The 70,666-nt window shown below is 38.8% G+C and overlaps 6 protein-coding genes and 1 pseudogene across 9 annotated transcripts; 3 read left to right on the top strand and 4 right to left on the bottom strand.

Annotated features, from left to right (window-relative positions):
* Positions 1-67: 67 nt before the first annotated feature.
* On the top strand, positions 68-5,880 carry LOC148271823 (uncharacterized). The gene is made up of 3 exons (XM_088240885.1): positions 68-2,471; positions 3,153-5,398; positions 5,770-5,880. The coding sequence occupies exons 1-3, from the start codon at positions 182-184 to the stop codon at positions 5,878-5,880; spliced, it is 4,647 nt and encodes a 1,548-aa protein (XP_088097011.1). The 5' UTR covers positions 68-181.
* Positions 5,881-7,221: 1,341 nt separating this feature from the next.
* Positions 7,222-8,245, top strand: LOC148271822 (carbonyl reductase [NADPH] 3 pseudogene; annotated as a pseudogene). Its single transcript, XR_015825013.1, has one exon. The product of XR_015825013.1 is annotated as a carbonyl reductase [NADPH] 3 pseudogene (transcript).
* Positions 8,246-8,426: 181 nt separating this feature from the next.
* Positions 8,427-21,778, bottom strand: mRpL44 (mitochondrial ribosomal protein L44). Its single transcript, XM_088240903.1, has 5 exons — positions 21,620-21,778; positions 21,156-21,458; positions 19,852-20,012; positions 9,454-9,757; positions 8,427-8,647 (listed from the first exon to the last, which is right to left on the bottom strand). Exons 1-5 carry the CDS (start codon positions 21,690-21,692, stop codon positions 8,490-8,492), a joined length of 999 nt encoding a protein of 332 aa, XP_088097029.1. The 5' UTR covers positions 21,693-21,778; the 3' UTR covers positions 8,427-8,489.
* Positions 21,779-26,694: 4,916 nt separating this feature from the next.
* LOC148271820 (chromobox protein homolog 3-like) lies at positions 26,695-33,019 on the bottom strand. 3 transcript variants are annotated; one of them, XM_088240889.1, is made up of 5 exons: positions 32,912-33,019; positions 30,883-31,100; positions 29,158-29,310; positions 27,441-27,622; positions 26,695-26,919 (listed from the first exon to the last, which is right to left on the bottom strand). In XM_088240889.1, the coding sequence occupies exons 2-4, from the start codon at positions 31,097-31,099 to the stop codon at positions 27,444-27,446; spliced, it is 549 nt and encodes a 182-aa protein (XP_088097015.1). In that variant the 5' UTR covers position 31,100; positions 32,912-33,019; the 3' UTR covers positions 26,695-26,919; positions 27,441-27,443. The 3 variants fall into 3 exon arrangements, with proteins under 3 accessions (XP_088097015.1, XP_088097017.1, XP_088097016.1); XM_088240891.1 differs by having other exon boundaries at positions 32,925-33,019; XM_088240890.1 differs by having other exon boundaries at positions 32,680-33,001.
* Positions 33,020-34,145: 1,126 nt separating this feature from the next.
* On the bottom strand, positions 34,146-50,482 carry LOC148271819 (larval cuticle protein LCP-17-like). Its single transcript, XM_088240892.1, has 4 exons — positions 50,345-50,482; positions 39,389-39,614; positions 36,854-37,045; positions 34,146-35,550 (listed from the first exon to the last, which is right to left on the bottom strand). Exons 1-4 carry the CDS (start codon positions 50,366-50,368, stop codon positions 35,351-35,353), a joined length of 642 nt encoding a protein of 213 aa, XP_088097018.1. The 5' UTR covers positions 50,369-50,482; the 3' UTR covers positions 34,146-35,350.
* Positions 50,483-56,492: 6,010 nt separating this feature from the next.
* LOC148271818 (zinc finger HIT domain-containing protein 2) lies at positions 56,493-59,894 on the bottom strand. Its single transcript, XM_088240887.1, has 4 exons — positions 59,652-59,894; positions 58,965-59,565; positions 57,926-58,135; positions 56,493-56,900 (listed from the first exon to the last, which is right to left on the bottom strand). The coding sequence occupies exons 1-4, from the start codon at positions 59,696-59,698 to the stop codon at positions 56,562-56,564; spliced, it is 1,197 nt and encodes a 398-aa protein (XP_088097013.1). The 5' UTR covers positions 59,699-59,894; the 3' UTR covers positions 56,493-56,561.
* Positions 59,895-60,759: 865 nt separating this feature from the next.
* slx1 (structure-specific endonuclease subunit SLX1) lies at positions 60,760-68,430 on the top strand. The gene is made up of 4 exons (XM_088240884.1): positions 60,760-61,078; positions 61,164-61,215; positions 63,608-63,799; positions 66,973-68,430. The coding sequence occupies exons 1-4, from the start codon at positions 60,867-60,869 to the stop codon at positions 67,483-67,485; spliced, it is 969 nt and encodes a 322-aa protein (XP_088097010.1). The 5' UTR covers positions 60,760-60,866; the 3' UTR covers positions 67,486-68,430.
* Positions 68,431-70,666: the final 2,236 nt, after the last annotated feature.

The following is a 70,666-nucleotide window of genomic DNA, read 5'->3' as shown; positions in this document are numbered from 1 at the left end:
TTCTGAAGAAGAAAACTGAAGCCTGAAGAAAGCTATCACCCGATAGCCGGTCAAATAGCAGCTCCAAGCCACCTCCTATCTACAGTTCAACTGTATGCACGGCGAGGTGTCGTGTATATAGTTGTGGTCCTTCGTTTCACCGGATCGGAGCTGCTATACGGACGCCACATCCCAGTGGAAGATGACGCCTTCACTTCGCTCTGGAAAAGGCTCCGCCGAGAAAACCTCTGATGTCACCCCCCCTGCCGACGTCGTATCCACGGTGACGGGTACCGAGGCGTCGTCACAGGAGGTTTCCGAGGAGGACACCGTCGAACTTCTGCAGGCTGAAGTTGCGAAACTGCGCGCCGCCCTGAGGCGCTCTGAGAAGACACCGACCGCACCTGGACCCCCAATGGAATCTCCTAGGGCAGATGCGGGCCCCAGCGGACGAGCTGGGGTGGCAGAGAGACAAACCGGAGACTGGGTACGCCGCTCTTCGGACCCGATCGCGCAGATGGCTGCGGCGATCACCGAGATGGCCACCGCGCTACGTGGAGGATCAACGGGGAGCCCACGATCACACGATGGCGACGATGGAAAAATGGAGGCGCTGTTGGCGCGCCAATCTACGGCAAAGGAATTGCCCGCCTTCGAAGGAGACCCACTGGAATGGCCTGCCTTCAAGGCCCAATATACGAGGTCTACGGAAGTCTGCCGGCTGACGACGCCGGAAAACCTGCTCCGACTACAACGTGCGCTGAAAGGGGCCGCCAAGGAGGCGGTTTCCTCCCTGATGGTGGATCCTCAGAATACGGACCTCATCATGGAAACCCTGGAACTGCAGTTCGGCCACGAGGAGATTGTGACGGCGCACATGCTGGAGAAAGCGCGCCGCCTACCCGCCATAGTGGAGAGCCCCAACTCAACCGGGATAGTTGAGTTATCCGTGGCCCTGAGGAACATGGTCGCCACTCTGGAGCGGACAAGGAACTCGAGCTGCCTATCATCACCGCAGCTACTGAACGAGATGGTGGCCAAGATCCCGCTAGCGATGCGGGCTCTGTGGTGGTACACCTTACCGAGGGACAGAGACGAACGCGCCACCGTGAAGGAATTTTCTTGCTGGCTTAGCGAGATCGCTCAGACGTCAATGAGCGCCGGTGGAATGGACGCGGGGTCGTTTTTTCCCAAAAAGAAAACAAAGAACAATGTGTATACAGTGTCCGCGCCAACCGAGACAAGGGACGAGTGCGGAGTGTGCAATCGCCCGCACAAAAGTGAAAAGTGTCGCGAGTTTTTAGCGAAATCGGTAGCGGGCCGATGGGAAATTGTTCGCGAAAAGGGTTTATGTTTCTCGTGTCTGAGGCATAAACATTTAGCCGGTAAATGCCCGGCGGCTAAGAAGTGCGGTATAGAAGAGTGTCGCCATACGCATCATAGGACACTACATGGACAGCGACGAGAAGGCCGCGATAATGTAGTGATGAGCACCTGCGAAAAAGTTCAACCGGTATTGCTCAAAGTGATAAAAGTGAACGTGACCGGCCCCAATGACGGTGCCGACGTTTACGCCCTGTTAGACGAGGGCTCCAATGTGACTTTAATAGACTCCGAACTGGCGGACAGTGTCGGTGCGCCCGGACGAGTGCGCGGGATAACGATTCATGGTGCGAGTGATATGTGTTCCGAGGATAAGGCGTCGCGACGCGTCACAGTGACTATTCGTGGGCCAAGTGGGAATGGATACCCGCTCGTCGGGAACACAATGACGAGTCTAAATCTCCCGCGCCAGTGCATTCCGGAGGGAAACGGTATGAAAGAAGTGCTACCGAAAATATTAATTGGGCAGGACAACGCTCATTTAATCGTGACTAGGAAAGTCAACGAGAAAGGGAGATATTTACGCTCTCTGACGTCGCTGGGATGGATCACGCACGGATGCGTGAATCATAAGCAGAACAAAGCCAGCAAAACACTCACACTGACGAGTGCTAGCGTAGAGGATCGCATGGACGAGTTAATGCGCCTCAATTACGCGGTGGACGCTATGGGCGTCAAACCTAGGCCACGTGTTAACAGCACAGACACGCGCGCTATGGAAATTCTACAGAAAACCACCAGACCAACGCCAACCGGTCAGTGGGAGACGGGTCTTCTATGGAAAGAAGACAACATATGGTTACCGGACAATCGACAGTGCGCAGTAAACAGACTGAAATCTGTCGAGAACAAGATGGCCAAGGACCCGAGCTACAAGGCGGCATATTGCGCGAAAATTAAGGAGTACATCGAGAAGGATTACGCCCGGGAAGTTACGCCGATAGAGATCGCTCGTTTCCCGCGGAAGTGGTACTTAGCCCATTTCGGCGTAGTAAATGTGAACAAGCCGGGAAAGCTGCGAGTCGTCTTCGACGCGGCCAGCCGATGCCGTGGAGTTTCGTTGAACGACAAACTACTCACCGGCCCTGACATGCTGACCTCGCTATGGGGTAACATATTACGCTTCAGAGAAGGCCGCATAGCGCTTGCGGCGGACATAAAAGATATGTTTCTACGGATAAAGATCCGCCCCGCCGATCAAGGAGCTCAGATGTTTTTGTGGAGGGAGCGACCCGACGCCGAGATTAAAACAATGGTGATGACCTCGATGACCTTTGGCGCCGCGTGCTCACCGACAAGTGCGCAATATGTGAAAAATAAGTTAGCCTGTGTAAACGCGAGTGAATTTCCGGAGGCGGCGCGCGCAGTGGAAAACAATTTTTATATGGACGATTATCTTGCCGCGGTGGATACTACGGAACAAGCTATTCAGTTAAGAGATCAAACAAGTGAAATATTAAGACGGGGAGGATTCCAATTGACGAATTGGTCCTCAAATGACGGTGAAGTGCTACGTACCACCGCGGATAATTTGCGCGCCACGGACGCTCGCGAGATAATAGTGAACGGTAGTGAGTACTTGGAGCGAGTACTCGGTGTTAAATGGGACCCAGTCAGTGATCGATTTGTGTTTCAATTTAATAAGACAATAGCGTTAAGCGCACATGAGTGGCCCACTAAAAGACAATTACTGAGCGCGGTAATGAGCATATTCGATCCGCTCGGTTTTCTAGGGTGTGTTACGGTACGCCCGAAAATATTATTACAAGCAGTATGGCGATCGGGAATAGGATGGGATGACGTCATCCTGCCGACCCATCAAGAAAAATGGGCCGAATGGAGAGCCTGTGTGGAGCGCACAGAGAGCTCTATACCCCGGCGGTGTATAGAAAATCGCACCAGTCGGGTGGAACTACACGTATTCTGCGATGCCTCCGAACTGGCGGGGTGCGCAGTAGCGTATTTTGTGGAAAAGACGGACCGTAATAGACATGTACGGTTCGTGGGCAGTAAAGTTAAAGTTAGCCCCTTGCGAGCTCTATCAATACCTCGACTGGAGCTGCAAGCGGCGCTAATGGCCGTGAGACTGGCAGACACCATCAAGCGGGAGAGTGACGTCACTGTGGGGAGGACAGTCTATTGGACGGACTCGGCGACAGTACTGTGCTGGGTACGAAACGACAGCCGTGCGTTCTCGCCGTTCGTGGCCCATCGCCTCGGGGAGATAGATGAGTTATCTCACCCGAAAGAGTGGCGGTGGGTTCCGACTAAGATGAATCCCGCGGATGCTGCCACCAGGGACCTCAACGCGCCTGATCTTACACCTCAGGGAGCCTGGTTCGGGGGACCGGCCTTCCTGACTGGGGAGGAGGGCGAATGGCCGCATCACAAGGGACGCGGCCTGCAGCCCGACATCGCCGTCATGGAAGCAAAGCGCGCCGAACGCATAGTCACCGCGTTACAAGCGGCGCTGCCAGACGCCGCACGGTTTAGCTCGTGGAGACGGCTTATACGTGCCACGGCATGGTGCCTGCGGTTTGTGAATCGATGCCGCCGTGCCGCACCAGAATGCGTGGGAAAATACCTAACCGCAAAGGAGTGTATAGCCGCTGAGCGATTGTGGATCAGGCGAACGCAAAACGACGCCTTTGGCAGCGACATAACAGCCCTAAAACGGGGGGAGTCGCTACCCAGAGGCAGCCGCCTGCATGCCCTCACGCCCCGGCTAGACGACACCGGACTGGTGAGGATGGGAACGCGGTTATACGCGGCCAGCGGCGTACGGGAAAATATTGGATTCCCGATAATATTAGACGCCGCGCAGCTGTACGTACAACTGATGCTGAGACACCGGCATGAGATGTGCTATCACGGAAGCACTGAGAGGACTATGGCAGATGTGCGTCAAGATTTCTACGTGATGAGAATACGCACAAAGCTTCGATGGATTGTAGCTAACTGCCAGAAGTGTAAGAACGATCGTGCGCGACCGCAACCGCCTTTGATGGGACGTCTTCCGCCGGCGAGATTGGCACATCACATGCGCGCCTTCACGCATTGCGGAGTGGATCTGTTTGGACCGCTACACGTGACCATGGGACGGCGCAAAGAGAAGAGGTACGGGGCCTTGTTTACGTGTCTCACAACCAGGGCCGTACACATTGAGTTGGTGACGTCACTGAGCACCGACTCGACGATCCAAGCCATCCGGCGGATGGCCGCCAGAAGAGGACACCCGTCTGTCTTGTACTCTGACAACGGGACAAATTTTCGCGGGGCCGATAAAGAGATGGCCGCTGCCTTCCGAGACGTAGCCGAGGACAAGAAAGTGCTAGATGAAATGAGCACTATGAAGATTGAGTGGAAGTTTATCCCTCCTTCATCCCCGCACATGGGAGGGGCATGGGAACGATTAGTTCGTTCCATTAAGAGGGCGCTGTTTGCTATACTGAGAGAGCAAGCGCCTAGAGAAGAGACGTTACGGACGGCGCTAGCCGAGGCTGAATTCTCGGTCAACAGCCGTCCGCTGACGCACGTGACAGTAGACCCTCGTGACGGAGCTCCTTTAACTCCGAATCACTTTTTAATTGGGTCATCCGGGGGCATGCCTTGCCTCGCGGATTACAGCGAAGCGCCGGAGAACGTGTGTTTGCGCAAACAATGGCGCATAGCCCAGAAGATGGCGGATGCTTTCTGGCGCCGATGGATGCGCGAGTACCTGCCAGGCCTGGGCGGACGTCAGAAATGGCGCATCGCGGCCACTCCCCTGCAAGTTGGAGACGTGGTAGTGATCACCGATCCCGCGATGCCACGGAACCAATGGCCACGGGGAGTCGTCACGGGAACCATGCCCGGGAAGGACGGCCAGGTGCGAGCCGTCAGGGTGCGGACCTCCACGGGCGAGTACACAAGACCCACGGTCAAGATCGCGGTCCTGCTACGCCCCACTGATGACAGCGCCCGGAAGACAGCGCCACGCGGCGGCGAGGCCCGATGCGGGACCAGCAGGTGCCGACTGCGCGACACCGGGGGGAGTGTATCGGACATCGCCGCGCGTGCGATAATACAACGTACAACACGGCCTGTGACGCGGCGAACGAGCGCCAAACGTTAGGCACCGACACCAAGCCGAGCGGCCCTTTTGCGGGCGCCCAGGCGGAGATGGTAGCTGCACGGGGAAAATGGACGGAATGACCGCGGAGAGACGGTCGAACCCCCGGCCACGACTGAAGCTTCCCGAGTGGCCGCTAGGGCGACGAATGGCGCTCGGACGAGAGTGTGCGGTGCCAGTGTTTTTAGGTTAATATTTGTATATCATGTTTTTATGTTTATTTTCGGCTAGGAGTCTCGATTTGTAATCTAACTAGCTGCCCCTAAAATAAAGACGGTTAATTATGTCACTCGCAGGGGCAGAAGTTAGGATATCGAGACCCTAGCCACATATTTGTATCAGATTGCGGGGAATCAGACCCTGTCAAATCCTCTAAAACTCATGTCACCCTTTTTCTCAGTATGTAGGACCTTTCCCTGTATCATTTCTACATTAAATAAGATACGGGGAAGAGGCCTACATACTCCCTTTACATGTAAAACTCATCTCGAGGGAGTTATTTTATCTTATAAGCATACGTGTAAAAACAATATCTGAAATTGTCCAGCCAATAGGAGAGCGTGCTACGGCGTAAGCCGGGAAAGTCCGACCCCTTCTCGCTCTCCCTTGCGGCTTATGTATGCTGTCTCGTACCGTGCCCGACTGCGGCACGGTACAAATTACTTGATAGAACCTCTGTATTTTTATTGAATAAAGTGTGTATAGTGTATAACCAAGACTGCGTTTTTATTATATCTACGCCCTCTCCGCCTCTGATGTCGCCGCCTGCCCTTCTGAAGAAGAAAACTGAAGCCTGAAGAAAGCTATCACCCGATAGCCGGTCAAATAGCAGCTCCAAGCCACCTCCTATCTACAGTTCAACTGTATGCACGGCGAGGTGTCGTGTATAACAGTATTATAGTAAAAAAAAAAATATTTTTTATAGCGTTAACTTTTTTTATGACTATTTGGGTAAATTTATACAAAAAATCGCTAAACAAACAAGTTCATCTCAAAATCAATTTCTTTTCAAAAAAGCGAGTCCAGAAACTTTTCAGTGAGACAGGTTTATTTTACACACATTTAATAATCAATAGAAATCGCGATCCTTGTTCCATTATTGTCCTTTCAACCCTGAAGAATATAGTCAAACTGCATTTCTACGGAGTTCTAGGAAAGACTATAATGAGTCGAGGATTGACAGCCGCTGGGTTTGCTGAGACCTACCATAAGGAGGTATTTTTTCAGTTCTTTTTTTTCATTTTGAAGATCTTCCATGTTTATAACGGTTTTCTGAAGATTATCGAACAATCTTGTAATTTAAAGTTGTTGCAACAGAGAGGGAAAACATTTTTGAGAAGGGAATATGATCATAAGCCCTGTAAATGCCTAGACTCCCATATTCTCTTTTCAAAAATGTTTTCCCTCTCTGTTGCAACAAGTTTAAATATGAACAGCTCTCTAGGGAGAGAATCCAGCCAGTCTGCGAGCATTTGGACATACTCAAAACATTGTTAAATCTTGTAATTGTTCATTTTATCTTCTATTCATTTACACATCTGATAGAAATAAGTTGTTAGTCCCAAAAAATGTGGGATAAGTTAAAAATATGTGAATGTCTGTATGTGACAACTAATTTTACTAAAAATTTAATCTTTACGCATAACTGTTAATTAATAGTTTCATCACCGAATTTCTATGTTTAACATAAAATGTGTTTTTAGCTATCAACAGTCCGGCAGTTAATTAGTATTATATCTCTGTGTATTTTTCCAATTTCTCTGCAAGTATTTCGTGTCTTATCTGCAGATTGTGTTATCATTGATAAATACATTATTAATTGTATTTCTAAACTTTGAACACATAAAATGTAACAAAGTGAAGTGGTTAACAGAATGGAGAGAAGAGTTGCCGTAGTTACTGGCGCCAATAAGGGCATCGGGTTCGGTATTGTGAAGGGTTTGTGCGAGAGATTCCAAGGCGATGTTTACCTGACGTCGAGGGACATATCCAGAGGAGAAAACGCAGTGAAAGAACTTAACGAATCCGGATTGCATCCTTTATATCACCAGTTAGATATAACGGACCAACAGAGCGTAATTAAATTTAGAGATTACATAAAAGAAAAACATGGAGGTATAGACATTCTTGTAAATAACGCTGCCGTAGCATTTTTCAACGATTCTGTGCCCCTCGCTACTCACTCAGAAACGACGATGCGGGTAAACTATTACGCGTTACTCTCAGTTTGTGATATATTACTACCCGTGATCAGACCAAATGGCAGAGTCGTCAATCTTACAAGCTCTTTAGGGCATCTGTCGAGGGTGCGCAACCCGTCTCTGAGGAAACTCTTTGCAGCCAAAGATCTGACCGTCGCCGATCTGTCTAACTTAGCAGAACGGTATATGATTGCGGTGAGAGAAGGGAAAGTAGACGAAGAAGGGTGGGGAAAGAGCGCTTATATCATCTCCAAAGTTGCCGTGAGTGCTTTGTCATTTATACAAAGCAAACAATACTCTAATATTTCCGTCAACTGCGTACATCCTGGATTTGTGAATACGCAAATGACTTCGTTTCAGGGACACATGACAGTGGAAAGAGGGGCTGAGGCCCCGTTGTACCTGGCGTTAGATGCGCCGCAAGATCTTAACGGTGTTTTTATGTGGCATGATAAAACCATAGTCGATTGGTACGGCGCATTTCCTGGCTATTTCTAGGGGAAACATTTTTTTTATGCAAAAAAATACATTGTGAATCTTAATATTTTTTTACAAATAAGATTTTTTTAAATGACCTGTGTTTATTTTATTCTTGATATGACGATATTTACACATTTACAGATGTCAGATCATCAAACCTTCCAAGCGGACATCTTTCTGCTGTCCTTGTTAATTATAATTAATGCAACAATAAGTTATTAATATGACAATTACCCCCCATGCATTGATAAGGAGTATATGAGGAAAAAACATTTCTAAATAATAACATCTATTCATTAACTATTTATAAAAATCACAACTTATTAAAAACTAATCTATGAAGAAGCCTGTATAAACTTGGCCATTATTTTTTCCTTCGGAACGCCTCTCATCTTAAAGTTGATGGGAGGCATATGCTCTTCGGTTCCAAAGAATATTTTCAATCCTTCTCTGGCTGCCATTTCCTTGGCAGTTTTAATGTTTTCTCCAAACCCTAAAACAAAAAACATGTGTTGATAAAAGATTTAATCATTGTATCAAAATATAAAATAAATATTTATCACAATGAGAAAGTTCAGTGGATTTTTTTATTTGTTTTATTTTTTGAAAAGTTTTACGATTTTTTAATTACTCCATGCGTGACGTCACTAGTTCTCTTCGGTGAGTTGTCCTGCTTGGTGGGTTTGCTTCCCGGGAACCGGAAATCTATTCCAAAACTCTGTAACTGGTAGATTTAGAAGAACTTGTGATGTCAGTTAAAAAAAATATTTTTATGAAAATCATTTTCCTTAATTTTTTCATGTATTTTTAAGTAACTTTGCAGGACAATTCAATGCTCTAATTTTTATTGCGAGTAAAAAAACGTTTTTTAAATCTAATTCCTATTCACCTACCATACTTGAAGTCTCGGGTTCGATTCCTAGGAAGGTGGACCTGAAATATCGACTTAAAAGGTGGTTTTACGCTGCCATGTTTCATTGTTCCTGGACTGACTCCTAAATATAACGGATGATCTATATTTACTGCATTTGGTGTACTGACAGTGTGCCCCATGCACCACAAGCTGTGGATAGGAACATGATGAGTTAAAATAAAAGGAATATAACAAAATCTGATATTTATACTTTAATGATTAATTAATTTTAATGTAGAACAACGACGGATGAGTGAAAAATGCAACAGTGCACACGTCAGCGATAGGGTCTCCTGAAGGCGTCTGGTGATGTCCACATGCTGCACTCGGGAGCGGATGTGGGAAAAGGGAAGACAAATAATATATACAGATTAGATCAATATTACCTGCACAAAATAGTTCCTTATCGATGTATATGCCGACTCTGTAACATGCCAAGACGGTGTTTTTGGCGCTTTCTCCAATTAACCTCAATTCGGGTTCATTCTTTCCGGACTTCTTCAAAAGATCTTGTAACATCTCCATGGGATTTTCTATCGGCCAGTACTCGTTGACGTCCTTTTGATTGAGCAACGTAATAACAAAATCCCGCACAAAATGCGCCCCACTTTCAGCTCCGGAAGAGCGGATCAAGGCTGCAACAACAGCCTTGAAAGTATTTTGCAGGACATCCTCTGTCACGGGATACTCCTGGAAAACAAATCCTTGTTAGTTTTAATGCGGTTGAACATTGGATTTTCATATTAAAATGTCACAATAAATATATTTTGAATTGAAGATTGTTTCATTGACAACGAGGAAGTTTAGCCATTGTGAAACTTCTCTAAAATATACCCAAAAAACTTTATATTAAATATATGTACATCTGTTGTCAATATTAACAACAACAATCTATCACGCTCCAAAGAGGTAGGCAGAGAGGACAAAGCGCCATATCACTCTGTCTTTGCATACAGACCTCACTTCCTTTACATTCATAAATCTTCTCATGCACGCGTGTCGATTATTCTAACTTTTGACACTTCCATCTTCAAATATTTGTTGTATTTTATTTTCTTTATTTATTCATATTTTTTCTATTATAAACTATAATAAATAATGTAACGTACGCGTTACCACGATGAAAGTTTCGCCGGTTCGTCACCCGCGTCTGCCGCAGTCAAGCTTCCCGGCGTAAGTGGGAAGCCGCCCTCCCAGACAGAGCCAAAGACAAAGTCGGAAGGTAGGAGCACAGCTGCGCCGACCGCAAGTCAACCTCAATAGCCCTGAAAAGGACTTTCCACCCGGTCCAAGTGGTGCAGAGAGGCGAAGGCAGTCAGCAGGCAGAGCGGAGCGAAGAGCGAAGTGCAGGAAGGCGAACAGGACGGAGAACGGAATAAAACACGTGTGAACTGTTCAGAGTTAGGAACTCAACTGATTTAATATTTCCATTTGACCGCCTTATAAAGCGGTGCGCGTCGGGCTCCGTGAGTCGGCCATCCCACCCGCGCCGGCTGCCTCGGAGTGGTGGGGGTAATCTTTCCCCGCCACTCGCTACATGCCGCCGGCCGCAGGTGGCGTAAATACGGGCGCTCAATGCCCGTACGGGCCATTTCGTCGGCAGCCGCGACGCGCGCAACATGACATTTACATAATATATTTTTATACATTTTATTCATTTTAACCTAGCTATTTTTCCCCGGTAATACTGAGGCCAGGCTCGAAAGTGACCATTTTATCTTTATTGAGAGCCCAGCCATCAGTTCTATACATTTACCGGGGATCCTTTCTAATTATTGTATTATTTTAATTTATTCGATTTTACGCGTCCGGAACACTCCCCCCGTGCAGCTAGTCTGTACTATTTTCCTGCTGGGCGCGTTGTTCCTCTTCCTTCATTAGTACGGCGATCTTCACCGCTGGTCTGGTGTAGGTGCCGTTGGTGGTCCGCACCTCGACGACTCGTACTTGTCCGTCAGCTGCTGGTTCTGCACGGGTGACTCTGCCGCGAGGCCAAGAATTCCGCGGCAGATTTGGGTCCATGATGAGCGCGAGGTCCCCGACCTGTATTGGAGGCGCGGGCTCGCGCCATTTCTTCCTGTGCGCCAAGGTGGGAAGGTACTCCTTCAGCCATCGGCGCCAAAACATGTCGGCCATTTTCTGGGCGATCCTCCATTGCTTATGAAGGCAGGCCCCTTCTTCCTTTTTGTTATAATATGCCAGAGTTGGCTGTGTATTGGCTGACCCGAGCAAGAAGTGGTTCGGGGTCAGCGGTGCTTCGTCGTTGGGCTTGGTTGACACATGCGTGAGCGGGTGATTGTTCACGGTGTACTCTGCTTCAGCCAATATGGTTTTGAGGGTCTCCTCTCTTGGAGCCTGCTCGTTGAGGGTTGCGTGGAGGGCTCGTTTTACAGATCTCACGAGTCTTTCCCACGCTCCCCCCATATGAGGTGATGAGGGCGGAATGAATTTCCACTCAATTTTGCGAACTGTAAGTTCGGCGAGCATTCTGGGGTCCGCCAGGAGCTCGTCTACGGCCTGTTTCAGCTCTTTGTCCGCTCCCCTGAAGTTGGTAGCGTTGTCCGAGTATAACGCGTGTGGGCAGCCTCTGCGGGCGGCCATCCTTCTTATGGCCATTATGGCGGAGTCGCTTTCGAGGGACGACGCTAGCTCCAGGTGGATCGCGCGTGTGGTGAGGCAGGTGAACAGTGCCCCATAGCGCTTTTCTTTTCTTCGGCCGTTGGTGATCATCATCGGCCCGAAGAAGTCAAGCCCGCAGTGCGTGAACGGCGGCGTCCTGAAGGCCAGTCGGGCCTCAGGCAGTTGCCCCATCAGCGGGGGTTGGGGCCGGCTGCGCAGCATTTTACACAGCGGGCACCATCGTGTTATCTTCCTCACAGCCCCGCGGAGTCGCAGGATGAGGTAGCTGGCTCTCAGGTCGGCGATCGTCCTCTCGACTCCCGGGTGGCCACCCTTCCGGTGGCTGTGCGTGATCAGCAGCCGGGTGTATGGGCAGGTCCCGTCCATGATAGGCGGCGCGCTGCAGTCCTCTGCGAAGCTCTGTGCCGCTTGGATGCGCGTTCCCATCCGGATGACTCCCTCTTTGTCTAAGAAGGGTGCCGCTGCATGGAGGCGGCTGTGCGGCGGGATAGGCGCCTTTCGTCTCAGGAGCTCCAGCTCTTCTCCGAAAGCCGTCTCCTGGGACCGCTTCAGCAGCATGATTTCTGCGGCCCGTGTTTCTGAGGCGTGAAGTTCAAAGGTCCCCCCTGGGGACGGTAGGGACTCGTGGCGGCGGCATCGTGCGATGAATCGCAGCACCCATGCCGTCGCCCTGACGAGTCGGGTCCACGACGAGAAGCGCTGCACCTGGGGTAGGGCCTCCGTCCGTCTGATGTGGCCCACGAAGTGGCGGGGTTGTTTCCGCTCCAGCGTCTTCTCGTCCGGTTGTTGTAGTAACTTCTTCTCTTTCGGCCAGTCGGCTTCCCCTTTTCTCAGGAAGCCGGGGCCTCCGAACCATAGTCCCGACCTCGCAAGGTCGGGTGGGCCCTTGTCGCGGGTCCCTATGTCGGCTGGGTTGTCCTTGGTGGGGACCCATTTCCAGTCCCGTACGTCTGTGAGCTCGTCAATCTCGCCCAGCCTGTTTGCGACGAACGTGCTGTACCGCAGTGGGTCGGTTCGCAGCCAACACAGGACCGTGCTCGAGTCCGTCCAGAACACGGTTTGGGTGATGAGAGCTCGACTCTCTTTTTTTATGGTGGCGGCCATCCTTGCCGCTAGTAGCGCTGCCTGGAGTTCTAGTCTAGGCACTGACAGAGGCTTTAGGGGGGCCACCTTGCACTTCGCCATTGCGAAACTTGTGGTGTCGGCCCCCACAAAGTATGCCACTGTGCAGCATGCCTGCTCTGACGCGTCGCAGAACACGTGCAGTGTCACGGGTTCTTTCTGCCCTTGCAGCGAGCATCTCGGTATTGTACAGCCGTTCGCTGCCAGCAGGTCGCGCCATTCCAACCACTTTTCGGCGTGGTCCGGTTGCAGCGGTTGGTCCCAACCTGTGTTTGTCCTCCAGATGGCTTGCAGCAATATCTTCGCCCGTATCGTGAGGCACGCAATGAAGCCTACTGGGTCGAAGATACTCATGGCGGCGCTCAACATGCCGCGCTTGGTGGGTCGCTCCGGGATGGCTGAACTTTCGGCTCCGTGCCGAAATATAAATAGGTCGCTCTTGGGATCCCATACGATCCCGAGGACCCGCTCCGTCATTACTTCTTCCCCTATGGTGACTGCTGTATTGGCCCGGTCGTCGGCCTTTACTTCTTCCAGGACATCTGGTTTGTTTGAAGCCCACCCGGTGAGCCGGAACCCGCCATTGCCGAGTACGAGGGTAACATCTCGTACCAGGCTTGCAGCTGTTTCTTCGCTGTCTGTGGCGTCTAGGTAGTCATCCATGTACATATTGTGCTCGATCGCCTCTGCTGCGGCGGGAAATTCTTTCGCGTGTGCTCGTGCGACTGTGTTTCGCACGAATTGCGCGCTGCTGGGTGAGCACTTCGCTCCAAACATCATGGACGCGAAGACAAACGTGTCGGGCTCCTGCCCGTCCTGCGTCCGCCATAGGAACCGCTGCGATTGCTGGTCGGCTTCCCGGATTCTTATCCGCAGGAACATCTCCCGTATGTCGGCCGCGATGGCTACTCGTCCCTCTCTGAAGCGGATCACGTTTCCGAGGAGGGATGAAAGCAGGTCAGGTCCCGTCAGTAGATGGTCGTTCAACGCCGTCCTCTGGAACTGGGCGGCGGCGTCGAACACGACCCTTATCTTGCCAGGCTTGTTGGGGTTTGTCACCGCGAAGTGGGGCAGGTACCATTTGCGCGAATGGTGGGCGTCTACCTCCTCGCGGCTTAGTTTGACGGCGTATCCCTTTTCAATGTAGTCCGCCATCTTGGCGCGATATGCGATCGCCAGTATCGGATCCTTCCGTAGTTTATTTTCCAGGGAGTGCAGCCGCTTCATGGCTGCTTGCCGGTTGCAGGGCAAAGAATCTCCGTCTTTCGCCCACAGTAAACCGGTCTCCCATCGTCCGGATGGTAGTTGTGTGGTTGAGCTGCTCATGAGCTCCGCCGCTCGCACATCTGCGGCGCGGCAACGTTCCAGGGTGGTTACACCTAGCGAGTCAACGGCGAAGCTCTTCTTTACCAGTTCCGCTAAGTCCCTTTCACCCTGGCCGTCTGGGGGTAATTCAAAGGCGGGGTGCACAGCCCCGCCGTAGGTGACGGCTCCTAGGGCCGTCTCGATGGTTAGCCGCCCGTCCTCTTGTAGGACTGGCGGGCCTGTAGATACCATTAGGGTGGCGTAATCAAGACCGATTAACATCTTCGGCTTGATGCCTGGCCCGTGTGTCTTGGTGCTCTTTCGGTTGCGGTGCGGCAGATCCATGACCCGCACCGTCTGTGCCTGGACACCAAATTCTTTGTTTCCTTTAACGAGGATTACGGATACACGCTGTGATTGTAGCGTGTCCGTGTTCCCACTGGCACCGATGAGTCTCAACTCCTCGCAGGCCCCGGTGGCGCCCACTGCACGGGCGACATCCTCCTCGAGGAGAGTTACCGATGAACCCTCGTCTAGTAGTGCGTGGATCTCCATTGACCCACGCGGGCCCTTCAAGGTTACTGGCACTACCTTGAAGGTCACTGGGACTTCCGTTCGCCTTGTCAATAAGACTTGCTCGTTCGGCGTACTGTCCACTCTCTCGCGGTGTAGCGACCGATGATGCCGCCCGTGGCACTCGTCGCACTTCGCCGCTTCACAGGTGGTCGTTTTGTGTCCCGGTTCCAGGCATCCGTAGCACACGAACTTGGCACGCACAATTGTCCACCTCTCCTCTACCGTTTTCCGGAGAAACTTCCGGCATTGTCCGAATGCGTGTCCACTCATGTCGCAGAACAGGCATTTTTTGTCCTGAGTGAGAAACACGTGCCTTTCTTGGGTACGCCTTTTCTCCACTCGGGCGGGTTCCGTGCTGATCCCGATGCAACCCGCATTCGGTATTGCACCGGTCAGTCTCGCTAGCCACAGTGCCAGATCCCTGGGGGTAGCTTTCCTCACGGTATCCGCTCGTGACATAATCCACATCATCCTCTCGACTCGTGGCAGCTTCTGAGTCATCTCGGACAGAAGCTTCGGGGAGGAGAGGTGGCTTCCATCGAGGCCCTCTACGGTCGATACGACGTTTCTTATCGCGACCGCGTAGTCCGTCAGGGCCTCCAGGGATGCGTTGTCGGCCAGTTTAGGGAGTTTTCTTATCCGCTCCAGTACTCTGTCCACGACGATCTCCGGGTGTCCAAAGGCGGCCTCTAACATCTTCACAATGTCCGGCACATTTCGGGGATCTACCAGCAAAGACGACACTGTGGCCTTGGCCCGTCCTGTGAGGGCTCGTTGCAGACGGAGAATGTTCTCCGCGTTTGTAAGGGAGCACATCTGTGTCGATTGATCAAATTGCGCCTTAAATATTCGCCATTCTAGCGGGTCGCCGGAGAATTGCGGTAGATCCCTAGCGCCGGTTTGCCTCGCCATGAACGTGTGCCACTCCGGCGGCTGTCTGTATTTCGTCACAGGCTCGCCGGTGGCACCCGGCGGCATGTATTCCGTGGGTAGCCCCTCTTGTACCCACGCGCTCACCGGGTCACGAAACTCGTAGCCCCCCAGTGGTATAGTACGTGCCGCTACGGGCTCGCCTGGCCCGGCGGCGTAGCGTACGTCGGCGTCCTCCCTTCGGCTGTGTGCAGGTGGCGCCTCATTGTCCCGATGCCGCTCATTGTAGCGGCCTTGTAAATGTGCGTTTGTCGCTCCGGCGTAGGCCGGCTCAGCGGCGTAGCGTGTGTTGGCGGGCTCCTTCATCCTGGAGTCCGTCTCTGCGACCGGGTGCCTCCGTGGCACCCCGTCTCTCACCCGGCCGCTGTCGTAGTGGCTCGGCGGAAATGTGTACGCCGCTCCGGTGTCCTCCGGATCAGCGGCGTAGCGTGTGTTGGCGGCCTCCTTCGTCCTGGAGTCCGCCTCTGCGACCGGGTGCCTCCGTGGCACCCCGTCTCTCACCCGGCCGCTGTCGTAGTGGCTCGGCGGAAGTGTGTACGCCGCTCCGGTGTCCTCCGGATCAGCGGCGTAGCGTGCGGTGGCGGCCTCCCTTGCTCTGAAGGCTGCTTCCGTGTCGGCGACAGGGCGCTTCCATGCGGCCCCGTCTCTCACCCGGCCGCTGTCGTAGTGGCTCGGTGGATGGATGTACGCCGCTCCGGTGTCCTCCGGATCAGCGGCGTAGCGTGTGGTGTGGCGTGCGGCGGCGGCCTCCCTTGTGCTGAAGGCTGCTTCCGCGTCGGTGACAGGGCGCTTCCAAGCGGCCCCGTCTCTCGCCCGGCTGCTGTCGTAGTGGCTCGGCTGCTGGATGTACGCCGCTCCGGTATCCTCCGGATCAGCGGCGTAGCGTGCGGCGTGGCGTGCGGCGGCAGCCTCCCTCGTACTGAGGGCTGCGTCGGTCCTAGACGCGTCTGACGTCAGCGGCAGCGGCTTGTGAGCCGGTTCCGACGTCCCGTGCGATGTGAGGTCCCTCTCGATGGTGGGCGTGAGGGGGGTTGCCATGTCTCGTCTGGCGTCCTCTCTCGCGTTGGCGGCCTTCAGCGCGGCGATGATCTCGTTGAGGCTGCTCACCTGCCTCTCGTGATGCGCCTCGCGTTCCTCCATCTGTCGGCGAAATGTCGCCGATGAGATGGACCGCTCCGAGGGTGCGGATCCCTCGTCCGAGTCCTTTTGTTCCTCCAGAAGTCCTTGATGAGGCTCCTCCTGGCAGTCGTGTGAAGGCCCTGGCTGGGGCTCCTCCTGATGTGCTCGTACAGACCCCGGTTGGGGCTCCTGAAGCTCCTCTTCGTGCTCCGTGCCGGCGTCTCGACGCGTTCCCGAACGCGTCGACACAGGCGATCTGTTGACCGGCATGCTGTAGGTGTGTTGTAGACTGGAGACCACTGGCGACGATCCTTAGCTCCGAAGGACCAAATGTAACGTACGCGTTACCACGATGAAAGTTTCGCCGGTTCGTCACCCGCGTCTGCCGCAGTCAAGCTTCCCGGCGTAAGTGGGAAGCCGCCCTCCCAGACAGAGCCAAAGACAAAGTCGGAAGGTAGGAGCACAGCTGCGCCGACCGCAAGTCAACCTCAATAGCCCTGAAAAGGACTTTCCACCCGGTCCAAGTGGTGCAGAGAGGCGAAGGCAGTCAGCAGGCAGAGCGGAGCGAAGAGCGAAGTGCAGGAAGGCGAACAGGACGGAGAACGGAATAAAACACGTGTGAACTGTTCAGAGTTAGGAACTCAACTGATTTAATATTTCCATTTGACCGCCTTATAAAGCGGTGCGCGTCGGGCTCCGTGAGTCGGCCATCCCACCCGCGCCGGCTGCCTCGGAGTGGTGGGGGTAATCTTTCCCCGCCACTCGCTACATGCCGCCGGCCGCAGGTGGCGTAAATACGGGCGCTCAATGCCCGTACGGGCCATTTCGTCGGCAGCCGCGACGCGCGCAACATGACATTTACATAATATATTTTTATACATTTTATTCATTTTAACCTAGCTATTTTTCCCCGGTAATACTGAGGCCAGGCTCGAAAGTGACCATTTTATCTTTATTGAGAGCCCAGCCATCAGTTCTATACATTTACCGGGGATCCTTTCTAATTATTGTATTATTTTAATTTATTCGATTTTACGCGTCCGGAACAAATAATAAAAATAATGTGACCTCACTGGGATTACCCGTGTCGACGACACCTAACAATATACTTTTAAAAAAAAAATTTAAATTTGAGAATAAACAAAGAAGACTTGATAAACAGAGGTAATTAACAAAATGTTCAGACAGTTTTAAACACTACGTATTTATGTTTATAGTTAATGTATGTACATCTATATTATTTTTATTACAAAACGCACAATGAAAGAACAAAAACATAACATAAGCCACTTGTGGAGCAGTTGATTCAATATTGGTTTGGGCGAATTTATGTTTATCGCGCCTTTCTCAGTCTTCCCAGATATCAGCGTCCATTCGCTCACATGTCCAAACTAAAGCGGATCTCTTTTTTTGATTTTGTCACAAATCATGAATGCCTGTTCAAAATAATATCTACAGATTTTATAGAGCAACTGTTTTTTGTCCAATTTAAAGAAGTTACACCATAAAATGTAATGTTTACACTGTTGTTATTCCTAATAAAACATTTTATTAAATACGAAGTATCGATGAAACATCTTAGTTAGCTTTACATATCTCTTAATTGACCAACGCGCACTTTCACCTCCGTAGGCTGATGCCTGAAGTTTAGGAGACTGAATTTTAATTTGATGTAAAACATTATTGATTTTGCTGCACTTTTAATAATACTGATGTTTTATGTAGATTTGATAAAACTCCTCAGTTTATCATTTCAATACAAAGTATCAAAAAACCTTTCCGAGCTTGAAGGTTAAAAAATTTGCAAGTTCCTGAGGGGCATACTAGGAATACCCCAGCTAAAATGCTATAAATATGACTTTAAAAAAACCATTATGATTGTCATGGTAGTGTTTATAAAACTGTTTCATAATATTTCTAGTTTTCTGCAAAATTGCGGATGCTGTATGACATTGCGATGCGTTCACCACGACACAGTGGACAGCGCTGATTTAATATCTAGTCTATCTAGATCTAATATAATATTGGTCTATATAAATTGGTTATGTTTTTTATGATTATTTTAGTTTATATTGTTTATTATGTTAATGATAACTAGGTTAATTACGTTTTTTTAAAAATTATTATTATTATAACTTTGTTAAATAACTAATTTAAGGCATGTTTCGCTTGGCACGGGACACTCCAGTGAGGGAACATTATTCTGTATAAAAAAATGAATACAAACAATGTAAAAGTATAAATAAATAAATATCGCGCCACCCGTTAGCGGGGATGTACTGCGGGGAATCGGGAGGGGGAATGTAAAGCACGAAATCCAGTTTTTTGTGATTACGGCTGGATATTTGCGCCCAAATGAGAGCCATGAAATGTGATATTTGCTTACAATATTTGAGTTTGTCCGAAATTACCTTTAAGGTATTCTCAATCCCTGTTGTAATTTGTTAAGTAATATTTGCTGTTTAGGCGAGGGAAAGCAAAGACAAATGTGAATTATTATTGAAAGAATCTGGTAGAAAAATATTTTAATACATTCTTAACATTAAGGGGTAGGATTATGTAAAAAGTGAAATCAATATGATGATTAACAAAAAAAATATTGAATAAATATGCTACCCGGGGGACATAGTCCATAATCGATGACACACACATGCTAAAACATTTCACCTGAAATAGTGTGATGACCGACGATGCAATGTCATCGTTTTCTATAGAATCCAATACAGCAAATTATGCAACTCTATCAGTGTTGCACATAAAATCGGGATTGTCATCCTGCAGTACATTCGCATCTTCCCTACCATGAAAATATGAACAACAAAGGAACGTGGCCTATAAAGAGATCACAGGGTGTGGCAACGCCGGTCAGTCAGTTCCAGCATGTAGTTCAAGCGCAGTTACGTCAACTCCTAATCGCTGATACCCTTGCGCTCCACAACAAAGTGTAATATATTAATTCAACATGCAATAAATCTTCATTAAACAACAACATCATCTCCTCTGTCCACCTCCAACTGGGACGGAATCACCACACTCGACAACCTAATCTTACACATATTTTTTGGTAAAACTAAACATAATTGTTAGCTAACCTGACATAGGACGAGGTCTCGGACTCCGAGGTGCGAGGCCACATTAGCCAGGAAATCAGGCTTCACCAGGTGGTCCCGGATGGCTGTAACGCCCTCCAGAGGGAACTTGGGGAGGGCACACTCCAGGTACGCCAGTATGTAGTCTCGTATGAACGACTCTCCTGAAAAGAATTTTTATGGAGGGAGGTCGGTACGGAGGTTGCAAATCTACCATTATCATTTATAAAAAAAAAGAAAGTGAGAGCAAAGAAACTGGTGATTATTTTTTTAAAACTGAGCAGATTAAAGTAAACAGCCTTTCGTTTAAGTCGATATCAATTTAAAATATTTTACTATGTTAGAGGAAATAAAATATTATTACTCCCGGGAATAAACATTTTCATATTGGGTGGGGACAGGAGAGTAAGGATATAGGTAGGGAGTGAATTGTTAATATCGGAGAGTTCAAATAGGAACTCAGAATAACAATCATTTATGGCATCCAACATAAACATGGTTCGTATATTCTTCTTCAAGCTACATAGCATGCAACCATTGCAGCAGTGTCCTACATAATAAGAGGTTATTTTAAACTTGTTCAGAATCACTTTGGAGAACCGAGGTTTTATAGTAACATTTGGTTTAAGATGGAAAAGATAAACTGTTGGCTCGAGAGGAGGTTAACCAATATTCTTACCATGCTTGAAATGGCATTTTCTTTATCATAACAAGATCATCTAATGTTAATACATAAAATTTCGCCATACTACAGGTAAAATTTTTCATTTTGAATATCAAAAATTGTCTGTGAAAAATCTGTCTGTGTCCAGGCGGATAATGAATAGAGTTCTGTGTGTGTGAAGTAGAACCGGAACCCCGGACGAGTGTTTTCGACTCGGTGGCTGCTTTAAGGTTCAGAACAAGGGAATCGACTAGAGATAAGTCTTTATTTTAAAAATTGTTTTCTTTTTTAAAGAATACCCCGCTAAGTCTCTATTGAGAGGCTTGTCAGCAGGCGGGAAAGAGGGGATATGGAAGGAGATTATAAAAAATTCACCACAACACCCAGACCAATTGAGAAAAAAATCTTTCCTGAATTTTTTCTTGCAACTGGCGGGAATCGAACCCGTGACGCCAGTTTCGGCGCCTGTCACTGCAACAAACTGCAATATTTCATTGTTCCTAGATTAGTGGCACATGAAACATGGGACTGACCACCTTACCCTCATGTAACAGATGATCGGAATACATTTGGTTTATGAATGCACCACTGGGCGCGGAAAGGGCGAAGAAATGATGATGATGATGATGACGTTAAAAATTACCTTCTTCAATAAGCTGGCGGTTGTCTTGTATTTGAATATCCGGATTTTCTATTCCCAAAGTTATCTGTTTCATTTCTTCCTGAATAATATAGGACCTGTGGGTGAACGCCTGTCTTAAAAGTTGTAGGTCAAAGTCTTCTTTAAGCCGTTTTCCGAAAGCAAACAACTCAGCGTCATAATTCCATTCTAAATAAGTATTTCTCGGATTTGGGAGTTTCGGAATAACTTGCTTAAATAGTTCTTTATCCTTTCGTATCTTGAGTTCTATGAGATAGGGTCTGACCCAACGATGAATTTGACATTCTGAAACATTTAAAACAAAAAATAAAACATATTTATTTACTAATACTGATTGTGGTTTTACCTAGTATTGTTTATAGGTTATGTGTTTTTATCGTGGAAAGATACACATAATACGATGCGAACAAAATATTGAATATGATATGTGCGAAAAATTTTCGTACCTTGAAGCCTTAAAGCTGATCTCAATTGGGTATTTAGGTTTAAAAGTCTACAAAATTTCGTCGGCATTGACATTTTACAAAAACAGTCGGTTCCAGAGATTATATTTTGTCTTCACGAAAAATATAGATAATCATAGACAACTAGCGATCTAAAAACACAGAGAAATAGAATAGACCAAATTACTACTCTGTGTAAAGTAGAGATGGGCATTTCGATTTTATATAAAAATAGAATAACAGTTACCGTTTCACAAGTAAAGCTGTTTCGTAGACGTTTAAAAAATAACAACCTAGTGCAGAGGGCGACCCTACACTAAACTGTTACGCTAATATGAAAGTTTTTTTCTGTAGAATTTTAGATAATTAAGAAACAAAATATTACTAATTTTCTAAAACATTTTTTTATTATTATTTAATGTATTTTATGGAATAAAATTAATATTTTATTAGTTTAAAACATTTATTAAATGCAAATAGAGACTTAAATTCACAAAATGCCATTTCATTTATACCTATAGCTTTGTTTTCATTCAGATTATATGCATATAAAATGTACTTAATTATTGATTTAACATGTATAATAAATTATCCACGTTAAATTATCAACATTGTATGTTCAAGAAGTTGTCGATTGGACGCACGTGTAAATTGGGCGCGCTTTTTTACTTACATATTTTATGGGAGCTTACACTAAAATTTAGCCATTTAGTAAACTTGGCATTCCTTTTATACAAACGGCAGTCAGAATTTTAAAGAAATTGTGCGCTTACGTGCCTCATTACTATATGTAAATTCCGATAATATTGTATGGAGTTTAGATTGTAAAAACGTAAAAATTAACACCCTAGTAAAATTTCAAGGGTTTCTTTGAAACACAGGTTTTTTAAAACGGAATAGGTTCATAGTTTATTTAAAACAGTGAAGTTTTCCTGTTCTTTAAAAATGTCTTAAAGGTTACGACTGGTTATGACACTGTTTCAGTTGAATTTGCTACTCCGTTGTGGAAACACCTTCTGTTTTTTGATATTTTATAACGGTGCGGGATTGAGTGCAGACGGGCCAGGAAGATTTCATGCGTATATGTGTATGCACTTCTTCCTTGGGAGATTACAATATGAGAAGGTAGGTATTATGTATAAAGATTTGAAGTTAGGGAGAAGCGTGGTACAGAGTGCGGCGGGGCGTTGCATTTTTCGCGCTAAGCGAGATGTATTTTTTTATTGATTTAGTTTTAATTTTTTAAAAACAATTTAGTTTATTTTTGTGTAACTGTTTTAAAACAGCAGTTACAATTTTTTTACCACCTCTAGTACAAATGCTAGCATCTTACTAGATTTATCTAGAACGCTGGCAATGCGGGACACAAACATGAAATCTGCTTAAAAAATAATATAGAGATATCCGATCTGGTAATTTTTCATAAGAGCGGAATTATTCGATTTGAGTTGAGAGTAAAATAGGGACCAAGTTGGGGTTGAGCGGGGTTCAAACCTGATCCGTAAGTCTGCAAAACTACAGTGGGACCACAGACCAGTTTACAGTTGTTTGTTCATTTATTGTATTTATGAATTTATTTTGTTTTTCATTTTATGTTTACAATTTTTTATCTGAAATATTAAAAATTTGACTCCTTTTTTTACCCTTACTTATTGAGTTTTCCCAGCATCTGAACTGGCTTATTTTCTTCTTTCCTTAGTTTGGAACTTGGTAGGGATAAAAAACAATATAAAAAAAACAGTTATATAAAAAATAATGTATTTTTTATTAACTTATATAAACCTGAAACCAGCAATTACTGTTTTTTTAATTCATTAAAATTTTTATCTCTGGTTTAGCTCTACCTGCCGCAAATATCAAACACAATATTTGAATTATCGGAAAAGAAATATTTCACAAAAAGAGATTATAAAAATGTCTAAAGAAAATAATACAAGGTTTTATGATTAGATTCTTTGCGTATATTTGACAGGAGTTATAAAAACAATATATTTCACCTTTAAAATTAACCGCACATTTGTATTTTGGAAGTAAACTCCATATTCATATACAGGTAACCCTCCAATAACACGGTTTCACTATAACATCATTTCAATTTTGCAGAAACACTCACAACATGGTCATACTGTGTTTGGCAATCGTCAGTTGAAGCAGAAAACGACCGCGAATCATCAGAAAATTATTTTGCTGGCATATTAGAACTTGCGAAATCGATCGGAGGCAACGTTTTGACGATACGAGCATTCAGAATGTTCAAGATTTATTGATGGAAGATGAAATTGGCGATACAGATTTGCTAGAAACTACTTCAGACGTTCAAATCGATTCCGAGTAGAAGAACGGTGAGACGATTGTGAAATAAAATAATTGACTTTGCAGAAATTACATGAAGGCTTAAGACGAGCAGAAAATCTCGATTTTTTTTAAATGCAGACCCATCCTCTGAAAGAAGCCGTAAATTCAGGAGAGATGGAACATCTATGACCACTTTTTGAAAGACAGCAAGCTAAGAAAAATAATAGACTTTAAAGAGGGCGGAAAACGCAAATGATATTATTAAACGGAAAAAATGTTTATGTTAGTTGTATCAAGTAGCAATGAGGAAAAAATCATAAGTTCATTCATTGCTCACATATGTGAGTAATTTATTATCAAAAAGGTTTGTAGTATAAATATTCATCAATTATAGAGTATATATTCATGGTCATTAACAAAATAAATGTTAAAATTAATAAATAAAATACGTAAAGTATGTGTTTAAACTAATAAATAAAAAGGGAAATTTTCAACGCAGGGAAAGGGCTAATGAAATTAAGATTTAATAAATTGAAAAAGTTATTTTTTAGTGTTCCGGACGTGCAATTAAACCGTCCAGTGAAAATATAATCGCATACAAATTGTTTAAAGTAAAGAGATTTTTGTATAAATGCATATAATAGCTAGAGACCCGGTATTTGTTAGCAGAGTGCTAGGCTCTCAATAAAGATAAAGGTTCGCTTTCGGGCCTGGCCTCAGCAATACCGGGGCAATTATAGCTTGTAGAATATTATTAAATTATTTCACCCAAAGTTCCTCTTGCAGCTATCGATGAAATAGCCCGTACGAGCAGAGCGCCGATAGCTAGCTACGCCGAGCTTGACGCGTGACGCATTATAAGGTGCGTAACTTGAAAGAATAAATCGGTTGAGATCCAGTCTCTAAACAGTGAACATGTGTTTTAATCGTCTCTCTGCTCTGTGTGAGCTCCCGCTCTCCGCTCTGCCAGCCGACTACCTTCGCCTCTCTCGACCACTTGGACCGGGTGGAGTCATTTTCAAGGCTATTGAGGTTGACTTGAAGTCGGCGCAGTCGTGCCCCTACCTTCCGACTTAGACTTTTGGCTCTGCTTGGGAGGGTGGCTTCCCATTTACAATCAATATGATAATTTTTTACTAAATTTTTAATAACAATCAAACAGTTTTTTTTTTTTTGGAACCAAACCCTCCTTTTTATACTGGCTACGAGACTCTTATAACACAGTTTCACATACGTGCCAGCATTTCATAAGAGCCCGTCTATCGTGCTGTATGGAGGGTTACCTGTACCCACAAAAAATATATTTATTGATACAATATATAGAAACAAAAACACTCTTAAATGACAGAACCAGATCAAACGGAGTAAAAAAAAGCTTTGGAGAAATATTAAGAGTTTATAACAAAACAAATCAACGTAAAATGTTATGAAATTAATAATATTTTTATAAATAACCTTTGTCAGTCAATTGCATGATATAAAGGGTTACCATTTTAAAAATAAGATAAAAAGGTTTTTTATATAAAATCTGTATTCGCTTCATAATGGTTCTTCACAAACTGTTAAATTTTTTTTAAAACATTGTTTTCGGTGTTAATAATTTTTATTCTATTTAAAAACACTACCGACAGTTTCAGGAAAGAACTTCTCCCATTAACAGGCGTTACAAAACTTTTAAGAGTTGACACACTGGCGCAATAATTTCAGCGGTCACAGGCCCTATGGCCTGAAATACTTTCGTAACAGAAAATCGAAACTATGAGAGTAAGATTTGGCGAGGCCGGAAGCTGAGACAGCCCCAACGTGCCCGGAGCCCTACTGTGCTCTTTGTAATGAATTTAGGCTTGCGGGCCCAGAAGCAGAGTACCCGGTCAGCACCTCGCGAAAGAACTACTGAAGGGGTACTCGCAATGGTTTGCTTTTAATCTAATGAAAGCCGAAACCAGCGAGGCTTTTCCGTTGAATTTGAATAACCACCTTACTATAACGAATCTCTCCGAAACTTCTAGATGTAGGTTCTGGAGTGCGGGCGAAATACCTTTACACATGTGATGCTTTATATCACAAAAGAAGCTACATTGGTCAAACCTGAGAATGTAGCACTCGCCCTACCCAATAGCCCGTTACTTTGATGACTTGGGCTTGAAGAGGAATATTTGTCCATGGATATGGAAGCACTTGTCATCCATTCGGTAGCCAAGCGCTTCAAAGACTTACATTTGCAAGAATAGCAAAAAAACATTAGAATAGTGACAGTGAAAACATGTTGCGGAAAATACTCAATTGTTTTCTAAATCATTTGAATAAATCCTTAGCATAACATGACAAGAAAAAATATTTTGATTCAAATTAAATTGAATCATATTTAAATTTATTGTAACAGAGAGGGAAAGCGTTTTTGAAAAGGGGATATGGAAGTCTAGGCATTTACAGGGCTTATAACCTGTCATTGGCTGGTTTAAGTGGCCACTTTACACAATGACAGGCCATAATCCCTATAAATGCCCAGACTTCCATTTTCCCTTCTCAAAAATGTTTTCCCTCTGTTGCGATAAATTTAAATATGAATAACTCCGTAGGGAGGAAATCCCGCCAGTCTGCAAGCATTTGGACATACTCAAACATTGTTAAATTGAATCACTTTGTTAAGCACCCTTGAGGTATCACGAAAATGGCGCTGTGTAAGATATCCAATATTATAAAAGTCAGTAACACTAAAAACAATGTTTCTCATTTCACAGTGAGATTGGACATTTTAAATTTTAAAGATTAAACGCACAAAATAAAAGCTTCCATTTTTATTTCTATAGTTCAGTGAAGAAATAATCTCAACAGATTATTTGCTGTTCACACAGAAAGGGGGAAGGTTAGAATACAACTAGAAATATGGAGTCTGCGGGTCAATATGGCGAGTATGTTTAAATGTGTTCACTTTTTGGATCAAGAACTGTTTATCCACAATAGTTTTTTATTTAACTACACAACACTGAGCTGCGCTGTCACGGAATCTGAAAAAAGAAGAAAAAATAATGTTAAATAAATCCACAATTAAGAAAAATTACTTGGATCGATATCTCTCCCGCAGAAACGGAGAACCTCTTTGAGAATGGGATATGAAAGTTTAGGCGGACCCATGAGGAAGTTCTGTGGTTTTTGATGTTTTTTTTTTTATTAATTGACAATCAAACAGAGCCAAAATTAAAATGAATTTTTGAAAATCCCTATTGAAACTTCGTCAACAAAATGAATTTTTTTGATAGTCCTTAAAATATAGCTTGATTAGAATGACATTTGTCAGAAAAAGTGACGACATAACTTTGTAGTAACGTCTAAGGAGTTATTTATATTGGCACACGAAAAATCATTCGTATCTGGCGTGTTAATTTATTTTTTTAATACAATGCTTGACACATAAATCAATATCAAAACCATAAACTAAAATGTCAACAAATATTTTTTTCATTACACCCGAGATCATGCTATCTCCGTGAGTGTTATAACTAGGTTCGACTGTATCTCTTCTGCATACCCCTCAGTCGTCCTTATCATTGGCTTCGTCGCTGGGCGAGTGCCAGGTGAGACGTTCCTCATAGAACTGGATGACGATGTTCGGGCAGCGCACGTTGGCTTGGCGCGACGGGACCAGGTCCGCCTCGTCCGTCCCTAGCCACTTCATCAGGAACATCAGCTCTCCCGAGCTGTCTGTGGCCCCTGAAACAAGTTACAAACTTTAAGTATAAAAGAGAGATATCGGTTCTGCCGACACACTTTTACACATTGTTTTATTCAATTACCATTTGCGCAAGCAGCCTATTGTGTGTGTGAAATTGTTTACGAGTTAGTTTTTGTTTTGTTTTTAAGAAAAATTAAAAGGTATGATTATATTTTTTATTTTATTATTATTTAAAAGAACATTGAAATATTTGTAGGTTATGCTATGATTCTGCAAGAAAGGAAGCAACAATCAAAGCAATTGGATGCTTTTTAAAAAAAAGTGTGAGAATTTAATTTAGTACAGACGAATTGGTGGGTTGGTATTTATTATAAAAAAATATTATTTATATCAAGAGATTATTATTTATTTTGTTAACGAACTCAAAAAGAATTTATTAAATACATGTATAATTTATTTCGAATATATTTAGGATATATGTGTTAAATAAACAATCTCTCTCTATGAGGAGAGTTCAGCGTGTGTAGGAGTTAATGGGGGATTTAGATCTTGGTTTGCGATGTCAAAAGGCGTGAAACAGGGATGTGTAATGTCACCATGGTTGTTTAATCTATGGGTATTGGAGCGAAAATGGATAATTTTTCAGTGAGCTGCTTGTCGCACGCTGATGATGCAGGTCTAGTAGCAAGCAGCAAGGATGATTAGCCTGGAGAGCGAATTGGCGATGAAAGATGTTGAAAGGAGAGTGAGTGCGGGCAACAAAATGAACGAAGCACTAAGCACAGTAATTGCTAATAAAAAGATGTCAATCGAAGCTAAGGATGAAAGCCGAGTGAACGCGGTTGAAATGCGATCTCTTAGACAAATGTGTGGGAAATCAATGTTTGACAGGGTTACGAATGATGAAATCAGGCGAGAGTGTAAATCTGAGTCGAGTATTATTGATAAGATTAAGAAAGGGTCTCCGAGATGGTTTGGTCACTTAGAACGAATGGATGACGAAAGAATGGTAAAACAAGTATATATGGCAAAAATGAACGGTGACGTGAGACGAGGACGACCGAGGAAGACGTTGCATGATCAGATAAACCAAAATCTTAAGTCTGGTCATGTCAAAAGCAGACAGAACCGAAGGGCATGTATGACAAGATGTATGAATGTGGAAGAAGCTAGGAATGTATGCCAGGATAGACGTGTGTGGCGGTCCATTCTCTCTGCCTACCCCTACGGGGAAATGGCGTGATGGTAGTAGTAGTAGATTGTCCTTAGAATTTTGACAAGGAACCTAACCTCGTATCTTCCATTGTATTTGTGTTCATTTTACGCTGGTGTCTCTACTTTTTGGATATGCCTCGTACCATGTGACTGTATTTTTATAGTAAATAAAGATTATTATAACAAAGTTCCCGCCAAAACCGATTTGTCAATATGCAAATTGCTTGATACAGAAAATCAACGTAAATTATTTTTAAAAAATATTCTTGAAATCCTGGTGGGTGAATTGTAATAGACACATAGTATCATAATATATGTGTCTATTAATATTATAATTTTATAAGCGTGAATTATTTACCGATTATTTTTTCCGGCTCAAGTCCTCTATCGAATCCCTGGGGTTGTTTGGAGTCTCCCGGGGGCTTCTTCTTGGCACCCTTAACGTCGGATGGGGTGGCGGGACCTGCTTTGCGTTTCTTGGTCTCTTTCGTTTTATCGATTTTGCCTTCCGCTGAAAAAAGTGAAGAAAAATTAATGATTTATTTAAGGAATTTTATCAATACCGTCAGATGTTTCAACAATATGCAAAACTTCTTTAAGAACGGAATATAAATGTGTAGGAACTACGGGGCTTATTTTGTAAGAGTAAAAGAAGTAAAAAATATATAAATAGATATTAATTTATCGCTACAACTTTGATAAAAATATTAATTTAATTACGTATAAGACTCAGAATAGAGACACGAGGATGATATTGAAGTGTGGCAGATGTACAAAGTTTTAGCATATGTTGACGGTGCTGACTATTAATATTATAGGTATAACGAAATCACAATATGGCGGCAAGCAGCGCCAGCGCCATCTATCATACATATTTGTACTTGTTTATAATGAATAAAGCAGTACTGTAACAAAACTCAAACAAGCGTTTTATAAGGTTATGGGCCTAAAAACATTTATACTTTTTTCAAAGGGTAAAAAGTAGTCAGTGCAATATTCAGTATTAAAAATTACGACTAATTATTTCGTTAACATTCCAAAGTTAAAAGGTCAGGAAAATTATAATGATCGGTGTTTCGCATTGAAAAACGTTCTAGTGCTCAAAGATTTGGCTTTCGCCATTGTGAGAAAGTTAAATACTATTTTGTTTACCCCAGAAGAAAACATAGAAGATTCTAAAGTGAAGGCGAAAATAATTTTGACAATAGACGCATCGCTGTATGTACTCATGAAGCACGCGGCAACCGCGTACGAATTATGGACTAAACTTAAAAACATGTCCGATGATTCGGGGTATGCAAGAAAAATTAGTTTATTGCGAAATTTAATAAACATACGTCTTGATAACAGTGACTCTATGACTCAGTGTGTAACCAACATTATAGAGACGGGACAGAGACTGAGGGAACGGGATTTGAGATTACTGACGAGTAGATCGGCGCATTAATATCAGCAGGGCTGCCTGAAAAATATTCGCCGATGATTTTGGCCATAGAAAACTCGGCGATCGAAATCGGCGCTGACGTCATCAAAACAAAGTTGATGGATATGTGTGTTCCTGATGGTACTGTTTCCGGTACAGAAAAAGCATTTGTGGCAAAGAGAATGAATCGTTTGAAAGATGGCAACCCCATACGAGGTTATCATAGACAATCGAAGGAAACGTCAGAAACTGTCAAAACAATCAGATGTTTCAAATGTAAACAGATTGGACACTACAAGAATCAATGTCCAAACTCGGGAACGAGCGTTTTATCAGGTTATGGGCCCAGCACGCTTCCGCTGCGTTATGACCAAATAGCAAGAAGCACACGAGCAAACTGACCAACATATCAAAGATTATTAAACTGTAGAGTGATGAATTACTATTGAAAGACTTTGGCAGAAAAATATTTTAATAATTTTAATACATTCCTAACATTATGGGGTGGGGTTATGCAAAAAATTAAATGAATAAATACGGTGATTAACCAAAAGGTTACTGAAAAGAATCTGCTCCTGGGGTCTCTCGGTACCCCCCTTAGGCCCGGATGGGTTAATTCGAAACTTTCCCGAAACTGAAGACTCGGTTAGTTTAGTTTACCCGCTTCCCTCTTCTTCCTGGCGTCCTCGAAGGCGCTGATCAGGTCGGGACAGTCGAGATTCTCCTCCGGCTCCCAGGTGTTGTCGTCGTCCGAGTAGCCCTTCCACTTCAGGAAGTACTCCACCTTTCCGTTCCTAACTCGCCGGTCCAGGACCTTCTCCACGGAGAACTCCTCCTCGCCGTCGCTGGGACCGCCCTCAGGTTTCTTGGTCGCCATTCTGAATTGAACCAAACACCATTTATAAAAATTACACAGAGAACATTTCTAAGCGCGGAATATGGAAGACTAATTATTTGCAGAGGTTATGACGTGACATTGTCTAATTAACAAATTACAACAGGGATGGATAATACCTTAAATAAGGGAATAAGTCTAGGCATTTACAGGGCTTCTGACCTGTCATTGAAGCTTAACTGGTAGTGCACAACAGAGTTTTAGTCCCAACACTTATGTATGGAAGTGAAACATGGAACTGGCAGAGGCAGGATAAAACCGAGTGAATGCGGTTTAAATTCGATCTCTTCGAATGTGTGGGAAATCAATGTATGACAGGGTTACGAATGATGAAATCAGGCTAGAGTATAAATCTGAGTCGTGAAAAAGTGATGGTATTTGAAAGGGATAGTGAGGTTATTGACTGTATAATAAATGTAAACAACGAATGTCTCGAACAAGTACAAGAATTTGTGTACCTGGGAAGCATGTTTGCAAGAGATGGAAGGGTAGAAAAAGATGTTGAAAGGAGAGTGAATGCGGGCAACAAAATGAACAGAGCACTAAGCACAGGAATTGCTAATAAAAAGATGTCAATCGAAGCTAAACTGGCAGTGCACAACGGAGTTTTAGTCACAACACTTATGTATGGAAGTGAAACATGGAACTGGCAGAGGAAGGATGAAAGCCGAGTGAACGCGGTTGAAATGCGATCTCCGTTGAAATGCGAGACAAATGCGTGGGAAATCAATGTTTGACAGGGTTACGAATGATGAAATCAGGCGAGAGTGTAAATCTGAGTAAAGTATTATTGATAAGATTAAGAAAGGGTCTCTGAGATGGTTTGGCCATGTAGAACGAATGGACGACGAAAAAATGGTAAAATAAGTATATATGGCGAAAATAAACAGTAACGTGAGATGAGGACGACCGAGGAAGACGTGGCATGATCAGATAAACTAAAATCTTAAGTCTGGTCATGTCAAAAGCAGACAGAACCGAAGGGCATGTATGACAAGATGTATGAATGTGGAAGAAGCTAGGAATGTATGCCAGGAGACGTATATGGCGGTCCAATCTTTCTCCCTACCCCTACGGGGAAATGGCGTGATGGGTGATGGTTAGTAGTAGTAGTTGTGGTAACTATGTACGACTGTATGTTTTCTAAATAAAATAACAATGTTTCAACTTTTTTTTCCCAACGATTTTTTAAATAATTAATTATCATTCGATGATGATCTCTTTGGTTAAGTAAATCGAACTCGATACTAGGGTTACAGAACATTGCATATTTCTTACGTGCGCAGTGGATTATTTAAGGCTAAATGGAACAACCAATTAACCTTACAATTTGACACCAAAATACTATAAAACCAACAAAGAAATTGTAAATACGATTTGATTGTAACTTAAAGACATACCAGAATATCCAAATAGCAATGGTTGGACGTGAATTCGTAATACTTTAGCATAAAAACACTAAAAAGCGGCAAAGCAAAAACACCGGTGTCATTAACTCGGGTTCAATGCCAGGGTCATAAAAAGTATTAGGGGATTTAAAGACACAAGTTAACACAACTCACATTTATTTGGAATGTCGTAAATATTATGAATCGCAAAAACTTGGAGAATTTTGTGGCGAAATTAACTAAATTTGTTGACAAGTAAAATCAACAAAACACACGAGCGGCCGAAGATGGCGGTTCGCGAAGTAAGATCCCGCCTTTTTTGGGGAGATTCAAAACACAATTGAAGAGCAATATTGCTCAAAAACAATGGCCGGCAAATAATACAACATTGTTGGTTAAAACTCACGTTTTTTAAGTACCTAAAAAGTGTTCACCAATTCACAAATGACCGCGATACAGCGAGAACCATCGACACACGAGACGCCAAATTCGCACCAATTTTTAAAGTTGCTATGACAAAAAATAATAAATCTGACGCATTTGAAATTTTACCACACGTAAGTACTTTTATCAAGTACGTTTCATTACATTGAGAAAACATTCGTCGGTTGTTGTTTGCTGTTCAGACATTTATGTGTGTATCAAAAATGTTGTAATAGGCCTCAATAAAGAATATGATTTAAACACATAGCACAAAAATATTAAATTGGTCCTCCATTTTTTTAAACCTTTTTGTTCATTCATTCATTCATTTTCCGCACATGGCGTATTTGGTACACCAATCGCAGAGTATCTTAATCATTTTTGTTATGTGAAGGAATAATGATTAGTCTTACGCTTCGGGTGCTAGTATTAATGCAATATTCTAGTGTTAAAACACCAATTTAAATCAATACTTTACATCAACCATGTTGAGAATCGAATCCGAGACCTTTTGCATGGTAGGCAAATGCGCCGACCACTACACCACGAGGCCAACCTGTTTGTTAGGTATACTAACAACAACAACAACAAACCATCACGCCGTTTCCCTGTAAGGGTAGGCAGAGAAGATAGAACGCCACAACACTCTATCTTTGCATACAGATCTCGCTTCCTCTACATTCATACATCTTCTCATGCACGCGCGCCGATTATTCCGACTTTTGACATGTCCATCTTTAAGTATTTGTTGGATTTGGTCATGCCATGTCTTTCTCGGTCTTCCTCTATTTCTGCATCCATCAACATTCGCATTGTAAATATTCTTAGCCGTTATCTCGCTGTCCATTCAGTCTAAGACTTACAGTATAAACATTGTATAAGCACTAATTTTAAGTCTTTAGACTTTACACGCTGTTTTTTCTCGTTTTTCGTTGGAATAAAACTATATATTTATTTATTAGATAGTAATTTATTATATTTATATCTCAAACAAATTAATTATTTACGCTTTTTTTTAATTAGTGCATAAAATTTAATTTGATATTAAAATTATTTTTAAATTAACCAAGTTTGCATACTTATGATTACAAGTTATATATTATATAATTTATTAGGTCTTATAGGAAGGGGGGTAGATAAATATAACTGGACGCATGTTTGAGAAAAACACATTTTTTGGTAATTTGGGTGAAAAATTATAAACAATCAAACAAAACTGACATTTTCGTACATTTTATTCAAATAAATTCAGTACATCATTTAGTATACATTTTTTTCTTGTTTCATATTTTCATACAAAAGAGTAAAAAAATATTATAATAATGTAGGAACGCCTACAAAGCATTATAAAATAATTATTCAGTAGAATGTGGTAACTAGTAAGTTGTAACCAAAATGCTCTCAACTTTTCGTTAGTTTATTTCTAAACACAATAAGAAATATGTTACACTAAACATATTACGTAGGTATTATTAGTCGAATATAAAACATCCCTGCATGTTTTTTTTTTATGAATTTGAGAAAATATTCATAGGCTCAAAACAAACCGCTGGCACTCCTGAAATTCGAAGACTTTAAAGCCAATAATAAATAAAATAAATTTGAGCAATGCAGCTCTTCTTGTAAATAAATATCTAATTCAAGTTTTTTTTTGTTATAATTTATAATCAACCCATTTGGCTTCTGTTTAAAGAACTTACTCTAACAGTCGACTTGTTTCATAACATCAACTCCATGTACGTATAATTTAATGAATATAATGATTAGATAATATAACCTACAATATCCAAGAGTAATAATTGAAAATGGAAGCCGTGAAAAAAATAAAAAAATTAACTATAATTTTTTTCATTCAGATTTTGATAAATGGTTTTATTTTATTCAGACAGAATTTTTCTTATTGTTATAGATAAATAGACAAGTTTCCAGTTTTCAGCCTAATAAAACATTTGAAACAAAAAATATTCGTAAGTAATAATGGTTGTTCGAAGTAAATAAATTGATATAAAAATGCAATATTGAATTTTTAAATTGTATTAGAAGATAATGAGTTCTCAGGTTGTTGATCAGAGGCCTTATTTGGGAATTTGACAAACTTCTTAACAAACAAAAGATAGAACTCACAGACCGCAGAACGAAAAATTAGACGGCGCGTTTAATCACCTTACGTCTCATTTGCAGTTGTAGATTCGATTTTAGAGACTCAACCCTATGTAGTCATTTTACTGAACCCGATATGCTATAAAATAATATGATTTAGGGTGAAAATATAATACATCATATTATGTTGTCCCATATTATAATTGAAATACAGGGCAAGACCAAAATATGGGACGTCCCTTAAAACCCAGAAAAGTTAAAACATTCTACTCTGACCCCAATATTTTTGTGCATCTAATTTATCGTTTACATTGTATCCATATTAATATTGATGTTGGTATTGGTGGTGTTCTTCTTCCAAGTCCTGGTTGGGTTCTGGCAGGCCGAGCGCGCGGCGCTGGGCTTCTCTTTCGGCCCCGATGCGTGCGTGATCTGCAGCTATCTGCTCGAACAGCGAGAAGTGCTTCAACTTGGCGTGCTCCACCGCCTCTGTGTCGTGTGGCTGGGCGGGCACATGGGCAGCTAGAAAAACACATCACCATATATTAGAATATAACATAACATCCAAAAGGATCGTTATTTATATCAAGGATAGGTACCTTCTACCCTCTGTAATTATAGCACCTACTTTGTACAAGAGATTTTAAAATAAGCGTAAAGCTAGGGTTTCCTAGGACAGCGGTGCCCGTATTTTAACGGCCGTAGTGAACGGTGATGCGGTGGACAGCCGTCGTAACGATGACTAGAGTGTGGTTTCCTAGGAAAACGGGGTTATCAACACCATTTAACACCGTTTCCCTAGGAAACCACTCTCTAGATGACGTTACGACGGCTTCCCACCGCATCACCGTTCACTACGGCCGTTAAGATACGGGCACCGCTGTCCTAGGAAACCCTAGCTTTAGTACTGTGTTTGTAAAACAATACTGTAATTTCCACTGCGATCGGGCCGGGCCTCCTGGCCTGTTGTGGTGGAAAAAAAAAACCAAAACCTTAACTGTACTTGTGTGGACAGTAAAATAATTTAAATTTAACTAAAAAAAAACAAGCGGAGTTGGTATTAATCATTAAAAAATGTAAAAAGCTATTAGTAATAAACATGTAATAACCAGACTCCGGCCACAATCAACATAGGCTCGCATACGACGCATCCATTGAGATCAAATGCCAAATATTAATGGCAAATGAATGCTTCGAGAAGACATTTCCGATCTCGAGTGCTGTCGAGAAAAACAAAAGTCACCATCTACAAAACACTATTACGCCTTATGTATGGCTCTGGATTCTGGGATTCCTAAAATAAAGAGATAACTCTCCTCATGTCTGAGAGGAAAACACTAATAAAGATATTCAGAGCATTGTAGGAAAAAAATGGAGAATGTGGTTCAACGAGAAAGTTTACATTACAATGAGCCTAACACAGTGCAATTTAATAAAATAAGGAGGCTGCGATGGGCAGGGCACGTAGTAAGAATGAGGGAAGAAAGTGCCCAATAAGATACTTCACACAAAGCCCCAAGTTAGACGTAGTGTTGGTAGACCCAAACTCCGATGGCTGGGTGGATGCAGCGGGATATGGATACTATTGGGATCGGAGACTGATAGGGTTCATGCCAGGATAGAGGGTGTTGGCGATTAATGTTGGAGGAGGCCAAAGTCCACAGCGGGCTGTAGAGCCAGTGATGATGATAAATAAACACGTGAAAATATAATATGATTCTCACATGATTAAATGGGGCAGTAGGTACTAAGGTAAATTTCGGCTGCTGTCTATTACAGGAACAGCTGTTCAACAAGTAAGATACTATAAATATATATGGCTTACGTGAGGGGTGTGGGTTGGAAGCGTGTTCCTGCGCGATGCGGTTGTACAGGCTGTAATGGCGGTCCCTAGCGCGAGCCACGGCCACGGTCTCCGCGGGGGCGGGGTGACTCAGGGCGGGGTGAAAGCCTCTCTCGTCAGCCACATATTCCACGGTGCGCACTTCCTGGCGGGGGTCTACGTACGAGTAAGAACCTAAAAACAATCATTCCATGTTTAATCTTCTTCCTTTTTTCTTTCACGGCAATTTGGGTTAAGTCTCCTGAGGCATCTGCAGCACGTTTCAAGCCAGGTCCAATGCCATGCTGTCATTCTCACGCTCGTTATAGAAGGTTGCTGCATCCGTTCTCCGAATTCAATATTATTTACTAAGCCGGGCCACCTTATCCCTAATATTCTCCTCAGGCACTTACTTTAAAAACTAAGAGGTTTGATGTTTTAAGTTTTAAAAAGATGCTAGAATTCATACCAATATAGAGTAATGAGCAGCGCGTTTGCCTACCAAAAAGAGGCCTCGGGTTCGATCTATTCCCGACATGGTTTGATATGAAATATTTATTTAAAAGGGTGTTTTCGCACCAAAATATTTCATAATCCCTGGACTGCTATCTGAGCTGGTATTCCTAACGGATTAACACCGCCCTAAAGCGCGTATTTAGTACGTATAAACGCACTATACCACGCTATAATTGCGTTCGGAATACCAGCCCTGAAGCGACTTGTAACAAAATCTTACCTTCATGTAACAAAAAAAGAGATCAAGATACGCTGCGGTTGGTGAACCAATGCAGTGCCCTATGCACCATTGGGTGTGGAAATGGAACGATGATGATTATTAGTTGTACTAGCATTATACAATTATGTTTTTTTTTTTAAAATAAAGACGTTAAAAAATTTTTGTTCATCTGTTATAATTTGTAATATGTTTTCTTCATTTTGTTTGTTAGGGATAAGTACAGAAATTCAATATACCCATTATTATAATTTCCCTAGCCGCATCCAATGGTGCATAGGGCAGTACATAAGAACACCAAATGCTGCTCATCTATTTGTATTTTGTTGTTACATTAAGGTAGGGTGGTTTGTCTTACGCTTTAGGTGCCAATCCAGGAACAGTGAAATATTGCAATGGGAAAACACCTTTATCTCAAACGTCGACCCTCTTGAAATCGAACCTGGGCCCCGATTACAGTGGAAAATTAACAAAGTTTTATTGAATAGGGAAATATCACGTTTTTTTAAAAAAAATTAAAGTAAAAAGGGTCTATGAAATACTATAGTAACTTGTTATTTTTTTAAATTTGTAATTTTGAATTCCCGCAAAAACGATCATTGTATTGGCCGCGTCCCTAATACATCAAGATTCATGTTCATTTTTAGCGTTGTTCAAAACCATTCAAGTTTCTTTAGAACATCGTCACGAATCTTGACGTCACAACTATCAATGTCAAACATGTCGCGTTTTTCTAGTGACATATTTTTTTATATTTTCTTTTTTAAAGTTATACATGAAAACATTTCTTCACAATATCCACATTGATTTTGAAAATAAAATTTATTATTATTATTATAAATTAAAAAACACATGTACTGTGCAACACTTCATGCCTCGATGCCCAAAACCCCCTGAATCTCTCAAACCAAATCATCGAAAGGGTCGAGAGTTTCAAATACCTGGGAGTACATGTTACGGAAAATGGCCGCTTTCAAAAATAACTGGGAGTGCGGCTAGGAGTAGCAGGCGCCACATTCAACAGTATGAAAGCTGTCTGGAGATCGGATATTTACTCAGTGAAAACCGAATGCCGCCTTTATAGCGCCTGCATAGCACCTATTCTCTTCTATGGATGCGAAGTTTTGAGAATAAGTGTCTCAGAAGAATCTTGAGTGTGTGGTTCTTTGACTTTGTGTGGAATGAAGTAATAAGAGAACGGAAGCAGCAAACTCTGGTGACAACTGTCATCAAGCGGAGGCGATACGGTTGGCTTGGCCATGTTCTGCGGGTGCCTGCTGAGAGCCTTAACCATGCTTGCCTACTTTACAAGGCATCAGGTTCTCGACGTCCTGGGCGTCCACTGCTGACTGTTCATCGGCAGTTCATGTCAGAACTACGGGGCGCGAACTTTACTTGAGAGGACGCACAGCAGCCGACAGAGATGCCTCGAAAATCTTCGTGGGCACCATATGCTCTAACTAGGGAGCGGACATGGAATGGTGATGATGATGATGTCCGAGAATTGTTGATGAAAAGAAGCTTGTTATAAAAATGAATAAATGTATGGAGAAAACTTTAAACTAAAATGTCGATAAATGTTTTTGCGTTACATCCGAGATCTCGCTATTTCAGTGATCGTTATAACCGAGTTTGACTGTAGTTCATTTTTATTATTTTTTTCATATATTTTCAAGAAACTTCACTAATTTTTATCGCGTGTAAGAAAACATTGTTTATATCCAATTTCCCGTAGCACTGAAATTCCTCTTTGGATCAATTCCTTTATCCTATATTACTGTATTTTAATATTTTTTCATTTTCACCTCTCACAGTTCCGCTGCCATCGCTAACTTCACTGTGGGTCCTGTCGTAGTGACCCGGAAACCTGCCGGCCGCGTAGCTGAAGGAGTAGGGCTTCGGGGGCGGCGGAGGGAGCTCCTCGTGGGAGGGGGCCGAGTAGTCGTGACGGTGGTGCCCCGCCAGCTCCTCGGGAGATAGGTGAGACACGTCACCCGAGACGAGGGTGGCCAGCAGCGCCAGGGAGACGAACTGAAACAGATTTGAGAAATTATTAGACAAGAGTTAAACAAATGACCCGAGGTTGATATTGACCTAAGGATGAGCTGTAAAAACGTGTTATCCATGCTGTTGTATGGAGTGGAATGATAGATTCTCAAAATATCCACGATTAATAAAGTTAAGGCATTTGAGATGTGGTTGTACAGGAGAATGCTGCGTATCTAATGGGCTGTTCGAGTGTTAAACGAAAAGGGTAGGTAATGGTTTTCACCTATTGGGGTGGCGATTATATATTTTTTTTATTCCAGTAAAATGGCTACATAGTGCAGAGCCAATTCTACCATATAAACATAAACATAAATATAAACACAAAACAAAATTTTATATTTGCTGCACTTATGGTGGTCTAAGCATATTTGCGTGGGTATTATTTGACTAAATCGTTGATCTGTGTTAATTTTTGCGGAGAAAGAAAAGATGCGTTTGCGCGATGATGGCAGATGCGGACGAGAATGGAATGCGGCCAAACGAACTACAGCAGACAAAAATCCTACCTTTGGGAAGTTAGGAAAGGGAATCAGGGACAGAAATCCGGATGCTATCTCCAAGTCCTGGCTTCTGGTTAGTGTTTCCCCTTTTCAGTGAACAGCACTTTCACTACAGTTTTTCAAGAAATATATAGATGATTGTGGCGGCGCGGCGGTCAGAAAATGTAAAGGTATGCGGATGTCGGCAGACGATTTAAAGGCGAGGGGATGCGGGCAGGTAAAATGCAAGGGGTTGTTGACAATACAAATTATCAAGAGAGAAAAACGTGATTGTTGATGTTGGTTGCTATGGATATGGAAAATTGTTCTCATAGCAACCGTAGCTACCCATGGCCACAGAGACGAGGAAAATAAATAAACATTGGAAGTTGGGAAATCACAGGATGGGTAGGATATGTGGACCTTCATCAATTGGCAGTCTATCTAGCCACAAACCCCTCAATCCCACCAACCACTCGCGCAACCACCTATTCAGAAGCCATGTCTCAGACTGCCATGTTCGAATGTCAGCTTGAGGAGGAAGGTTTAAACCATGTTTTTTATGCCCCATAAATGATTGTTATCCTGAGTTCCTATCTAAGCTCTCCGATATCAACGTCCCATTTCTTATCCATATCCTAACTCTCATGTCCCCACCCAATAAACATGTATTCAAAATTGTATGCAAAAATCTAGTTATAAATGGTGTCAACGTGTAAATATATTATACGAGTATATCGATATGTATGTATACTTCTTCCAACCAACTGATAAAATAAAAGTGTTTTTTTAGATATATTGCTCCAAACAACTTATTATTTATAAAGTATTATTGTAGCATTATTTTTCTTTTTCATTATTACCTAGTTAAATACTAGCCAATTTATTTTTATATTAAATTATTCTTAACTTTACTTTGATATATTTATGTTTAGAACATAAGATTTTCTCACGTTAATTGTTATCTTTTATTTGTCATTTAGATATGTTATGTTGCTTTTTTACTTTTTTGTTGTTTTCTTTTTATATTTTACTTTCACTGAGTTGTTTAGTTTTAATTATTCTATTATAATTTATATTATATATTACATAATGAATTGTTCACTGCTGTGATTATTTCTGTAAAAGATTCTTTGAATCGTTGATATATAAATATTATTAAATACTAACACGCTACTTGTATATATTACCTACTAACACATGTGTGAATTTATCAAAAACTCGACACATCTATAATGTATATTTATATGTATGTATGTGTGTGTGTGTATATATATATATATATATATATATATATATATATATATATATATATATATATATATATATATATATATGTATGAATGAATATGTTATGTATATGTAAATGTATTAAATATCTTGTGGCTACATTTCCTTATTATCGTTTCTTTTATTCTTTCTTTTGTTATTCTTACTTTTAACTTCATTTATGTACTTTCGAGTATGTCACACTGATGCACTTTAATGTATTACTAAAATATGTAAAAGCCGTAAAAAACGTATAAATAAATAAAAACATTCAAAACAAATTTATTTTTGGAAGCCACCAGGGCTGCGAATACGAACGCCATCTTTATCGGTACAAAACGAGACGGTATAAATTAAAATCCATATGTATGTACGAAAATGTGTATATTTGTATGAAAATTTAAATAGCTTCTTCTAAAGATTATGTTTTTCATATACAAAACTAAATTTTATTTTGTAGACAAAATTGAAGATAAATGTTAACCTCTCATTGTAATACGGGCCCGATCTGTTTATCCGCAAATAAATTAAATTTGTACATGAGACTGGTTGTGGTCCCGTGGTCACGAATTCACGAATCAGAAGTTCGAGGTTCGAATCCCGCCATACCACAAATTTATTATCATCTTTATCTTAATCATTTACTAGTTATAGTCCTTAAAATTTAGCTTGATTTTAATCACTATTTTAATGACAGAATATCTATTTTAATGACAGATGTCAATAGTGATGGAAAATTACTGATCACTAATCATGTACCGATCAAATTGATTTTATCAGTTTTTTTGTGCAAACATGAAACTCTGTTTCCGAAATTTGATTATGAAAATTGAACAACGCATAAACAAGCCTTTTATAGTGTGTTGAATACAATTATTTACCAAAAAATAAGACATTTATTCTTTTTTCGTGAACATTATCCAATGAATTATTTTTTTATTCGATCAAATTACATTGATCAATTTGTCAATCTCTAACGTTTTTGCAAAATGATGTAACCTTGTAAGAACGTCGTTAATAATTTTTTTAGTTTTAAAGCTGATTTTAATATTTACGTTGATTTATATGTCAAGCATTGTATTAAAAAAAAATGACATACCAAATACGAATGATTTTTCGATAAATCACTCCGTAGACGTTACTGCAAAGTTATGTCGTCAGTTTTTCTGACAACTGTCATTCGAATCATGCTATATTTTAAGGACTACAAATGTCCGATTCTGGATTATTATAGAATGATAGTTTTTATTTAGAAAAAAACATTCCTTATTTTTATTTGTCGGCCAAAATAAATATATAAATAACACTTGTGTTCCAACGAATTATCGGTTGAGAAAGCGCTATTTTCAAGGCAAACATTTCACTTAATTTTCTGCCCTCGAACCAGTAGAGAAACATTAAATTAATTATAAACGCATTCGTTCCACTTTTGTAAGTCGCAAACAAAATAATGAATTAGTTTCAACTCTGAAAATCCAAATACTTGGTTATACAGAGGCCAAAAATAAATCGTTTTTAATATTCTTCTTCTTTTTATTCCTGGCACTGTCGCAACTCATGCCTCGGTAGGCAGTTCCGGTCGGCGTTTTTCGTTCTGATCCTGTGTATTCTTCGGTTCTGGGTGTCACTTTCATCTAGGCCGATTCTCGGCAGGGTTTAAGCGCATTGAGCTATCCAGGAGGTCGAGGACTATCGAGGAGGATCCACATACGTTGCCTGATTTACCGTATGGTCTGGTGATCTTCGTCTTCATTTATCATTTATCATTTATTTATTCATAAATATGTACATTACAAAATAAAATATCTTAATTCATACATATAGAAATAATTAGGTAAATTAGGTATGTATAAAAAAAACACATTAGTATGCATAATATCCAAAGAATAATATGTTAAAAAAGTAAGAGAATCTTGTAACGAAAAACTCCCTCAGAGACGTGAAAAATGTCAATGTCCAAAGTGATATTGTTCAACATAGAGATAGCCCTTCCAACAGGCATAACCATTGGCAGGTTGGTCCTGTATATTGGAATGTGAAACAGTCTATGTTGACGCTGTCTAAGGACGCTGATCAGGAACATAAAAGCTAATGCTCCGCATAATTTCAGGGTTGTCAACAATACCGCACAACAATCGAAAGAAGTGCGTTGTTAAATACACATTCCTTCTAGTCTTCAAACTGCTGTAACCAAGCATACCCTGGAGAAACTCAGTGGGATAAAGCCATGGATAATATCCGCACTCCCTCATGTAGAGAAACCGAAGAAATTTCTTCTGAACCCTCTCCACCATAAGAGAGTACTTCAACTCACACGGTCCCCAAATCATCGAGCCATTCTCGAGTCTACTTCGCACCAACGAGTTATAAAGAATTCTCAGTACTCGTGTCTTGTGTACCCGTACCATCTCTGCTGCCGCTCTTCCAGCTTTTCTTTATGTCAGTGACACCCAGGCTACCGCAAATACGAGAACTCTTAATTATATTTTTTAGTTTAGCTTTAGTTTGCTTTCGATATAATATTCCTTTGATTATTTTGCATTATATTTCTTTGGATAAGAATTTCCTAAAGAATCCTTAAGCATGACAGTAGTTAAGTAATAAATCCTATACCAAAGCTAATTAGTTCGTTGTAAATGCATCAATAGTAGCAAAGGGCAATTTTCTAAATTCAATTATAATTATCTAAAGGGGTTTATAAGGTTTTTTAAATAGTTTTGATTAAAAGTTTTATGAGAGCGCTGAAGAATATACCGTGCCCAGACGCGGGTGGAATGAAAAATACACGCATTTCTGAGTGTGAAAATTTTGGACAAATATTGTCATCTCGATGACTACTCTTAAGTAAAAATCCTGAAAATGAAATAAAGAAGATGTTGGTCTGCCTCGTGGTATACTGGATGTTTCGGGTTTGATTTCTCGTAAAGTCGACCTGAAGATTTATTTTATGGTTCGTGAAAATTTCCTGCATACTAAATGGGGAGGAACGACCCCGCCGAGAATAATTACCTCGATCAAATTAGAGAATATATGAACTACACCTCATATCACAGCTGAAAAGCGCTACACTATAAAACCGGAATGCATTAAGGTGATGTGGGTGTTTTTTTCAAGCTAATTCTAGGAATTAAAAAAAACTATGTTTTTCGATAATTATTCGATAAATTCAAAATATGCATACATGGATAAGGAAATAAAAATGAAAGACGCATATACTATTTTTTACACTGCGCTTTTGTTTATCGTAATAAATTAATCGATGGATTTGAAAATATATTGTCAGTGATGTCATGGAAATTACACAGTGAGGTGTGTGAGCATACTCTATCTTTTATATTTATATTGAAACTACATCCGCTTTAAGTTCCTTGAAAACGGGTTATATGTGCGCTCCTCTGACCTTTTAATATATAAATGTATCGACCTTTTGTTGTTATTGATTGGTGACTACAAAAGGATGCGCGCATGTTTCTCTTGAAATCATTTTTACTATAAGCATCACAACATTTAATATCCTATCATAATGGTTCTTAAGATGTTATAACTTGTGATTCAAAAGATATTTCATGCATTGGTGATAGGTGATAGGCAATTCGAAGAATTGTATAATATAGAACGTATCTTCATAAATAACAGGTACTCGAATTTGTGCTGTTTTTAATGAAGATTACAGTTTTATGAGTGAAATACAACCACAACCCTGACAAGTGAAGTCGGTGCCACCCAGAAATCATGAGAAAGGAAATCAAGTAGAGAAAATTCGCCTTATAATTGGTTGGAGATTATATTTATTACTCTTGGGCCCGTATTACAATGGGAAGAACGTTTATATTTAAATTTATCTACAAAGTAAATGAAGTTTTCTGTATAAAAAACAGAAATTTGTACAATTTTTTCTCCCAAATATGTTCAATTACAGGTTACCGACGAAGATACTTTAAATTTTCATACGAATATACACATTTTCGTACATAAATATCGATTTTACTTTATACCATCTCGATGAAGTTAGCGTTTATAAATGCAACCCAGGGCCCCGATTACAATTGGAAGTTAACAGAGTTATCTTTGAATGTCTATAAAGAAAAACCGATATTTGTCAAGGAAGACGTGGCATGATCAGATAAACCAAAATCTTAAGTCTGGTCATGTCAAAAGCAGACAGAACCGAAGGGCATGTATGACACGATGTATGAATGTGGAAGAGGCTAGGAGTGTATGCCAGGATAGACGTGTGTGGCGGTCCATTCTCTCTGCCTACCCCTACGGGGAAATGGCGTGATGGTAGTAGTAGTAGTAGTAGTAAAATGAGTATATTTTCGTCGGTAACCCATAATTGACCATGTTTTAGAAAGAAAAATTGTATGCATATTCTGCTTTTCATACAGAAAACTTAATTTTACTTTGTAGATAAAATTGAAGAAAAATATTAACTTCCAATTGTAATCAGGGCCCTGGGCCGCGATTACATATTTTATTTTTCATACCGAAAACTAAATTTTACTTTGTATAAAAAAATGAATATATATTTTAGCCTACCATTAGAATACGGACCCAGGTTTCATTTTTCATCAAAAAGAGCGAATATTAGAGAAGATACTAAACTTCGGTATCTACTGTTTTTATAAAATGATATCGCTTTTCAAAGTCAAGCATTTCTCGGTCAAACAAAAAATTATCCTCAGTGAAATTGGTTTCTTCAATCAACGAAAGTATTTCCCCTTTAAAAAAAAGATTGTAATATTTGGCTTGGGACAAAAAACTCGTGAAAGTTTATTGAAAATACTCGACGTTAAAGTATTACTGAATCGCTGCATACCTAGTCGAATAAATATTTATTTCTTAATGCAGTAATTGTGACATACTTTCATCATTTAATATGCATGTAATTTAGTCAAATGTCAAAATTATCACTAGCAGTTTTCAATGCGACCACAAAAAACATTAACGTCGAACGTTTTTGTCACATATTTTCAAGCCAACGTCTTGCAGCGTGCTTAATTTTTTTATTAAAATATTTCAATAAGTCGATTAAATAGAATTAGTTACAAATGCAAAAACGAACACAGTAAAAAGTAATTTTGCAATAATTTTACGTAACAAATCAAAACATGAAACCAAATAATGCATTTAATAATGTTCCCAAATACTTACCTGTCTCGTGGCCGTTTACTCATTTTTATTCGTTGTTACTATTTCTTAAAATCGCACTAATATTAGGTAATAAGTAAACACGTTTTTATGGTTGTTTAGTAAATAAATATGTTAACAACTGACATTTTGAAATTTGATAATTAGGTACTTATTACATTTTACGACTTGACGTCATGTGTTCAGGTGGAAGAAGAATACAGTTATTTTTGAAAAATAGAACCTGGGCTCGTATTGCAATGGGAATTTAACATTTATCTTCAATTTACAAAGTAAATTCTCTGAAAAATATAATATTTCTACCATAAAATTATAATATTATAATTCTATGATGTATCTATATTTTTTTAGTGTCCTGTCAGGTATCCCAACGTCGGCAATCACTCTGGCTAAGGTTTCCCTGTCCTGTGCTGCCCAGAAAATCTGCTCCGCAGTCCTGAAGCCAGATTTAAAGATAAGAGACCTAACAATCTAACTTAGAATGAAAATCAGTTGTATGGGCCACCAATATTAAAATCGGAATTCTTCATGCAATCAACACTTCAAAAAATAGAAAGGTTTGCGAACCGGCTTCCAGTTGAGGCATTAATGCTCATCAGTGACAATACCCACCTGCTGAGGATATTAATGCTATTTATGACACAGGGTTTATTCCTATAGAATTTATCTCCTATTTTTTTTTATATGGGAGTTGCATTATTTTTTACCCTGCTTATAATATCCAAGGTTTACATTTCAAAAAGAGGATTTTTCTGCTATTATACTACTTTATTTTAGCTAAACTGTTGGGATCAGGAAGGATATTCTAATATGGGCCAATCAGGAACTTCTCAGCATTTGCTCATGTGGAGAGGTAACCACTTAAAACTCTACAAGAGAAGCCGGCCTGTTGACAGTAGTCAACAGGCCTTCCATTCCACTAGAAGAGCGTTCAGCATTATGTTTCCTACTTTGGTTTATTTTACCAATTGCCCGCTCTATATTGATCATGTATGATACTGATTTAAGACTGGTTGAGATCTACTTTTGTGACATTGCCCAAAAAGCAGCACCTAAAAATGTAGTGACTACAGACTAATTAGTCTGATGAGTCGTGTACTGAAATTGTTCCTTAAAATTATACATGTATCTATGCAATATTTTTTGAAAAACACGTTTAATTTCAGGTTACCGACGAAATATTTTGAATTTTCGTACATAAATATCGATTTTAAAACTGACTCCGACTGACTATAAAGATAGACAGTCGAAGATAACTCTGTTTACTTCCGATACTAATTGCTCCCAGAACTCAGATCGAGCGTTTTCGACTCGATCGCGGCTCTTTGTTAAAAATTCTGAATAATGAGATCGAGTGGAGAGAAATCCGCCTTGTCGTGCAGTGGTTTTTGTGAGGTCCTGGGTTCGATTCCTAGCAGGGTAGACGAAAAGTATTGGTTTTATAGGTGGCTACCTGGATGACCTGAAGCGCGTAAAACTAATCACCTTAACTGCCATGTAACAAAAATGATACAGATACGCTGCAAATGGAGTGCTATGCAGTGCTTTATGCACCACTGGGAGTGGATAGGAAGATAATGATATTTAATATAACGTTTTTTTAAAAATGATACAACACTTCTTGTCCACTTTGTGTAAATGAGGATTATTGATTACTAGTGTCTAAGCTAATTTTTTTTGCGTATCAGCGCTATGATCTTTTAACGTTCCGATATTTTGAAATTCTCCGCGTGTGCCGTCACAGATTCCTTCCCCTTCTTCTCGGTGGGTTCTGCTGATTGGTCAGTTGGTTTCCCGTAAACCGGAAATCTCTCACACCTCTATATCATTGATTTGAAAGAACTAGTGACGTCGTTTAAGATAAGAAAAAAAATTCACGCATTTTCAAGTAATTTCGCCGTAAAAATGCTTTAATTTTTACGGCACATAAGAATATATTTATACATCCAATTTCCCGTAGCTCTTAACTTCCCCGTTCTAACTTTAAAATAAAGAGTTAATTCCGGATAATTTCAGATAAGGTCTCCTAGAAATATTGGGTTTTAACATAAATTGTGTCCTTTTTTTTGAAAATTTAAAAAATAAACACCAAAAGTTAAAAAAATGGTAAAGGATTTACGTTATTCGAAAGAAAATTTTCTGCTCTACAAGATATTGTGTTTGCAATACGAGAAATTATATTACATCCCACCGAAGTTTCTAGACTTAGAAAGTATATTTTATTTTAAAACCGCAGTTTTGCGGTCCTGAAAAATGCAAAATATGAATGTTACAATCTTAATATTGAATTGTGTTTTTAACAGGAAAATATGCGAGGATTCCTTCGAAAAATAACACGTTTTACTGAAAACCGGTTGTTCGATAAAAATAACCCATGCAAAAATATTACGAATCGGAATAGGAAATAGTAAACGGAATAGCCGAAGAGCTGAAAAGTTCTTAGTGAAAAAATAAATTAATACTAAAACAGAACAACGATGCTACGTCGCCATGGACAACAGATCGTCGTATTTTTTACATAGCAATAGTTGGAGGATTAGCAATCGATACAGGCTACTTCCCAAAAAAATATTATTTTATGGGGAAAATTATTGTTGTCTAACGGCAAATGTAATAAATTAACTTATTTCTCCCTAACATCACACGAACGAAGCTACGAATATTTCTTCTGCCATAATGAGGAATTTCAGTGTTTTTGTTATATATTTTTTATTTGTCAATAGACTATTAAACTAAACCATTAGACTATTAAAATTTAAAAAAATATTTTTATATATCGTATTATCAGCGCTATGATTTTGAACAGAGGTTCTTCTCTGTCAGTTCGTCTGATTAGTTCGTTTAGGGCAAGCAAACCGGATATCCTTCACAGCTCTCATATCATTGATGGGTTCATATGAACCAGTGACGTCGTTCAAAGTAGTACATTTTTATTATTTTTTTTTTTTCGTACGTTTTCAAGAAACTTTGCAGTATTTTAACGCACGCAAGAAAACATTATTATAGTCCTTAAAATATAGCTCGATTAGAATGACAGCTGTCAAAGTAATTTCATTAGTGATGGGAAATTACTGATCACTGATCAAATCGATTTTATCAGTTATTTCATGGAATCATGAAAATCTGTTTCCGAAAATTGAAAAAAAAAACGCAAAAACAAGCCTATTATAGTGTGTTTAACTCAATTATCCACCAAAATATAAGACATTTATACTTTTTTCATGAACAACATCAAATGAATTACTTTTTTATTCTATAAATTTACATTAATCAATTTGTCCCATCTCTAACGTTTTTGCAAAATGATGTAACCTTGTAAGAACGTCGTTAATAATCAGGTTTATTTTAGTTTTTTTAGTTTTAAAGCTGATTTTATATATAAATGTTGATTTATGTGTCGAGCATTGTATTAAAAAAAATAATTAACACGCCAGATATGAATGCTTTTTCGTATGTCAATATAAATAACTCCTTTAACGTTACTACAAAGTTATGTCGTCACTTTTTCAGACAAATGTCATTAAGCTATATTTTAAGGAATATAGTATCCGATTAGCTTTTGGGCTGAAGTTATTTAATATGTTTGTATGAAGAAAAGTCGGACCGCGTATCCTTTTAACCCATATTTTTTATAGAAAAGTTATCGAACATTTTGTTTATTAATACAATGTGAAAAAATATTGATGAAATAATATAATACACACATAACTATTACGTTTTTACGCTTTAAGAAAGGCATTCTAGAAAGTGTTTTCTAAAAACTAGAACATGAATAATTAACATTTTTGACAACAATATAATGCTATAACTTACCTCTTTTAGTCCAAACATCTTCATATGACTATTTGCACACAAAATAACTAGAAAAATATAATAATTTAAAAACGAGAATATTCGAATTTGATTCTCATACGACTGCAAACCTGTTTGTTTGAAATCAAAAGTTACACTGAGCGTCGAGTCTTCATCCGTTTGGTAATATTGCACGCCCGCCTTGAAACTGACGTAAACATTCCCACTACTAAAAAAATGCTTTTTGCTTTCGTTTATCGAAGAATACAGAATATAACGTCTCGCAGTATTTTCTTGGAATATTTTCCATTAAAACTGATTTTTGTGAATCATGGGTTAAACCAGATTTTTAAATAACCGTTTTTGTTTGGTTTGACATCAAGCCTTTACTAAATGTTAGTAAAAAAGAGGGCATTGGCTCTATAGATCCAAGCCACAGATTTTTTCCTTCAAATATTTTAAATTAATAACTAAACCAATCAATGGATGTAAAGTATTTCATATATTGGTTGACGATTTAATATTATTAACACACATATGTAAATTTGAAGATTGTGTATAAACATTATGAAGTTACATTGATGGCAGCCAAGGTTTTGTTACATAATTCATGCATAGGTATTACATAATATATTTTTATACCAAAACCAATGTATTATTTGCGAATGCACTTATTGTAGGGTAGGTACTGTCGAGAAATTGTATTGTATTTATTTTAGATACTTGTACAAATAAAATTTGAACATCTAGTTATACCTTAACTAATAAACAATATATATTTAAAAATAATATCAAAAACAGAATATTGTTATAAAATCCAGACGCTTTCCGATGATACTCTACCCATATGGATGTTTGTTTTTAACCTAGCCGGACCGAAGGGGGGGATTCGCATCCCCCATAGACCGATTTGGTCAATTTCACTTTATGTACATAAACATTCGGCAAACTAACAAAAATGAATAAAATACACGAATGAGTAAAATATGTGTACGCGAAAACGCGAATAAATTGAGAAACTTCGCCGTACAATCATATGCTCTAATTTTTACCGCATGTAAAGGTGTTTGCATCCAATTTTTATTTTGTGTTTACAGTACCTAAACAAAGTAAAAAAAACGAAGAAGAAAAAACGTTTGCAGAAGACCTAGTACTTACCTATTACGTGAATTGCAACATTTGGAGAAATTTTTACAAGGTATTCAGAATGATTTTGTGTAAAAGCTGAAATGAAAAATACGTGAATTTTGTCTTAAAATTTGTTGATACGTATTTGAGATGTCTGAAAAAAAACATCAACGCGCGGTTACTCACGAAACTTTCAACAGTCTAACAATAATCACTTTCAATAATATTTTGAGTTTGTCCAAATTTTTGTAGACAAGGACTGGATTCAACTCCCTGGGGAGCTGTTTATATTAACATATTACAACAGAGATGAAGAACAGTATGTAGGTTAAATAATTCAATTAGATGAATCTCACCCGCATAAATAAAGGTTTCAGCTCTTTAATTTCACACACATCAACAGATGAAAGAACTGAAGGAATATAGATGTTCGAATATAGGCAGAATGGTGAATGTTACACAGTGTGTAAAGTGGCCACTTAAACCAGCCATCGACAGGTCATAAGCCCTGTAGATGCCTAGACTTCTATATTACCTTCTATTAAATGTTCTTCATCTCTGTTGTAATATGTTAAAATAATCACTTTAATTATTTACATAATATTTTTATTATTTTACATAATATAGTGATATTATTAAAAAGTTTCGAAAATGTATTTTCTTGTAGGTAAACACTAAATTATTACATAAATTAGTATTATTGCATAGAACCAAGTACCTTGGCGTAGGAATATGCATGCGATTTTTACCATAACCTAAATTAACGAAATCGTAGCCGGCGAGGGGCGGATCAATAATTTATAATATTTTAATGTATTAAGGTATATTAATTAATTTTTATATTTTTGAATAATACATTTCAAGGCTCCGATTACAATGAGAACTTATCACAATTATTTTTAGCTGTATATAAATTAAAATCGAATTTTCTGCATTAAAAATGAAATATTATTACCGTTCATACTTGTTCATACGGAGCTAGATTTTTTTCATATTTCCAAACGGGGACTACTTTCCGGATGACCCACGTATTATATTTACAAAAACAAGAACTGTGATGCCTTTTCCCCCTCTTAAACAATTTACAACAGGGAAATATCACATACGACGAATACCGAAAAAAATATGTGAAATGTATTTAAAATAATTAATATGGATATTGTGGAGAAATGTTTTCTTACATAAATGTTAAAAAGAAATTTAATAAAAATACGTTCGTAGAAAAACGCGACGTGTTTGGCCTTGGTTGTTGTGACGTCAAGATTCGTGATATTGTTCTATACAAATTTCAATGGCTCGGAAGATATATACATGAATCGTGACGTATTAGGGGCGTGGCCAATGAAATGGCCGTTTTAGCGGGGATTCAAAATTGTTAATTTAAAAGTACTTTTTTTGCTACTAATAATTAGCAAAAAATATTTTTTTTTACTGAAAAGTATTTCATAGACCTTTCTTACTTTAACAATGTAAAAAAACATGCATTTCAAGTTTCCGCCGACGATGTTTCGTAGAATTTATTTTTTATCGTTATCGTAGAAAAAGAAATGAATATGAAATATAATAAAATAATTATACTCATTCCCTTGATTCCACTTTTGAAGACACAGTAAGATTCTTTGAATAGGTGGGCTTGTTATTTCTTTATTCTGATCACGTGTCATGTTGGATTATTATGGAATATATTATTATAAGGCGGGTATTAAAATGTGCCTTTGTCGCGCGGCTTAAGCTTCATAATGTCAAATCATAATATAATCATTCTTCCTTATTTTCCGCCTACTCGTATTTACAGTTCACCACACAATAAGGCGCAAAGTGTCATCCATTTTGTCGTGACCTTGTGGCGATGATTTAGAAATATGTTTATTTATTTGTCTTACGCTAATTTTACAAACATATTTGTTTTAGACATTTATTTCTAGAAAGGCGATGGAACCAGTGATGTATGATTAAATAGACACGTTACTAGCGCGAAGAAAATTGTCTTCCGCTCATTTATTCTTTAACGGACTTCCATCATGATAAGACGTGATGGTACGCAGAAATATGCCATCGTGTGTGACGAAAAAATGCTTTAATTGCATGCAACTGAAAAAACAAAACAGATAATAATAATCATGATTTATCAACAAAAATAACAATTACTTTATCTACTAGGGGAGAGCGGGGGAATTGAAGCCTTTCAAGGGAAAATATTGATAAAAATCATATTTGTTTACATAGTTATCATTTTTTATTAGTAACTCAAACTTAGTTTATTTGAATATCTTTTCATCACAGTTTAAATCAACTACAGCTATGCATTAAGGTACAATAAAGATTTAATTAAAAAGTCAATCGCTCCCATTACCCCATACATGCGGGTAATGAGAGCCCATTTAACGCTCATATGGAAAATGGGAGCCATAATTTTTACTTCTCCAAAAAATAAAGCTCAACTTATTTAAAAAGCAAATCTAGGTTGTGTGTTTGTTAAGATTTCAGAATGAAGTTTGATCTTCAATACCTTGTTTTTATTGATGTACGGTTGTGGCATTAGGCTTACAATGGACTCAAAAGGCTCCCATTACCCACTGACTACCATCTTTAAAAGTAATAACACAAATATCTTATTCGACTTTCAATCACAATTTGACGAATGGCACTTGAAAGAAGACGAATCTAGGTATGTAATAAGTGTAAACATAATACAATAAGAATATATCTTCATCCTTGCCTGAACGCTGGCAATTGGCTGTTTTTTTTATAAACGGGGACCGAAAAACTCACAAATGTCTCTCGTGACTCAACGTAGGGCACTAACGGCTCATGTGCATTAGACGAACATTCTCAATGGTTGACAGAAACGGCCGAGTGCTTAAGGTCACTCGATTGTGCGTAGGTTCCGTACAATCGCCATCACCCCGATTACCCGCCAGCTCTCATTACCCCGCGCTCCCCTACATACACACTTATAGTCGTTAAAATGTCACATGATTAGAATGACAGTTGTCAGAAAAAAGGACGACATAACTTTGTAGTAACGTCAAAGGAGTTATTTATATTGACACAAGAAAAATCATTTGTAACTGGTGTGTTAATTATTTTTTTTAATACAATGCTTGAAACATAAATCAACATTAATGTATAAAATCGGGTTTAAAACTAAACTAAACCTAATTATTAACGACGTTCTTACAAGGTTACATCATTTTGCAAAAACGTTAGAAATGGACAAATTGATCAATGTAAATTGATAAAATAAAAAAATAATTCATTTGACGTTGTTCATGAAAAAGGTATAGGTGTCTTATTTTTTGGTGAATAGTTGTGTTAAACATACTACAATAGGCTTGTTTTTGCGTTTTTTATATCAATTTTCGGAAACAGAGTTTCATGATTGCATGAAATAACTGATAAAATCGATTTGATCAGTGATCAGTAATTTCCCATCACTAATGAAATTACTTTGACAGCTGTCATTCTAATCGAGCTATATTTTAAGGACTATAGGTAATAGATTACTCTGGATCATGTCTAGTCTGCCTAACTAGGTACAACCTGCTTTAAGGCAGATATTTTTATGCAAAGTAAACAATAACATTACCTACTAGTTGATTTATTATACAGTTATACAATATTAATTTATACCATTTATTATTTAAGTTTGAATGTTTTTAAGTAAATTTTCCGATTGTTCTCTACCTACATCCAGTAATCAATTTTTTATAAATTTATTTAATTGAATTCGGGTCATGGTTTTGCAATGTTCGGGTAATATATAGAATATTTTGAGACCCAGAAACCTGAAATTTCTTTGCCCGAATTCAGAGTTTCTGGTAGACCCCGTGATCCTTTCTCTAGTTTGACTTCTAGTAGTGTGGGAGTGTTCCTTTTGGGATTTGATCAAATAATTTGCTTTCACAAACATTATTATTCTAAAAATATATAGGTACCTATATATATGAATATTTTTTCTCCCGAATAATTTAAATAAAATGGATGTTTCAGAACTAACAAAATATGGTTGCCTGTCTTGTAAATGAGGTTCAGCCCTACGAGATATTTAATTATTTTTTTTCTTAGGCCCGGTAAAAATTAGAGCATTGATATTACGCAAAAGTTTCTTGAAAATGTATAAAAAAATAATATACTTATATATTAATAAAAACGGACTACTTTGAACGACATCACTACTTCATATGAATCAACCAATGATAAGAGAGTTGTGGAAAATTTCCGGTTTACTTACCGTCAACGGACTAATCGGCAGAACTGACCGATAAGAAGAGGAAGATAACTTGAGACGTCACACGCGGAGTAATTTCAGAAATACAAAAAATTATAAAACCATTGCGCTGATAATACGATACTTACATAAAAAATTATAAAAATATATTTTTGGCTTAGTTTAATAGTCTATTTAAAAAAGACCACTGAACTTCCTCATACTAGGAAATGTATATGGGGTCACGGCTGACAAAAAACAGTAAAATGGGAAAAATATATTTTTTTTTCGTTTTATAAAATTTGAATTCGCTAACGTGTCCCACTAATCTATATACAGGTGTTCTTTAAACCCTGTTACATCCTAAACCACGATGATCAGTATGGGCAAAAAGACATATTAGCATATTTGAAAAAATATTTAGTACAAATATTTTTTCAAATATAAAATACTTAAAAAAACAAATGGTTGCTTTCTTCTGCTGGGGAGAAGTGAGGGGAGCGCGGCGCAGTACCAGATTCCCTCTTCCCTCTCCTCGCTTCTCCCGTGCAGAAGTAAGCAACCATTTTCTTTTTTTGACATTTTATTTTTTAAAATTTTATTCTTTCTAAAAATATATTTTTATGTGCCAAAATGTCTTCTTTCTCATACTGATCATCGTTGTTTCGGATGTGACAGGGTTTAATGAACACCCTGTATATATATTTTACTCTAATGCACATTTCGTTATTTTTGTTAACGAGCCTTTGTTAATTATATACATTTACAGCTGTCCATCGAAAAAGAATTTAATAGTTTCTCCTGTAAACAAGATAAAATAAAAGTGCAATATATATGATAACATAATTTATTATTTAAATCACAGAAGCAAATTTATTTTTACAATACAAACAACAAAAATTAAAATAAAAATGGAAAATTAATATCATCAGCGTAATCTTTTGAGTATGCTAGATAATATTCTATTTTTCTTGTCATCATTTTAATTTTATCTTTAGGAATCATTTCCAAGTTCATAATCCGATGGTCTGCAAACCTTTTTGAGAATACCCCCACAGGCTGACTCTTTTTATCAAGGTCTTTGGTAGTCTTTTTCAGTTGATTTAGGAGTGAGTGAATATCCGAGAGGGCGGAATTTACGTAATAAGTCTTGTTGGTTTCTTCGGGGCCTTTTAAGAGACATTTTAAATCATGTAGAATCGTACTTTTGGTATCTGAGTCACTTGTGATGTTTGGGTTCTGAAAAAAAAACAGGATATTATGCAAAAATTATTTTAATCCCAGACAGAGTTATTTACTTGTTCATCTAAGATGGATTAGTATGCAGCAAAGCTCTGCATCTCCTCTGCCAATCCAGTCTGTCCTGTGCAGCCCTCATCAGGTCTGCATATGACCTGGAGCTAATACTTTCGCATAAATCCTCGAGGTATTCTTGGCGAGGACGAACCCTGTAGTTTTTCCCCTCAGGCACCCCCTCTGTTACTTCATGTAGGAGACCCTTGTGGCGCGTGTCCAATCCATCTAGCACACCTTTAGTTTAGTTTATAGAATATTGCAAAAGTATATTTTTACTATTGTGAGACCGGAATATATTTGATAAATAAAAAAATAATAATTAGTAATTTTAGGCATGTACGATAAGCATGAAAGAAATAAAGATAACGCTGAAAAGTATGAAGAATGGTAAATCTGTTGGGTATGACAGAATTAGTGCAGAATATCTGAAGAGTGGTGGTCAGATTGTCACATAGCTGCACAGACTTTTCAATCTCTGACTGGAGGGAGGGCAGTAGTCATGCCTTTATATAAATGGAAAGGGATCTCGTGCGGAGCGTGGGAACTACAGGGCAATCGGTCTTCTGAGTTCTGTAGATAAACGGTATGGAAAAGTGTTATTCTTAACACGATTTTATTATTTTACAAGAACACTACTATACGAATTGATGATGAACAAAAGTAAGTTAAAAGTTATGGTATTCAAAAGGGGAGATAAAGATGTGAGGCTACTGAGTGAATAATAAATATGAAAAACAAATGTCTCAATCAAGTAGAAGAATTTATGTATCTGAGAAGCATGTTTTTAAGAGATAAAAGAATAGAAAAAGATGCTGAAAAGAGAGAGAATGCAAGCAATAAAATTAACTATTGGAATCAGGGCCCTGAAATTTTCATTAAATATTTTTTTGAAACATACACATCAATATAGTCCTCCTTCCGATGAATTTGCCAATCAATAAATAATTCAAAATAAGTATTTTCCTTACATTGTGGCATTCTTGTACAACTGATTCAATTGCAGTTTCAGCGTCATCGAAATTGGCACCCATTTTCATGTTAGAGCAAAGAGTCGTAAGGCAGGACACGCTCTCAGAACAAAATGTCTGATGGTCTCCATTGAACAACCGTACTGTATAAACATAGGAGCACAGCACATTCAGGAGATTGTTTTTAACACACGGAGCTGGCGTTTGTTTCTGTAAAAAATAAAAACAATTTGAGCATTCATATATTATTTTTATTACAGTGGAATAGTTATGAGCCAACTGGATTATAATTCTCCAATATGGTCACCTTATCAAATCACTTTCTCAGAGTCTATTGAGAGAATTCAGAATAAGTTTCTTAGATATGTTAATTTTAAGATGGGTTTTCCTAGTAATAGATTCAATTATAACAAAATTCTAGGACATAGAGTCTAGACTCTCTAAAATTAACTTAATTGCAAAAACGAAGAACATTGACCGATCTTACGGCTTAATATAAAATAATAAAACCAATGCTTGATACCCCTGATCTATTGAAGTTGATTTTATTCTATGTACCACCTAGATTAAGCAGAATATCTACAATATTTTATTGTCAAAATTCTCGAACGGTAGCTCAATACAACTCACCTATTTTTAGATTACAGAATACCGGGAATGAATATGCATCATATTTTGATATATTTAGTTTATCTCTGCCTTACTTAAAAAATAAAGTGACCAACATATTCTTATCAAAAGAGCAAATCAACTTCAGGAGATCGGGTTGGAATAGTTATAATTTGATATGTATGTATTTCAAGTAATTTATAATGTGTATAGTACGAGTATATTCATATATTATACTCGATTTTTTTATTTTTCTTATTTTCAAGCACTCTTTAAACCACATATGTATATGTAAATGGCAGAAATGCCATATATAAATAAATAAATAAACAGGTAATTGTAATCATTATCAGTCAGTCCCAAAACCATCTATTAACAAATAATTTGCATATTGCGATCACTTCAGATGTTTAAATAAATAAGAACGCACCGATAACGTGGAAAAATTGTTGACATCTACAAATATTTTCGGGCAGTTACTTCTGTAATCTGTTTCTTCGTCGACCAATTTAGAAGCTCCAATTTCTTCAACCAACTTCCTTTCTTTACGATAGAGCCACCATGGCTCCCAATTCGGTAAAATTTTAGTTACATCCCCGGAATTCAGTAACGCTTCGAAATCTTTACGCTCGTCTTCGGTTAGAAGTTCCCAAACTTTATCTGCATCATCGAGATCTACTTCCTGCAGACGGGTAGCTAAATCGGGTATAGAGTCTTCATCGTCGGAATCTTTGACATCATCTTCATCGATACAGTCTTCGTATTCATCGGCGAACTCTCCATTTAACATTTGCGAAATTAGCTCAGGATCAGTTGTATTCATTTCGTCATCCGTGTGCATTTTCGATAAGATTTCCATCATTTTTCTTTTCGACGAAGGATCTGGGTCCCTAATGCCCATTTCTTCGTTAATACAATCTCTGTAGAAGCTCTCGGAACATTGAAGATGCGCCTCTGATTTGTAGCACTCCATTGAACAATACATAATGTTACAACGAGGGCAGCAGTACTTGCTTGTATTCAGTTCGCAGCTAAAAAAAATATTTAAAAAGCAATAATATAAAACAGATTGAGAATAATTTTGAGGTTATAATACGAATGGTACACAAAATTTTACATTTTGCATTTTTTTGAGTCATTGCTGGACAGTGGATCATCAGACATTTTGGAAATGTTTTTTCAAAATGTGTACTGCTAAAAAAACCGGCCGAAGGGTGCCGTTGGAAAAATTATTTATTGCACTAATCTGACTATGACACTTGGTAATTTTGACTTTTGACAGTTTACGTTTTCAGTTTTCAGGATATATTTTAGTCTCTGGTTAATATCATGTCATAGATATATCGTGGTTTACACTAGTGATGCAACCACGTGGAATCAAGGAATCAATAATTCGGATAATCGAATAGTAGTGTAATAACAACGTTTTATACATTTCCTAGGTTTTCGAGGCCGTTCAGATTCACATTGAGTTTTTCTGGGTTATTATGCCGTGTGTTATTATACATAGTTAATGTAGTTTCTTTGTATCGCAAAAAGTGAAGGTCATTTAAATTATGCATAAGTATTTTTCATAATACAATAAATAATAGACGTAAATTAATATTTTTAATGTAGTAGTAGTTATAAAATAAAATTTATAAATTTTTTACGGCCACTCAGATGCACAATGGGTTTATTTGAGTTATTATGCTGTGTAACGTTGGAACTGTTTTCCGAAGTTTTGTATTGCATTTTAGCGTCTAAAAGCTTGTATTTTGAAACGACACAGATTTCAAATGAACAAACGGCATAGAGTAACGACAGCGATCTCTGCGACACATTACAAATCAAAGTAAATATAAACTAAAACATAATTTACTATGAAAATCATCCACTCTGATGGTGTACGCTGTAATGTGATCCCAAACGTCAGAAAAGAGCGCGAACGATGTACATACATGAATGGCTTGATGACCCAGAAAAATGCATTGTTAATGATTTATATAGTATAGGTATGTAATCGGCGGGTGTGCATGATGTACGAAAGTAGATGAAGCGAGATTTTTATGCAAAGACAGAGTTATATTACGTTTTATCATATTTCTCTACACTTACGGGGAAACGTTGTGATGCCGTGTTTTTTTTTATTTTAGGTAGGTCCGAAAATTATGATTATTTATTTTTAAAATTTTTATAATGGCAGTACTAGGAATTTAGCTGTCACAGTATTTTTTTTAATCTGTGGTTGTCAAATTTGAAACTTCATTTCTGCTATAACTTTTTGTCTTTTAAGTGCGGGATTTTGTTATTTTCTCATGAAGTTTAATAATTGTGACTGAAAGTGCCTTTAATGAATTATTTTTTACTTGGTGTCGGAGATGCCATGGATATACCTGAAGTTATAGAAGAATTTTATGGAGTATATTTGTTATATTGTCTAAATGAAAAATACTTGGGGAGAACTTATATTGGATACACAGTAGACCCAAATCGTAGAATAAACCAACACAATAAAGGTGTTTTAGCTGGTGGGGCAAGACGTACTAGTAACAGAGGCCCATGGTAATCAATATATATAATTTCATGCTTAGTTATATATTTGGAGTAAGTAGTAAATTAATTTGTTTGCTATTTGTTTTTTTTTCAGGAAAATGATAATGATTATCCACGGATTCCCTAATAATATTGCAGCTTTAAGAGTAAGTGCTTTCTTCTTGTTTTTTAGGTGATCGTGGAGAATACTTTGAAAATTTGAATGGGAAATACAGTTGAACTTGGTTTTTACGAGGAAGACGGGACCGACTGAAGTTGCTCGTTATAAGCATTGCTTGTTATACCAGAGAAAGGCGTTTTAAATCCAATCGCCATTACATATTATCACTATTGAAAATTATAACAAATGCTTATCAACATACTATAGTCCGTCAAACTAATGTCACTAGTGATGGAAAGTTATTAATCACTGATCATGTACCGATCAAATCGATTTTATCAGTTCTTTCATGCTAAGATGAGACTCTGTTTCCGAAAATTTATATAGAAACACTTCTGCTTGTTAGTAGTTATGTTTACAATTCAAGTGTTAGGTTTTAACTTATCTGACATCACCCACTAATGTTCATTATTCATTGACCATAGAACATTAAAAAAAAAACATTGTAAAACCCCCGAAACAATGATGTCATTCATAATCTACAAAATAAGTTGTAAATTGTAATGAGGTGCCGAGCCTGTGCTTACTAAGTTTACAAAGCTTGGATTTTTGAAAATTATGTTTTTAAACAATTGAAAAGTTTTTGCTCAACTGTTGACAATATTTTTGTTCGGTATGTCCGAGAAGAAGCTCTTTATAAAATGATAATTACAATTATAGTAATCATTAACTAACTGATATAAACCAGTTTGTTTAATTAAAAACATTTTTGAGTATGTCCAAATGTTTGTAAAAAGGCTGGATTTCCTTCCTAGGGAGTTATTTAGATTTACGTTTTGTTGCAACAGAGAGGGAAAATATTTTTTAGAATGCAGAATGGTGAATATTACACAGTTTGTAATTTGTGATTTTAGTCAGCCAAAAATACCGCTGGAGAATCAGAAAAACTATCATAATTTAGACTAAAAATATAAATAATTGAAAACAGTTCTTAGTCCATATAATGAATTTATTGCATTAAGACATTTTCTTAAAAAAAAAAAACAGTTTATTTATTAACGGACATTGTCCATGTATACAATTTATTGGGTTTAAATATTACAATAAAAGAATAGTTTAAAACATTAAAAAAGAAGAAAAGAAGCGTTGACAAACATAAGGGACATCAAGACAAGATCTGGACTTTTTTGGTTTAAGTTTACAACGATTTAAACGAGCACTAAATAAATAGTTTAACAATACGACAAAGATGGGTCATTAGAGAATAAAGGCCATAGTTTGTTCTATGCTGATCGATGAACAGTACTTCATTGTTTCTCAACCTACGAGTCGGAATATTGAATTTTACCTGTCTCAGTAATGATGGAACATCGATTATACCATTTAGTATGCCGAACATATACATGGAATCAATATTAGTTCTATGTTTTTGTAGACTAGAAATATTTAACATTGACTCTATATCCGCATAAGAATACTTCTCTCTGATCCAAGCATCCATGCTACTTTTTGAAGCAAGCGATGTGGACTGATTCAATGTGGTTTATGCGATTGACATAGAATGGAGACCAGACCACAGAGGCATATTCAAGAAGAGGGCGAACAGTTGAGCAATAATGAGTTTTGATTGTACGGACATTAGTAAAATCAGAGGATATTCTGTTAATAAAGCCAAGTAACTTCAGTGATTTATTTACTGTATTATCTATATGCTCGTTGTATGTTAGTTTATAGTCCCAAACAACTTCTAAATCACTGATGGACCTAACTATGTCAATTTTGGAGTTTTCTATTAGGTACTCGAAGGAAATCGGTTGTTTTGTTCTATGAAATGACATTATTTTGCATTTTTTATTATTTAGTTCTAATTTATTGACTTTACACCATTGGTTAAAAGAGTTAATGTCTGATTGAAGAAGAAAACAGTCTTGTAAAGTTTGAATTATTTTGAGAATTTTGTTGTCGTCCGCGAAGAATACGCGTTTAATAGGAAGTTTAAGCGGTATGCAGTATCACTGACGATATGTTGAATAAGATACAGAACTTGGTTATTAAGTGCGAGAGTAACGGTGATGATTGAGCTGATGTTACCACACCTTGTAGTCCTTCAATAGGCCGTGTTCTTTTGTTCTTCACTTCTCGACGACGGGGATAAACTTTTCTATCCAATTTTGGCATTTACATCAAATACCCTCTTGTACAACATTCATGAAATCAGTTGATTTAAATGGATTTATTTTTAGAAATTGTCTTTTAGATTTACGTAAATATCAGTTATTGGTATTTATCCTGCCATAGTCCCAACACCTGTCTTATTTATATCGGAATCGATTCAAAATGAAATAAAATTATAATCATTTTTCATTTAAAATATCTTATTTGACTTCTGTCAATAGATTTCTAGCCGTGGGTATGTTGGAGATGTGTTTTTTTTTTAGTTTGAATGGGCTTGGCAGAATCCGGAGCGCTCTCGTCGACTTCAGGATGTGTCTCACCGCAGCAAAAAAGCTCGAGAGAAGCAGCTGCAGTATCGGCTCCGTATTCTGGCAGAGATGCTCTCTATCGGACCCTGGATACGTTTACCCCTCACCGTCAGGTGGCTAGCTGAAGAATTTGTCACCGACTTCCCAGTATGTACTTTTGTATGTAACATTGTCTATCACTTTGCTCGACCTAAAGAACTGAAACCTTCATTCTTTTTATATTTCCTTGTAATCTTCTCCATCTATTAAAAAAAAAATAAGCCAATCGACAGGCTTACGAAAGCCTTTATATATGTAGCATTTAGCTGGTAGACCCTACTCCATTTAAAGATGGACAGAAGAATCAAGGTTGGATTGGCTCCCGCAGTACTTCCTCTGCAGTTAGGTGGTCTCACGATACATGAAATTTTTCTCTCGATAAATGGGTGAAGAGTGCTTCCTTTAATGAAGGATACTCGCATCTAAATACAAAGTACTGCTGATGTTAGTTATCCAAGTGATGTGGTGACAAAGTTTTTCTTGAATTTGTTGAGATTTGTAGATGTTTAATATACATTAGATTGAATATACTTAACCTAAACAATCTTAGAAACTGCTTAAATTTACAGTGTATATTGGCATGGCACGATCTAGGCAGACATGGCAAGTGATAACACCGCTTGCTTCATGAATGCTTGCCTTTGCTGCAGGACCACATCGTCAGTACTGTTTATTGAGATTTTGTTAACTGTTCTAAGCATCCTGGCAGTGGTGAAATGAATCCAACATTGGTTCTAAAATTTCCTACAGCCATGCCAGGATCGGTATGCAAATTACAGTATGGGATTTTGAGGTTAATCTGAATGAGGGTAGAATATTAAACCAGCCAAAACTCTTCTGAATTCTAAACTAATAATGTGAATGTTTTATAGATGATCATAATAATTAATTTTAAGAGTATGTAATGCAATTCTAAAAAGATTGAAAAAAAAAATATGTCGAACTGATTCAATCCCCATTATATGAATATTATTAATTTATTAGGGGACCCTAATGAGGAGCACACATTCATTCATTCATTCAAACATGTGATTTTTCTCAAGCTTGGGAGTTCTGTGATGTAATTCACAAATGTAATAAGCCTACTGGCCTGTTGTGGTGCAAAAAAATATGATTCGTTCAAATTTATAAAAAAATAGATTTATATAAATTTTCATAGTTCATATCTTAATCTTTTAAAAAAACCACACTAATCAAACAAATAGTGATGTAAAAACAAGTTTTTCTTCAATTAACATATTACAACAGAGATGAAGAACATTTAAGAGAAGGTAATATAGAAGTCTAGGCATCTACAGGGCTTATGACCTGTCAGTGGCTGGTTTACGTGGCCACTTTTCACACTGTGTAACATTCACCATTCTGCCCATATTTGAAAATCTATATTCCTTCAATTCTTTCATCTGTTGATGTTTGTGAAGTTTATTTATTTATGCGGGTGAGATTCATCTAATTGAATTATTTCACCTACATACTGTTCTTCATCTCTGTTGTAATATGTTAATATAAACAGCTCCCAGGGAGTTGAATCCAGTCCTTGTCTACAAACATTTGGACAAACTCAAAATATTATTGAAGTTTTTCTTCATTTTTCAAGCTCTTATTTATGTGACAAATAACCTTTTGAATGTTTGCTTCTTAAATATGTTGTAATACTATGTTAATCTTAATAACTTTCTAGGGGGTGAAATCCAGTCTTTGTCTACAAACATTTGGACAAACTCAAAATATTGTTGAAGTTTTTCTTCATTTTTTAAGATCTTATTTATGTGACAAATAACCTTTTGAATGTTTGCTTCTTAAATATGTTGTAATACTATGTTAATCTTAATAACTTTCTAGGGGGTGAAATCCAGTCTTTGTCTACAAACATTTGGACAAACTCAAAATATTGTTGAAGTTTTTCTTCATTTTTTAAGATCTTATTTATGTGACAAATAACCTTTTGAATGTTTGCTCCTTAAATATATTGTAATACTATGTTAATCTTAATAACTTTCTAGGGGGTGAAATCTAGTCTTTGTCTACAAACATTTGGACAAACTCAAAATATTGTTAAAGTTTTTCTTCATTTTTTAAGCTCTTTTTTATGTGACAAATAACCTTTTGAATGTTTGCTCCTTAAATATGTTGTAATACTATGTTAATCTTAATAACTTTCTAGGGGATGAAATCCAGTCTTTGTCTATAAACATTTGGACAAACTCAAAATATTGTTGAAGTTTTTCTTCATTTTTCAAGCTCTTATTTATGTGACAAATAACCTTTTGAATGTTTGCTCCTTAAATATGTTGTAATACTTTGTTAATCTTAATAACTTTCTAGGAGGTGAAATCCAGTCTTTGTCTACAAACATTTGGACAAACTCAAAATATTGTTGAAGTTTTTCTTCATTTTTTAAGCTCTTATTTATGTGACAAATAACCTTTTGAATGTTTGCTCCTTAAATATGTTGTAATACTATGTTAATCTTAATAACTTTCTAGGGGGTGAAATCCAGTCTTTGTCTACAAACATTTGGACAAACTCAAAATATTTTTGATTTTTGGTCCAAGAAGTATAAAAGTTGGAACATGTATTTAGGCTTTGCCTAGTAACTGAAATAATTGAGGGTAGAAGCAAACTAAGGAATCTCTATTGAAGAAGTTACTGAGATATTTGCAAAAAACTTTGAAAAAAGAGTTGTGAGATTTCTAATTACGCTTCACCAACTCAATGGATAAAGCTAAGTTTGCTGTGTCAAGTAGTATAATTGAAATCTCTTGCTAGATTTAGAGACGGTTTTGAATTGTGCTATTTATTTTTAACTTTATGTATAGTTTATTTTAGCATCAATACCTAATTTTCCGTTTTTGGTGGAGATTTCTTAGTTTGCTTCTAATATCCTCAATTAATCTCTTGAGGTGATTTTCACAAAAATGGCGCTATATAAATTATCCAAACATTATTATTATTAAGTTAGATGAATCTTGTCCACATCAATGAAGGTTTCGGCTCTTTTACTTCACAAAAGCCAACTGATGAAAAATTTGAAGAAATATGGATCTTCAAACATAGATAAAACAGTGAATGTTACACAGTATGTAAAGTAGCTACTTAAAACAGGTCATAAGCCCTGTGAATGCCTAGACTTCCATATTCCCTTCTCTAAAATTTTCTCAGTTTCTGCTGTAGCAAATATGTTAATCTTAATAACTCCCTAGGGGTGAAATCCAGTATTTGTTTACAAACATTTGGATTAACTAAAAATATCGTTAATAACTTTATTGTTTTATTTTCAGCTAAATAAGCAACCCTCTCTTCATATTCCGATCTGTCACGGGCCCGTGAAGAGCAAAAAAATAACCCGTCGTGAAAATACGGATGCCAAATCTCCGAAAAAGACCAGACACAATGATAGCTTTAATTTAGATAAACAATCTCAAGTGGCCAATCAAAATATAATAGAATCTTCCAATTGTGCTTTATGTTTTAAAATAATTGACTGCCCCAAAAGCAAATTAACTTGTCTTAATGTCGAATGCGATCTCGTTTCTCATCTTCGATGTTTGGCAGAGCTGTTTTTAGAATGTGGAGAATATGTCCCGATCGAAGGCGATTGCCCGTTTTGCTGTAAAAGATTGCTGTGGGGAGATCTTATAAGGAAAATGAAGGGGTGTAGAGATATTCAGATAGAGAGCGATGAAGAAAGTACGAATGAAAATTACTGGAATGGAAATTCGCCAGATAAATTAAACTCTTTAAATAACAGCGAAAATGGAAGCGTTGTTTTGTATTTGTCTGATTCAGACTGAAAATCTCTTTTTATTTATTTGTTAATACAGTGTCCATCCATCCACCCATATCGATATTATAAATGGGAAAGTGTGTTTGTTTGTGTTTCCTTCACGTCGCAACGGAGAGACCGATTGACGTGATTTTTTAAATAGGCCACTTACTTCTCACCCCAAAATTTAAATCATCATCATTATCATTCCCTTTCCGCACCTATGGTGTATAGGGCACTGCAATGGTACACCAATCGCAACGAATCTTGGTCATTTTTGTTACATGAAGGCAAAATGATCAGTCTTACGCTTCAGGTACCAGTGCAGGGACTTTTAAATATTCTAGTGTAAAGACACCCTTTAAAATAAGTATTTCATGTCAGACCTCTTGCATGGCAGGCAAACGCGCTGACCATAACACCACGAGGCCGACTAAAAATAAAAAAGTATGATAAAAAAAATATGAAATATATCAACAATAATCAACATTATTTGAAAGTGGGTAGGCGTTAAGGTGGGATGTCAAAAATATTCTGTTGGGAATGAATTCTTTAAAGTTCTATAATTGACTTGCCTTATCTATGGTTAATTTGGTTTGCTTTTCGTTTTAGTTTTGTATTTGTAGTAGGATTTTGGATTTGTGAACAGAATAACGGTGCTACATCGCCATATACTGAACAGATCATCGTATTTTTTCACAGCGATAGTTGGAGGACCAGCAATCGATAAATAGCCCAGGAATATTAGGCTAAAAATAGCCATAAACATCAAATGATATGTGTCATAACCAGCTGATTTTTTGCACATGTGTTCTAGATGTGGTACTTAATTATTACTCAAAACTCCCCACCCCTCTCCCGCTTGCGTCTCGAGATATTTCATTATCAGGTGTCCGGTGTGGTATATTATATAGGTACTTAAAACCGTTATAACTTTTTAACGCAAGCAACTAGAATAATTTGGAGTATAGCATTTTAATCACAAAATTACGCTTTTGTTTATTAAAAAAAAACATTGGTCGGAAGAACGGCGTTGTTTCGCTATCGAGGCGTAATTAAAACACGATTTTTGCTCACCGCGACGGCGGCGCTACGCAAATTCTGTAAAAGCTACAATATTAGCGCGATAAGTTACGTGCCTTGAATAAAATAAATGTGAAATCGAGTCGACAGATAAAAGGCTTCAGAAACAGCTATAAACAGTCGTGGCCAAAGCCAAGCTTCTTCTGTATCGTCTGCTCTGGTTCAATCAAAAGCAGGTGGTCATCATTTTTTTTTATGTCAAAAAACTAAGATTTCTGCGTTAAAAAGCTACTTTCTATCCGAAAAAAAAATGTCATCCATCGTAAAAATTGTTATTGATAAAAGACAAAACTAATTTCTCCCTACCACGCCAGCGAAGCCGCAGGTAAAAGCTAGTATTACTATACATGAGCGCATTGCAGGGGTACTATCGTGAACCGCTCTCGCCGCACGAGAAAACCGATTTTCTCGTGTATTTTGCCGCGAGAGCGTTTGGAATACCAGTAGCTCAATCACAAATAACTATCGACGTGCTAATCAGCGACGTGATAACAATTTCTCACCATGACTGTTCACAATAGAACATCCGTGAACACCTAATATTAAATGCGAAAATATTTACGTTTCGCGACGTATAATCCTGCTGCGCAATTACATATTTGAATTTCACCGGTTTAAATATGGAAAAAATTCCAAAGCTATGTTTATTTATTTATTTTTTATTTATCATACTATTTATTGCATTGAGCCGGCGGTTGGCAAGTCAAATGTCAATAAAAGCAGTCGCCACAGTAATTGTAATTTAATTTTATCTTTTTTGAATTAAATACCTTCTTCTTCAGCCTTATCCTCTCCACTGCTGGATAAAGGCCTCTTCTAAACGTCGATATTTAGATACCTACTCCTTACTATTTTGCAAATGCAATATATTGTATTATTTTTTATAGTAAACGCCGATTTGTTGCCAATGAACTGTATTTATTTACGTGGAAAACAAAAAACAAACCGACACGAGCGTTGACTTAGAGATTACACACGCGTTGACTTATGACTGCCATTACTTAAGTATGTTCATTATTGTTCATTGTGATCGCTCAAATGCTCAGCATGTTTTTAAACACGTCGATAGTTATTTGTGATTGAGCTACAGCCCTGGTGAAGTGAACCAACTGACAAAATGATAAAACTTTTTATTCAAAGTTTTAAACTGTTCTGATATTTTTAACTAACATGGATGTTTAGTAGCGGAAGCCGGTAACAAACATTTTACGAGTTGTAACTAATAATTTCTACGTTTTTAAAGTTAAAACCTCACCCCTAATCAACAATTCAAATAAAACAGTAAGTTGAATATCATAAAATATTATTTTTTGTATTTATTAAATATAAAATATTTTTATTTACTTTTTAAACAAATATTATTTGATGCCATTTATAAAGACATCTCATTTTCCGAAAATTTATGAATACCAATTGGTGCCAGAAACCCGACATAATAATAATACTCGTAGCAATGAATTATTGATAAAACTATGTTTTTGTGTGCAATATTTTGAACTCTTCGACATGCATAATATAGCAATGTGATGTGACTAATCTATGTGACTAAATACGTTTGATCAAATAAAATATGAAATTAAATTTTGGTTTTATTTTATGTGATTTGCAATGAAAGTATTTTGATTTTCAGGAATAACAAGTTGAGGTGATACCTATTAGTTATTGAGTGAAAACAGCCAATATATAAAATATTTTACTAAAATGAAATTTTTTGATTGAATGATCATTATTATACAGGATGTTCTTTAAATCCTGTCACATCCGAAACCGCGATGATCAATATGGGCAAAAATACATATTAGCATATTAAAAAAATATTTAGAACAAAGCATTTTAAAAAAACAAATTGGTGCTTACTTCTGCAGGGGAGAAGCGAGAGGGGCGTGGCCGTGCGGTCGGTGGTGTATCAGACTCCCCCCTCCTCGTTTCTCCCCTGCAGAAGTAAGCAACCGTTTACTTTTTTAATATTTTATTTAAAAAAAATTTATTCGTTCGAAAAATTTATTGTAATGTGCCAATATGTCTTCTTGCTCATACTGATCATCGTGGTTTCGGATGTGACAGGGTTTAATGAACACTCTGTATTGTAAGATATAACACATGTTAAATGAACTTTGTCGATTTAT

Source organism: Micrasema longulum, unplaced genomic scaffold, assembly GCF_059751315.1.
Source record: "Micrasema longulum isolate JH-2025_06_02 unplaced genomic scaffold, ASM5975131v1 h1tg002636l, whole genome shotgun sequence".
NCBI classification, from domain to species: Eukaryota; Metazoa; Arthropoda; class Insecta; order Trichoptera; family Brachycentridae; genus Micrasema; species Micrasema longulum.
This window is presented reverse-complemented; position numbering and strand designations above follow the sequence as displayed.

What these genes read in the sequence shown, in the direction of transcription:
- LOC148271823 (XM_088240885.1), top strand. Translation starts at nt 182, where the DNA reads ATGACGCCTTCACTTCGCTCTGGAAAAGGCTCCGCCGAGAAAACCTCT. An exon ending in CATGCTGACCTCGCTATGGG is followed by an intron (nt 2,472 to 3,152) that starts GTAACATATTAC and finishes GATCGGGAATAG; the next exon opens with GATGGGATGACGTCATCCTG. An exon ending in TGCGCGACACCGGGGGGAGT is followed by an intron (nt 5,399 to 5,769) that starts GTATCGGACATC and finishes TGTCACTCGCAG; the next exon opens with GGGCAGAAGTTAGGATATCG.
- LOC148271819 (XM_088240892.1), bottom strand. Translation starts at nt 50,368, where the DNA reads ATGAAGATGTTTGGACTAAAAGAG. An exon ending in AGATGTTTGGACTAAAAGAG is followed by an intron (nt 39,615 to 50,344) that starts GTAAGTTATAGC and finishes AATCTGTTTCAG; the next exon opens with TTCGTCTCCCTGGCGCTGCT. An exon ending in TGGCAGCGGAACTGTGAGAG is followed by an intron (nt 37,046 to 39,388) that starts GTGAAAATGAAA and finishes GATTGTTTTTAG; the next exon opens with GTTCTTACTCGTACGTAGAC.
- slx1 (XM_088240884.1), top strand. Translation starts at nt 60,867, where the DNA reads ATGAATTATTTTTTACTTGGTGTCGGAGATGCCATGGATATACCTGAA. An exon ending in ATAATATTGCAGCTTTAAGA is followed by an intron (nt 61,216 to 63,607) that starts GTAAGTGCTTTC and finishes TTTTTTTTTTAG; the next exon opens with TTTGAATGGGCTTGGCAGAA. An exon ending in AATTTGTCACCGACTTCCCA is followed by an intron (nt 63,800 to 66,972) that starts GTATGTACTTTT and finishes TTTTATTTTCAG; the next exon opens with CTAAATAAGCAACCCTCTCT.
- mRpL44 (XM_088240903.1), bottom strand. Translation starts at nt 21,692, where the DNA reads ATGTCAATGCCGACGAAATTTTGTAGACTTTTAAACCTAAATACCCAA. An exon ending in ATCAGCTTTAAGGCTTCAAG is followed by an intron (nt 21,459 to 21,619) that starts GTACGAAAATTT and finishes TAAATGTTTCAG; the next exon opens with AATGTCAAATTCATCGTTGG. An exon ending in GAGACCTCGTCCTATGTCAG is followed by an intron (nt 9,758 to 19,851) that starts GTTAGCTAACAA and finishes TTTGTTTTCCAG; the next exon opens with GAGTATCCCGTGACAGAGGA.
- LOC148271820 (XM_088240889.1), bottom strand. Translation starts at nt 31,099, where the DNA reads ATGGCGACCAAGAAACCTGAGGGCGGTCCCAGCGACGGCGAGGAGGAG. An exon ending in CAGGAAGAAGAGGGAAGCGG is followed by an intron (nt 29,311 to 30,882) that starts GTAAACTAAACT and finishes CACTTTTTTCAG; the next exon opens with CGGAAGGCAAAATCGATAAA. An exon ending in TGAGCCGGAAAAAATAATCG is followed by an intron (nt 27,623 to 29,157) that starts GTAAATAATTCA and finishes AACTTGTTTCAG; the next exon opens with GGGCCACAGACAGCTCGGGA.
- LOC148271818 (XM_088240887.1), bottom strand. Translation starts at nt 59,698, where the DNA reads ATGTCTGATGATCCACTGTCCAGCAATGACTCAAAAAAATGCAAAAT. An exon ending in GACTCAAAAAAATGCAAAAT is followed by an intron (nt 59,566 to 59,651) that starts GTAAAATTTTGT and finishes TATTTTTTTTAG; the next exon opens with CTGCGAACTGAATACAAGCA. An exon ending in ACAATTTTTCCACGTTATCG is followed by an intron (nt 58,136 to 58,964) that starts GTGCGTTCTTAT and finishes TATTTTTTACAG; the next exon opens with AAACAAACGCCAGCTCCGTG.